Source organism: Oryza sativa, chromosome 12 (assembly GCF_034140825.1).
Source record: "Oryza sativa Japonica Group chromosome 12, ASM3414082v1".
In the NCBI taxonomy this organism is placed as follows: Eukaryota; Viridiplantae; Streptophyta; class Magnoliopsida; order Poales; family Poaceae; genus Oryza; species Oryza sativa.
The window spans coordinates 21865828-21933875 of record NC_089046.1 but is presented as its reverse complement, the minus strand read 5'-3'; the positions used below and the strand labels follow the sequence as shown (position 1 = coordinate 21933875).

Below are 68048 nucleotides of genomic sequence, written 5' to 3'. Positions count from 1 at the left end.
TCAGTCATTGTGTGTCCAAATCGGATCAGAATTCAGGAGTTTGGTGTTTCGTCGGTTCGGCCGGTCGGTAGGCGTGCACGTTGATCCGTCAGCTTCACCTCGTCCTGACCTGTCCGTCCCGTCCCACGCTTCTCCGACTCGATCTCTTCGTCTCCTCTTTCTCCATTCGAACGGATCTCTTGCGTCTCACTGCCTCCACATAATAACGCCCAGATTTGCTTCATTAATCGCACGGTCTCTTTTCGTGATTGGATGAGGAGGACGAGGCCAGGTGGCTGCATCGGCCCTGGTAGGAGTCCATGACCTCCGGTGAGCATGCTGCTTCATCCTTGTACGCAATGGCTGTGAGCTTGTTTACTTGAAGGAACTGATCGCGATTTTGTTGTACGGTGAGTTAATTGTTGAGCAAATTTTAGTCTTGTTTGGTTGCAAAACTGTTTTTATGGTACAGTTCATGTGAAACATCAACTTTTCCCCTGCAGTTCATTACTCGATGCCATCTTGTTTCAGAAAAAAAAAATCTTTCTCTCCGATTTTTTGATAAATCAGATCGGATCAATAGCAGCCTTCTGCGATGGGGAGGTGACTGACTGCTGCTTATCCCGCGGCCACAGAGTCACGACGCAGAGGTTCGATTGTGATGCGACCTTCTGTTAGCCACTGGATTCACTAGCATGGGATAGGTCTCAATCAGTGCCAGGAAGAGCTACCGTCACTAAGCAAAGATCATTGATGTGAGATGTTATCTCAATCGGGCATTTGACCGGCACGGATGATAGTTATCTCAATCGGACTAAGTATAAGGCCCGTCATAGATAGGTTTGGCTCAGCATATGAGTCAAACGAGATTAGTTATAGTACCCATCACAGATGACTAATCTCAATCGGGCATACCATGGAACTCGTCACTTATATCTCTATCTCTACTATTATAAAAATTAAATATGTTTTTACCGGTATTTTGGTACGTCATCCGTGTATGAGTCAGTTTTTAAGTTCGTTTGCTTTGGAAATAAATATCCGTATTTGAATCGGTTTTTAATATCGTTCACTTTTGATAATACAGAAGGAATCATATAAGAAATCTGTTTAAAAAAACTCGCATACTAACTTGAGATGATCGGACTCCTAACTGCAGCTCATGATTTTCTAAAAAATATATATATATCCAAGCGAACTCCCACAGTAAATTTCATCTTAACTAAACCATTTAACAATAATAATATTAAAATAGATTTCACCCGTTGCAACGTACAGATATTTTTTTAGTAGAATAAAAAATTAAAAAGAGAGAGATTTGACAACCAGACCTCATCTAGAGTCGAACACCTCTGCTTCGCTCGTCTACATTTTTTTTAAACTAGCACCAAGTCAAGAGGTGTGCTGATGTGGTGTACTTGTGTGTTGCATTGCAAGGTCCATGACTCCCGGCGATACTCGTGACCGTCATTGCCTGGCTTGGGGTTTGGTGTGGCGTTGCATGCAAAATCACCAGCTTACAAAGGAACAACTCGATAGCTGTAGGCTTGGGAGCCCGGGGAGCTGCTTAGGGTAGCCGTGCGGTAAATCACTAAATCTACCGCTGCCTCAACGAGCTGGATCGGGTAGACCTGAGCTTGACTAGATCTAGCGAAACGGAGATCCGCCTATACACTAACCACACTGGAGCAACAGATATAGGTACGAGATGTGGGCACACGCCGATAGAAGAAAATGACGGAAAAGCTACCCCGCGCGTATGCGCTGCCAACGCGCACGCGGCCGGACTTTTTTCTCAGAGAAACGTACCAACTAATCCTGTTAGTTAGAGATAATACCGACAATTAACATAAGATTTTTTTTTCGGATAGCTTTTGTTTAACATCTTGAAAAGAAATCTATATGTGGAGTCAAATTTTGAAAAACTTTAACTCGAAATTTGAACTTTTTAAAGTCAAATTTTGAAAACTTTCAACTTTTCATCTCAAATTTGAAAAACTTTCAACCCAGAATTGAAAACTTTCAACTTAAATTTGAAAACTTTCAATTCAAAATTTCAAAACTTCCAACTCAGAATTTGAAAACTTCCAACTCGAGATTTGAAAATTTTAATTCGAGATTTGAAAACTTTCAATTCAGATTTAAAAACTTCCAACTCGAGATTTAAAAATTTTCAAGTCAAAACATTTGAAAACACGTGTGTTGAAGATAAGAAAATAATCAGAAAATACGTAAAAGGGAAGGCGAAAAAAAAAAGAAAATCGTGAAAACAGAAAAAGAAAAAAAATCGCTCGGGGGAGGGGGCCAGCTGGTGCGCGCGTTGCCGGCGCGCGCGCCCATTAGCCACCCCCAGAAAATGAGTCGAGGAAACATTTTCCGAAGCTTTACCTGGTAGAATCTCTAATGGTATTTTTTATATATGTCATGAACTATTAAATATGGCCATCAGCTACTAAGATGTAATTTCAAATGGTTGTCCCGATAAACCATTACACATAATCAAAATCTCAAATGGATTTAAGCAACCCTTGCCTCCACAATCTGCGTTCCCTCCTATCATTCTATCCCGCTAGGGTTTGACATGCCACCGTCTCTCACTGTCATCAGCCGACTAACCCTCTTTCGTTCCAATCACCGTTTGTCGACTGCACTCTATTTTTTCATCGACTTTCTTATCTTTCCCGTTGCAACGCACGGAAAAAGGTAAAACATCTAAATCCGCGTACATGGAAAGCAATTGATTCAACATAATTAAGGGGCATGATTTTTTTTGTATGATCCATGGAACGTAATTCACTGTACTTCATTTAGAAATGAATGCATGCAAATAAAAAATGGAATGGTAGAAAATAACCTGATTCAAACATTTCTTAGGACATGTGCAATGGTCTTTATTAGCGATCTCTCTTTATTATCATGCAAGCATATTTGGTGACGTGGAAGAGAGAGGAAGAAGGAAAGAGAAATATGGTTGTTACGCATAACAACGGCATAGAGTCAACTCTTAGCATTTATTAGGAAATTTTTCATTGTATTGAGTCTAATAAAGGAAAGATGACTAGTAATAAAGTATTTTGGTATATTAATGGTTAGAGACCGTATTGTCTTAACTGTTGTAACGTGATAGCCTCTAATTAACATACATACCATACCGGTCTCCGGAAATGCTAAGGAGCGATCGATCGCCCCTGGGCGCCCCCTCCCCCCTCCTCCACCTGGTTTCCTTTTTTGGCACCGCATTACTTTCCTATTTTAGTAAATTTATGCACCTAAAGTTTGTACATCTTAAGTTTACACATCTAAATTTTATAGACCTAAAGTTTATAAATCAAAAGTTTATATATCCGATTCAAATTTGAATTTGAATTCAAATATTTTTTATATATAGTATTTCTATACATCTAAAGTTTATACACCTAAAGTTTATAGACCCAAAGTTTATAAGTCAAAGTTTACATACCCGATTCAAATTTGAATTTGACTCCGCCCCTCACCAGCGACGTCCATTGCCGCCCGGAGCACGCCCCATATCGCCAGTTGCTGTGGACGCTGCGCCCCTACGCGCGTCCTCCCTCATCCAACTAAGGTTGTCGCTATCCTTTGCCTAGAGGACAATATTTTGGGACGGAGGGAGTAGCTCTTTGTTGCGGCGAAGTTTGATTGCTTACTCGCTTTTGAATCAAGAAAGCTAGCCGCCAATGGCGCAAGACGAGCGAGTCAGCGACATGCGAGGGAGCAAAACGACGGCGTCACCAACAAGGTGAACAACGACTCCTTGCTCCAAGAGAGATGGAGGGGATGACGTGTAGGGCCCACCTAATGTACATAAGGGCATTTTGGATGATATAAAAAAAATGCAGTGGCCTATATTTGAGACCAACTACGTTTAGAGTGTAGAAAATGTCGTCTCATATTTCAAAAGAATTGTAATGACATGGTTACTATCTACAAATAGGTGAATAATAATAGCATTTTTATGATATAGAGTAGCAAATTTACAATGGCATGGATCGTGAGGCCCCCGGTCCAAACTCAGTACTGTCATATTAGTGTATTACAATGCCACGGAGCACATCTATTACTTCCACTACTAATACCGAATATTAAGTATTGTCATATGCAAGAAAAATATTATCAGGGCCTAGACTTTTTTCAATATTAAAAGATGAGCGACCAAGCAACTTCAACGCTCATCTGGCAAAATCCAACATCAAGTGTGTCATGACTCCGTCCACATCTTACCGGGATAAACTCTTTATAAGAACATCTCATATTCTCACCACCACTCTGCCTTGCATGAACACCAACAGTCAGAACTCCGCCATTTCCTTCAACTGCAACTACACTGCGGGAGAAATTAATGGCTCCATCATGGGAGATAGCCACCATTTCTTCTCCAGAGTCCAGCAATATGACATCTTCCTTGATACTAGCAGTATGTGCAATGAACTTTCCACAGAAATCAGTTGAACCCCTAGTAATCCTGACCTTGATTGTAGCCTCCAATGCCAAAGGAATGTGTGCATACTTGAACTCCAATGTGCTGCGTGCTCCTGATAACATCATACTGCGGAGTGAGCCACATCTGAGTCTCTGAGCAATGCAGTTATACCCAAATGCTTCAGCGCTCAAGATCTTATCTTTGGAGGGACTTGTCCCCTTGACTCTTAGCTCAATTTCAAATTCAACAGGGTCAATCAATTGGACTGCACGGCTTGGACCAGTGAGAACCAGAGATGAATCCTACACACACTGATGACATTACTAAATATAAGAATAATAGTAATGATGCGCAATCCACCACTTAGCTCTGCATGAAAACAATTGGAAAGGAATGGTAGCAACGATGTAACATAGCAAATATTTCCAAATTTATTGGATAAGATGAAACTAGCTAGACTGAAGGTGAACAAACGTGCATAACTCTATTGCGTTCTGTGTCCTAAGTTCCACTCAACAAAACAATATGAATGGCACATTTGAACTGTCAAAACAAAATAAAAACATGAGCATATAATTATGAATAGAAAAACATATGTGAGCCTGACAGCATGCTATGCATAACTCAACTTGGAATTTCTATTTTCCCTTTGCTCAAGAACACATTGATACGGCATAGGAAAATAAGCATATATATGATCTACGATTAATATTTAATATATGTATTGACAACTTCATCTTTATTGCTTGAATCTTTAATGACCAGCACTCACAAATTAATATTGCACTGTTGTCACAGAAGTGTAGTATTAATACAATCATTATTTATTAACACTTTTTTTCAGGAGCTTTTCATAAAGAATATTCATAGTATGTCAAAATATCACAACAAATTGTAGTTTATTGTTGGGTAAACTGTACTCTTGGTGCTACCTTTTTTCCTCTACCCTAAAACATCTCAAAGAATTTCCTTTCTATCATCAATGGTGGATCACCATTGCATCTCCTTAGGCTCTTGGAAATTGGCATTAATAATGTTCAATATTCAACAATCCCATTAAAACATGATGGCTATTGCAATAAAGAAACGAAGATGGCTATGAGATAACAAATATTATATGTCTGCCAAACCTGAAACACAATTGATCACTTGCTGTTACTGTGACCTGCTTACAACCTTTCAGGTGTGTTCTCGCAGTGTTAATTACCCTTAAATATTTGCAAAATGTTTTCCCTTAGGCTCAAGCTGTACTGCAAGGAGATGAATCCATGCATGATTCGTCTTGCTGCAGTTAGGACAGTTGTACTACCGAGAGAGTAGCATCTCTTTTGACCATAGGAAAGTTCTTGACCCTCACTTTACCATTCACGCATTCATGAGGGGTGTGTTTAAATATCCTACTTGAATGATTGGCAAAAGAATACAGTTCTTGCAGACAAACTGAAGCAAGGAGCACAGATGTTGCAAGAAAAGATAGCCTCTGCAAGTTCATATGGGGCAAAACGCTAGTTTCTATGAATTAAATCAGAGTGGGGAAGTGCCCTTGCATGTGCTATCAATTGATGATTTGGTAGCCTTTTATTTTGAAGTACTAATTCAGCGCCTGCACACCGAATGTTTCTGTAGTTGTTTCTGTTAGCAACACACATGTTTGTGGTGCCCCTTATATATCATGAGAATTTGCTAAGCTCTGGTGTGTAGGGGAGTTTGAGATTGGAAAATTTGCTTGATTATGTTATCACAGGTTTTATGTTTTGCCTTTGGTAAAAAAGAAATGCCATTACATGATTCTAAATCATGAGCATTTGAATATTTCAAGTTGTTTACTAATATGCTTCTGTGATACAACTAGTACCAGACTATCACATATAATTTGTGAAATGGAACCATGATGTGCATATAAGTTTGGACTGTTCTAATCTGTTTAAGTAACATCCAATTTCTTAACGGAACTGCAGCAGACATCTCTAGATTGCAGTGCAGTGAAAAAGTACTGCACTAGTGCACCACAATTGTGAAATTGCAAAACTAACTAGCTGCCTGTATAAAAGTCAAAAGACTGATGACTTTGCGCTGTTATTTCCATGAAGCATAGAGGTACCTTTGCAGTGAGAGTCTGGCAGTAGTTCCTGGTGCGCTCAAAGATATAGTTGCGATTCCGGTCCAGCGAGTCACGGACAGAGATGAGGCCAAACACATCTATTGGCCAGCTTAGAATACCTTTCAGCTCAGTCACCTCAAAAGAAAAAACCTCTAGTAAATCTTGGAGCTTTGCGAACGGGGGCACCGGTTCCTCCGTGTACCGCATGGGACCAAACTCAGCTGCATCCATCCAATAAACCACATCAATCAGTCAAGCATTACCATTTCTTTTTCCTTTGCAACATACCAAAGAGATGAGCCATTATATCATTGATAGAAATTCATGTGAAAAATAGCAATCCCAACATTTTCCATGTTCATGTTTCCATCCCCCACAATTGTGCACCCCAGGCTCCCGCCTACCATAATCAGCGAGCGAGCATGTCGATTTGAGATGAAAACTAAAAACCTAACAAGAGCATGAGCGAATTCGTATTTACCATAAAATCATCTGTAAAACAAAACAAAAAAAAAAGAAGCTTCCTCACTTCTTTTGGCGATGTCGCCGGAAACGTCGGACCACAGATCCGTCCAGTAGCGGCGGTAGCGGGAGAGGTCGGTGAGCAGCTCTTCCTCCTCCTCGCTGCCATCGCGTGGCCTCTTCGACTCCTCCTCCTCCTCCTGCCCCGCCGCCGATCTCTTGTGGCAAGTCGTTGCCTCCCCCTCCCCCGCCGCCATCCCCCTCCGGCTTTTGCCCTAGCCTGAACTTTCTCGGAGCGAGGAAATTTTTTTTTTTTGGGTCGGGGTTACGATTCGTGGATGGGCTATTATTGTGCGCTTGGGCCGGGCTCCCTTCCTGTTCTTCCTCCCCTTTCGTTGACTTCTTCTCTAACTTCTGTCCTGGTGTGTGGGTTAACTGCCTTGGTGGACCTATAAGAATATGCAAATTTTGCTATAGGATATTAAAAAAATATATGTAATTAGCTGTGGGATATTGCAAAATGAGAATTTGACCGAGGAAACTCTAAAAGTGTGGTACTTTGCTGCAATACATTGGACGCATTAAAATATAATATCCATTAAATTGATGAGAGAGAAACCACATAAAATGATTGTTTTGCCCTTATCTTCTTCCCCGTTCTCTCGGGCCATTCGCGGCCTCCACCACCTACAGGCCATCCCTGCTTGTATACCTCTGGACCTAAACCTGGCCGTCATGTGCAGATACTCGAGCGCGAAGAGAACCTTGGCGGCGTAAAACCTGGAGGGCGCGACGGGGAAGCGGCTATCGAGCATGCGGTGGCAGAGCGAGTGGAGGTCGCCACCAGGGTAGAACTCCAGCTTGCCCTTCTTGGCGAGTGTGGCAACGGTCCACCACCTTCATGGCATACTCGCACGACGACAGGTCGACAGCGACAGCGAGCTGCTGCCATGTTCCCCATCAAGGCGGAGGAGGTAGACGGTCCGATATCCCCGGCGCCCAGGCAGCGAACGAGGGTGAAGTCCCGCAGGCCAAGCGGCGCGGCGGCAGAGCGGATGGGCGCCCAGGCGACGCCAGCCACGTGGTGCGAGCGCGACGGGGAGGAGGAGGGCATGGAGGTGGCGACTGAGTCGAGCGAGAACGTGGACCAGCGGCGAGCGACGCTCGTCGTGCTGCTGCTGTTGCTACTGCTGCTGCTGCTGCTACTACTACTACTGACGCAGATGCAGTAGGCGGGCGTATGTGGAGCGCGTAACGGAGATGGCGAGGGTGGAGCTGGAGCTCGCCAAGGAGTGCGGAAGGTAGTGGTGGAGGGCACGTAGAGGAGTGCCCGTTGTTGGTATTTCTTAACCTTACAGATAAAATCCGCAAGCGCACGAAAAATATTGATGTAACACTTCACCCGGGAGTAGTCTCAGGTATCGATTTCCACAGTGAACGTGTGTGTCAGCTCTTCACCAGGTTCTTCCAAAGACACAAAGCTAAGGATAGGCAAAGGATAGAGAGGATTCACCGGTGAGAAACAGTGTCTACGGAAAGCTTAACTTTAATCCTAACGTGATACTTCAGACACTGGCCAGCTCACCGCTCTCAGATATCGCTCTACTATGTATCCGGACAGAGAGGACTTTAGTGATCTTGAGGGCTGTCACCACCTCTACACCCATCTCACACCTACTGTGGGATACGGAGCAAACACCAGAGATCAACTACCTAGACACCGCATCTAAGCAATTACTCCCTCCATCCCAAAATATAAGGCACAGCCATTTTTCTCTCATGTCTCATAATATAAGGCGTGCATGCATGCATACATTAACTAGCATCTCTTGGTCTTATAACATTGATTTGTTTTAAATCTTATATCATCAAACCTCTCAATCACATTGCTTGCATGCATTAAGGTGATCCAACCAAGAAGGTGATTAAATATTTTCTTGGTCTTTGTGTTATGAGTGGTTATGTCTTATATTTTGGGATAGAGGGAGTAATAACTTACTTTAATGTTAGCTACACACTAAAGCAATCACTATATTTTACTGGATTACAGTGAACAATGATCGCACGCGCTGATTAGGAACTAACCTAAGAGATAATTCTCACCAAACAAAACTAAATTACTCAAAAGATATTTCTATTAAAATCAGAGTAATTAACAGAGCAAAAGAAATAAGAAGAGGATTACCGACAGCTCCGGAACTCCTCCGGCTTCTTCTACTCTACTCTCTCCCTAATCTAGTATACAATAAAGTACAATAGAGCCTCTTATAATTCAACTCAAGCTTGAAGTGTGTGTGTGAAGTGAAGAGGTGAAGTCTTTATATAGGGCAGTTATGACGGTTGGGAGAAGGCGAAATATCCATTCTACCCTCCAACCGCCATTAGGGAGTCATCTGGACCATCCCTGCCAAGCCCCAGATCAGACTGCTGTGGGAGTGGTTCGACCTAACCCAGGCCTGGCCCAACAGTCCCACTTTTTGGCCTGTTGCTCCTCCTCATGCTTGTTGCTCCTCCTCATGCTCCCTTATCTATTTATTCGAGTGGAAGGCCCATTTGTTGAAGTTTTGTGTAGTTTTTGGCCCACTCGTTGTATGATAGGATTTCACCTCCACTTAAGTCTGATTTTCATCCCAACTTCGGTGGTTTATTACCTGCATGCGCATATACACCAACACTCGTGGAATATATTAGAATTAAACCTAATCAATATGTTGGATGCTTTATTCTTTATGTTTATGCAGGTATTGACGGCATAGAATTGGCATTTAATAGCCACCAATACCCGTGGCGGCGGTGATCGCCGATCGGTGGGGGAAGGCAGCAACAGGGACGACCTGCAGGCGGTGGAGGCCGAAAATGGCCCGAGAGATGGGGAAGAAGATAAGGGCAAGACTGTCATTTACGTGGTTCCTCTCTCATCAATTCAGTTGATATTATATTTTAATGTGTCCAGTGTCCTGTAACAAATTACCGCACTTTTAGAGTGGCTTCGAGCAAATTCACATCTTTGCAGCATCCCACAGCTAATTACATATCTTTTGGATGTCCTGTAGCAAATTTTACCTTTTAAATTTTTTTCATATTTTTTTTAAAGTAATACAAACGGTGAAACGTTGGATACATGAACCATTGAGACGGAGAGAGTAGTTTTTAATGCATGTAAAATAAGACAGGTAATTAACACATGACTAATGATTAATTGGGTATTAGTTATTATAAATTTAGGAAGTGGAATTATTTGATTTCGTGAGGAAATAAATAAATAAATATATATATGTATATATGTATATATGTGTATATGTATATATGTGTATATGTGTATATGTATATATGTGTATATGTATATATGTGTATATATATATGTGTGTATATATATATATATATGTATATATATATATATATATATATATATATATATATATATATATATATATATATATATATATATATATATATATATATATATATATATATATATATATATATATATATATATATATATATATATATATATATATATATATATATATATATATATATATATATATATATATATATATATATATATATGTATATATATATGTGGGGCAGCGCTAAACCGCACCCAGGCTGCGTAATAACTAAAATGCTCCCCTCACAACCTACCCCACCCCACCCCCGGTCGGCACTCCCACCCCACCTCCCTCTCGTCTGCTCCCACCCCCACTTCCCTCTCGTCCGCCAACCGCCACCCACCCCTTCCGTTCCCACCTTTTTTTTTATTCCCACTGCTTCTCTTCCCTTTTAGTAAATAAATTACTAATCAACATATTAATCTTGCCACGAATTTTCTGTTACTTATAATCAACATATTAATATTGCCATGAATTTTTCTTCGGTAAATAAATTATTTTTGATGGTTTATTTTTATTTTGTTGGCTGCCACGAAATTTTCTTCAGTAAAATAAATTACTTCTGGTTTATTTTGTTCCCCTCCTTTGTGTTGGCTTCTAGGTAAAGAAATTACTCCCGGTTTATTTTATTCCCCTCCTTGGTGGTTTTGGCTTCTAAGTATAGAAATTACTGTCGACGAAACATATTGATCCATTCCCCTCTTTGGTTTTGGCTTTTATGTAAAGAAATTACTATAGACATAACATATTGAATCTAGCAAGAATTCCGTTCCGATTCTGGTGGTCTTATGTCAGTAGATGAATTACTCTATGCGTAGACATAACTTATAGCCCGCCTCCTATCAGTAAATTAATTACTCACAAGTTAGATTTAAAAAATTTTGATCGAGTAAATTAATTTCGGTATTACATCAATGATGTGATCACACATGCAATGTGGTACATCGGTAGAATAAACAGAACTAATTAAAGATCACAACAGCTCCAGTAAAAAAATCACAACAGCAACACCACTGAAGGATACGGTGATGAAGATTGATGCCAAGACTAATACGACAATATAGATCAAGGCCAATGATCCATCTACGCATGCACGAATCCAACAAGCAAGACAACGCCAATAAAACAAATCAACGTTGAGCCGACGAAGTGCTGCAGATTCTCAAGTCCTCCCTGTCGACAGATATCTGTCACCACGGCTCTGGAGAGGCATTCTCATAGCCATCTGGATAAAAAAAAAAATGAAGGTTACTTCTAAGTATCACAAATCAGCAAAATAAATATGATTTCACTTAAACCTAGTATTTCATAGCCATAAGATTGCTGTTGTGAATTGCTTTGCCATAAAAGAAAGCAAACATATTTTTTTCCATATAGAAAATAACTCTGAGAATCAACGAGATACTTAATTGAACCAATCCCCCCATCATACAGTTTAATGACCTTGTAAGATGCTAGCAGCAGCACTGCACTAGAAAGGAAAGCACAATCTGAAATTAATCATGCAAAAGGCTGAGATGCAGCATCCACCACCATGACAATGCATCAACAAAACATGAACCTCCATGAGCAAAGCAATGCCAAGAAAACAAGAACCGGCACGAAGAAACCCAAGAAGCGAATGGATCCAACGATGAAGAGCATATACAAGGACCTCCAGCAGACAATGGATGCGGACACCGGTAACGTGTGCACTACATATCTAACCAAAAAGAACTTTCATTGTAACAGGTTTAGCAATCTCAAGAAGCTCATGGTTCTGATTCAGTGACAGATAAGTAAATTGCTAACAAATCGGCTACCATGTAACATTATATTTGTTTGCAGGCACCAAAAATATAAATAGAAGGACAAATCTCCAAGCCTGAAACCTGACAATGCAGGCACCAAAAATATATATGGGTTGGGAACTAATGCATTATGTCCCCATCATCACTCTGTTGTTATGTTGAACCAGGAAATTTCAGCGTACAGCTATCCAATGAATTCTCCATAGTTTGAGGAAGATGTGTACCGTTCGTTGGCAAAAAGTAAGATGCAAAATAAGAAAACTAGAACTATCCAACATCCCGAAGCGATAAATCTTCTTAGGAAAATTGCTCTGTTGAACAAAGCTCACATCTTTCTATTATATGATGAGTCTGGGAGCTCCAAAACCCCAGAATACTAATAACTAGCTCATCGAGCATTTCAAATAGTCTTAACAAAATCTATAACATGCGTCTGTATGGCTCAAAGTCAATAAGAAAACTCATCAACCCGCAGGCAATAATACATGGGAAAAAAAGACCAGGTCAATGCGTACCTGCTCCTGTGGATGTGTGAGGAAGGTTGGCGGCGTGGGCAGCGCCCATCCGGCCATCCCCACAGGCTTGGGCTCTCCTTGGGGTACCAATCAGGGAGCAACAGCTGAACATTCAATATTTATTTCTGACTAAAATTAGCACATGTTAGTAACAATGTGTGGTCAGGTAACATTCAAAAGCCTGATTGTCTAGTAAGTTCGCCATATACATCAGATGAGGAGTAGTAATTTTCAGTTCAGGCTAATACCTAATTAAGTGGGTTATCTGTAGATCTCATCCTTCTTTACCCTGCAGGTTCACATCTTGGCGATGGGAATGATTCAACACCACAAGAACCATAGCAACTCAAATGAAGGAAAAAACAAATTTAATCGGTTCTAACTGCTGATGCAAAGCAAATCTGATTCACGGTGACCAAGAGAAGAGGTTAACCTTATATATTCCCTTAGGCAAAAAAGAAATAGAACAGCGCACAGCAAGATTGATTTTGCCATCGCCGCTTCCAGGATCGATTTGGAGGATTTCATTCCACACCATTGGAAGCGCCTCCTCGCCGCTGCCGATTCTTGACACCGCCGCCGTTCAGTTTCTACACCGAGCCACCAGATCCGGTGCCGGAGAGCCACGACAACGGCTTCACGCAGCCACCGGTGTCAGGGAGGGGTACCATCGGCTTCCTTCGTCCACCAACGTCGAGAGCTCCCTGGATTTCGCGGGTCAGGTAACGGAGTCGAAGAAGACGACCAGCGTGGACGACAGAAGCGGAAACGAGTGACGGCGCCGGAAGCACGGGGGGCGGCGGCGGCGACCGTCGCCACCTAGAGCGGAGGAATAGGAGGAGGAAATGGGTGACGGGATACGGGGCTAACCAGTGGCGGTGGAGCTCCTTGGGGCGCGCAAAGGAAGCTGACGCCGGAGGTGGAGGCCCGGTGGGGGCGGTGGAGGTCGAAGCCGTGGCTGAGCGGAACGGGAGTACCGGCGGGGAAGGACGAATGCCGGCGACAACCGCGTGAACGGGAGCGAAACCGTCCCCGCCTCCTCGCACGAACACGGACATGCCCGTTCTTGCCGCCTGACCCATTAGATCCCTATAGCACGTCGTCGCCGTCGCCGGGCGCCTCACGCCATTGCCTCTCCTCCTCGTTGCCGCCGAGGTATAGGGTAGGGTAGGGGTGGGGTGGGGGTAGGATGTGAGGGGGAGTATTTTAGTTATAATGTATCAGGGTGTAGTATAGTGTGTATATATATATATATATACATATATATATATATATATACATATATATATATATATACACTATTAAAAAATAAGAGGTGCTTCCATCGTCAAAAAAAACCTGATGAAAAAAAAACCAAAATTATCAAAAAAAAAACCAGGCGGAATAAAAGAAAAAAAACAAACCTGTCCGATTAAAAAGGGCGAAAAAACCAAATCTATCCGATCCAGAAAAATTCGGATGAAAAAAAAAACCTAAACCTGTCCGACCAAAAAAATGGGCGAAAAAAAGGAAAAAAAAATCGGATCTGTACGAATCCGACACCGGGTAAAAAGGAAGAAAATAAAAAAAAAAGAATATGTCCGATTCTGTCTCTAAAAAAATCCAACTCTATATCCGATTCCCCCTTAAAAACAAAAAATAAAGGGAGTAGCTATATTTATGGCACCATATTTTTCACCAAAAAATAGTCAGCATGTATTTACATTATAAGTTCCTAAATTACATATGTAATTATAGTGTAAGTGTTGTATAAGTGCCGTGTAAGTGAATAAATTACATATGTAATTATAGTGTAAGTGTTGTGTAAGTGAATGTAAGTGGGGGTGTGGTTAGTGTATAAGTACTTCAAAATTCAATATTAATTTGTTTTGGCAATAAAGTGAATGCCAATACCGTGCTCGGTTGGTTAGGAGCTCTGTCTGCGACTTCGAAGGTCTCCATTCGACTCTCCGTAACGGCGCCTTAATGTAAATCGTACTGTCACAAAATCGACTATTTTTTTGACAAAAAATCTGAAAATAAAAGGCACCTCTCCTCTAGGCGGATTTTTTTAGCAAATCTGAAAATAAAAGACATCTCTCCTCTAGGCGGATTGGAGATATGTTTACAAAAACGGAACCTACATATCGAGAGCATTCTATTTTTATATTTATATGATTTTAATTTTTTGCAATATATATATATATATATATATATATATATATATATATATTACATAGAATGTACGGTATAGTAATTTGATAATAAAAACAAGAAAACTACTCCCTCCGTTAAAAAAAACAACCTAGAAAAAAGAGAAAAACTAGTGGACGGAATCTCGTGGGGACGGGATACACCCGAGATCCATTTCTTCTCCACAGATCCGTTTCTCCTCCTCCTTTCTCTCCGATTCTTTCTCTCCATCTTCCACCTTCCTCCCTACTCCCCGGTCATGAGGGTCTCTCCCGGCGAAGGTGGGGGAGACGGAGGTGGTTGTGGTGGTCTCGTGGGCGCCCTAGAGAAGCGTCCGGTTATGGGGGTGGTGGCGGAGGAGGAGGAGGAGGAAGAGGAGAAGGGAGCCAAGGTTGTGAAGAGGGAGAAGGGAGCGACAACGACGTTGGAGACGAGGCGGCCACCATGGAAATAAGTCATTCTTGACTGGTATCAGGAGGTATCATGGCTGATACCAAGTATCATGCCTGGTACCTTAGGGAATCATGGCTGATACCCACAAGTATCAGGCCTGGTACCCAGGTACCAAGGTCTGATACCTAGGTACCAGCTAATACCCAATGTACCAGGTACCAGCCAGAACACTCATAGGTACCAGGTGTAAGGAGGGAGGTATCATGGCTAATACCCACAAGTATCAGGCCTGGTACCCAGGTACCAAGGTCTGATACCTAGGTACTAGCTAGTACCCAAGGTATCAGGTACCAGCCAGAACACTTATAGGTGCCAGGTGTAAGGAGGGAGGAATCATGGCTCATACCCACAAGTATTAGGCATGGTACCCAGGTACCAAGGTCTGATACCTAGAGACCAGCCGGTATCCAAGGTACCAGGTACCAGCCAGAACACCCATAGGTACCAGGTGTGAGGAGGGAGCGCATGCCATCGTCGTCGTGCCCGGCCAACGAACCTCTTGTTGCCATCTTCTATCCTCTCATTCCTTCCCCTCCTCAATGTGTTTCCTCCCTTTCCTTCTGTTGATCTGGCTAGCAAGACAAGGAGAAAAGACGTGCAAGCTCAGCTATACAGAGGAAAGAAAGGGGAGGAGTCACTTTAAGTATCCCGTCCTAACAGGATCTTGTCCTCTAGTCTCTCTCTGAAAAAAATGTGGGATGTGACCTCTCCTAATGAATAGTTGTACTTATGTAAGTTGCCGAAAAGAACGGTGCCTGGCAGCAACAAGCTACTAGTAGTATTCTAGTAGGGTGAATAGCTAATTTAGTCCCTCAAGTTTCACCGAAGGCTCTAAAAGTGCATCTAGGCTCCTAATGATTTTGATGATTGATTACAATGCGATTAGAGAGGACTAACATTTTTATTCAAGCAAATGTGAAGGTTGTTAAGTCCTCAACACGTTGTAATACAATGCATATCCCGTGAATGCGACATCGCGATGCAATGCGGCAATGATCAAATGGTATATTGTATCTTTTTCCTCGCATTGTGTCGTAGGAAAGCCATACTATTAAGGGGGATGATGCATAGACATATAAGGAGTGATGCGTGTGCTCAAAATCAATTTTTCTTCGAAGCTTTTCTCTTTTGGAGTGTTCTGGAAATTTTTGGAAGTTCCGAAAATACACAGAAGCGTTCTGGAAATTTTCGGAAGTACTTTCAGAAGTATTTTCGGAAGTTCCGAAAATGGGCGTTGACTTCAATTTTTCTCAAATCTGGAATTTTCGGAAGTTCCGAAAATTGTTTCGGAAGTTCCGAAAATCCCTTTTGTTGCACTCCAACGGGCAGATTTGTGCTGTGGGTATAAATACCCACCTCCCCTTACTTGTGAGGGCTGCTGGTTCCATTCCAATTATTTATGCCCTTGGCTTGCTCTCTCTCTCTCTCGTTCATTTGAGCCTTGCTTCCTCGATTCATCTCTCCACCCGTGTTTGATTTGGATTTGGTGTGTGTGTGAGAGTGTGGATTCGAGCTTGTGTGGGTGCTTCTTGTGGTCTTTGTGAAGATTTGTGAGCACTTGCATCATCTCCGGGAGTTCTTTGCATCATCTTTTACTTTTGGAGGTTGAGGACTCCTAGACGGCTAGGTGTCACTCCCGAGCCACCGATCTACTTGTGGTTGGCCGGGAGAAGTTTGTGAAGGCCGGATCTCGCCTTCGCAAGGGAAGAGATACCTCTTAGTGAAAGGAGGAGTGCTTAATACAACCTCTTGAGGAAAGGGTTAGCTAAGACCCGGCTCTTAGTGAGCTCCTCAACAGAGAGTAGAATCCCCTCAAGGATTTGAACTCCGGGGAACAACTTTGGGAGCTACATCTTGGTGAAATTTCTTCATCCCTCTCCTCTAACTTTGCTTGCTTGTGCCGCTATTGGTCTAGTTGCTGATTGTGCCTTGTATTTCCTGTTATAGTCTTGTAGATCTAGAGTTTTCATTTTGTGTGTGCGCTGCTCTGTGCATTTTCGGAAGTTCCGAAAATTCCCAGCCTAGCTCCGAAAATTACTGCTTCCACATTTCTTAAGTTTTAAATTAGCCTATTCACCCCCCTTCTAGGCCTAATTGACCCTTTCAGGCTCAATTTGGTCCTTCACGTTTCATTTTGTCCACATAGCTCCTCCAAATATTTGTTTTGGCTTGAAATCATCCTTGGGCCCATTTAATATGTCATATGGCTATTTTTAGTCAATATTTCTATTAAAGAATATCATTTTTGCCCTTAATTTGTATACAACTATATACTATAAAAGAGAAAGTCAACATGAATAAATACATTACAGATGTACTTCTCATTATTTCAACATGTGCACATGAAACTTAAGCAATTGTTATCGTGTACACTTGCTAGTACATAATTTTTTTTTGTTTTACATAATATACTATGTATTATCTATAAAAAATCAAGCATGTAATTTTTCTCTTATATATGTGAATGATTATGGGTATAAGTGTTCTCTTATAAATAGAGTTGTTAATTCAAGGATAAATTTGAACTAAAATGAAAACTTGAAGGATTAATATGGATAGATTGAAACATTAAGAACTAAACTGAGCCTCAGATGAAATTTGGAGGACCACTTTGACTATTCACCCCTGTTCTAGTAATAGCATAATTTCCTTTCATCTTTTGCCATTTTCGTTGATGGAGGCAACGCAACGCAAGCTGCATCTACCGCTTTCTTGGACTGTGTTCTCTCCTCTATCCTATTATCTATTCAATCTATTTATCTCCTTACCTGAGCTATAATGCCACTACTGCGTCTGCGTGGTAGCTAGCTCGCGAGCCAAGAAAGCCCCTACCTCAGCTAAGCTGCCAGCCCAGCCTCCCATGGCGCACTCCCTCGCCGCCGCCGCCTCGTCCTTCTCGCCGCCCGCCGCACGCCGGCGACTGCCCGGACAGGTTTGTGCCCTGCGCTAAGCCCACCACTTCTTTTAGTTGTAGCTGCTTTTTGATTTCTTGGGGTTCGTTCAGTACTTCAGCTTGCCTGGTGTATCATATGTATGCCCTGTTTCTTGATTTTTTTTTTTTGCCCGGGGGGGGGGGGGTTTGCAATTTGTTCTGCAGATTTGTTGAGTTTTAGGCTGTGATTCATGAGGGTTTGAGGGGTGGTGAACTGGTTTCATTCTTTTGGATTGGTTCTTGGCTTGGATTGGCTTGATGTATGGATGATGATGATTTAGTGGCAGCTTCCGATTGGATTAGTTTCTCTGGGTAGCATTACTCGATTTCTTGATAGGTTCCTTCCCTGCTTGATGCAGATTGCAAAACTTGTAGTATTATCCTTCATGTCATATATTATTCCTATTGTGGGGAATCTGTCTATGATTAGTACATGTCAAAAACAGTATAGCATAGGCAGTGCTTAGTAGTAGGTTATCGCGCAAGTGTGATTACAATTTACAATTGTGCAGGTTCAAATGCTTTACATAAGCTACAAGGTTAATTAGCCTTGGATTGAGATTGATGGAAGTTAAGCGTCATGGAAAAAAAGCTCAATTGCTCACATTTCCTCTTTATTTTAGTGCAAACTGCAAAGATTCCGAAATTGTCATAGTTAAAGTAACACGGGCACTGTAACTGGATTGGATCCCCCGTTGGACTTATTTTAAGACAAAATTTATGAATTCTAATGCAGCCTAGTTGGGAAGACACTGTAAAAGCTCTGAGAAACCACTTAAGGACAGCAAATGGCAGCACATGCTTTAGATCTTGCTGAAATTTAAAAAATATTCTTTATCAACACTTGGCTTCTCCACATCAATGTTGATGCATCAGTTGAATAGAAAAGTCGGTCCTTTCTTGTTACAAGTGTAGACTAATATTTTCATGTGCATCTTGGTGGACCTGGAGTGTCCTGCTTCATGGGATTCCACATGTATACCTAGGTTTCAACACGTGAAACCAGAGGTGATTGAAAAGTTTGGCATCCTTGTGTATTGTCCATGTTAAGTTATTTCTAACCGTAGACCAGATAAGTTCTGTTCACCAGAGATTTACAAGTGCTGGTTGCTTCCTAGGGGGCTAATGTCAAAAGTCAGTGATAATTCATGTTTTGTGCTGTAGATATATTGGCTTTGAGAGCTTAATTATGTTAATTTTTTTATTGTTTTCCAGCTTCTTGTCAGTGAGGTTAGCGAGCATTTAGATTCACAAATGAGCCTAGTTGCCAATCTACTCTCCTTTTTTATTGCTCATCCAGTAGGAGCACTTTTTTTTTGTGAGGACAGTGGGAGCATCCAGTAGAAAAAAAACTTGAAGTAATCTGTTTAACAAAGGGTCTGAATGTATATTTGTCGCATTGCAATCTTGTGTTCAAGCACTCAAAAGTTTTGAGCGAACTAGCATTTGTTTGAGCAAAGTAAAAATTGTTAGTTTGATGTCATATGTTCATACTTTCCAGTTTCCACTGTAGTACCCTCATCATCTTCTGTGCATATGAATATTCCAGTTACACCAGCAATTTGTTGATGTGCATTTCAGGTGACTAATGTAATTTCGAGACGGAGCTCAGTTTCCTTCAACAGCCAGAGAATAAGTTTTATGTCCATTCGTTCAAGGCCAAGTCAGCTTCGTTTTAAGATTTGCTGCTCGGTATGCTAAGGTTTTCTCCTATTAGCAATTGTTCTACCAATGTATTGAGTTTATTTGCACATTTTTCTGTTATGCACATGTGTTCTTCAAGAACCTTCATAGGTGTCTGGAGCAATTGTTTACCTATTCCAAACTAGTTTAGATTTTGGAATATCTAGTGAATCAGCAGTAAATAGATAATTAAATAGGAGTTCATCTTGAGTTCTTGGCATGGTTCTTTTATTGTTCTATTGATGCATAGGCGCCTAGTTCATTTGCACTTGATCAAGTGCTTTCTTGATGCCTAGATTCATCAAGGCTAACCCCACTCTATAAATACGAACCAGACACTTTGACGTAGCTAAAGTTTTCATGGACAATGTGTGTTATCTAGTTAGTCAGATAAAGAGCGCAAATCTTCTACCATTTTTCCTGGAAACTAGTAATAATTTGCTAGGTTAGACAACACTAAAACAGTGAGAACCAATTTGGAATACTGTTGATATTCACCATTATGTTGAGCAGGCTAAGAAAGAGACAGTCGACAAGGTTTGCAACATAGTTAAGACACAGCTGGCACTCCCTGAGGGAACTGCTGTCACTGGTGAATCAAAATTCTCTGAACTCGGTGCTGATTCACTGGATACGGTAATCCCTGTCAGCCAAACAAAAGCAGCATTTCCGATAATACGGCGCAATTACAGTGATGCCAAATCTCCTTTGTAGGTTGAGATTGTGATGGGCCTCGAGGAGGAATTCAACATCACTGTCGACGAAACAAGTGCGCAGGACATCGCAACTGTTCAAGATGCAGCAAACCTGATCGAGAAGCTCGTGCTGGAGAAGGCTGCATAAAAACCATGCACCTCAATTCATCAGCCCTTTCGGAAACGCCAAAGGGCTGCTGCTATGTTTTGATCTCGCAATTGCGTTTCGGGAGAGAATACGTTCTTCTAAAATTTATGGCCAACTTTGCATTCTATCTGTATTGTATGTTCAGTCATTCCTGCTACCCCATTTATTCTTTCCTTGATCATTGAAGGTAGGGTTTTGTACTCCAAAGGCTACATGAGGGAAATTAATTGAGACCACTTGTTCTGTGCCACTTCCATTTCATGTACTGTATACTGCTGAAGAAAAATTAATACTAATAACTTGTCAAGAGTCACTGGTTCATCCCTCTTGGGTCTCTGAGGAGGCTTACAGGCTACAGCGTTTTCATGGTCTGAAACTATGAAAATCTGAATGAGATGATGTAATGGTAGATTTGTGGACAGGAAATGCAGCTCCTGAACTCATGGGTTTGTGTTTGATGTGGATGACAATCTTGTGGTAAGCAACCACCTATCCACCACACATCTGATTGAATGAAAATTAGAAAAATATTATGTTGGAGGAAACAAAATTGGCTTTTTTGAGGGCTAGATAGCTGAAATTGATGGATTTGGATAATCTAGATAGTTATTTGAGGGTATACGCGAATAAATTAACTACTACAAAGTTAAAAATTTGCTTTAGAGAGGTATTCCGTGAAAAATTTATATGGTAGTATCTTTTGCACGAAACGCGACGTGTAGTAGCTTAGAAAACGTATAGTAGCTTAGGAAACGTGCAAACGAAAACAGAAAAGTGCATGGCCTAAATGCGGGAATCCACATAATTTCCATTTGAATCATACAAATTCAAGCAAATAAAACCAGAATGAATAGAAAAGTTTGGAAAACTACAGCCAAAACCTAAGCCAGAACATCTGAAAATGAAAATTGAAAAAAAAGGAGAAAATATCAGAGGCAGAATATCTGAACAACACAAACCTGCGAAAAGAAAAGGGAAAAAAAATGTCATCTTCCACCTCCGTCCTTTCCCCTCTCCTCGCTCACGCTCATGGCCGCGCCTCTCCCACCTCAAGGGCGCAACCTCTCATCGCTTCCCGGCTCAACCTCGCCGGATTCTCGGCCTCCTCTCCACGACGGATTCTCCCGGCACCTCGCGCGAGCGGCGGCGGCGGCGGCGGGGAGGAGGAGGACAGCCGCGTGCAGGAGCTGAGGGTGCCCGGTTCTTGGCTCACCCCTGCAGGAGCAGCGCAGGTCCAGTCCAAGAACCCATCTCCTCGATTCTGTAGCTGACTTTGTGGGTGATTAGTGTGGTTTTCATCCTTTTCTTGGATATCGCTGCTGCTAATCTAGGGTTCAGTAATCGGTAGTAGGTTTAATTTTGAATTGCAAATTCATGCTTTCTGAAGGAACTTTAACATAATGTAGTTGTAGTGCCCTGTCAGATTACTTGCAGTTCAACTTGAAATGTTATGGTATTTCAGTGAACAAATGTGCACATGAATGTGTTATGCTAGTCCTGAAATCACAATGTGTTAATGTATGCGCTTTGTGAGCATCTGGTTGCTTACATTTATCTTCTGTTTGAATGCAACAATGCATTTTTTTTCCTGTCACTCTGTGGTCTCTGATTCAAGCTATGATGTCCTATGGCCTGTTCCGAAGAAATCGATGCTTAATTGGAAACTTTGCATTGTATGCATAAATAACGATGCTTGTGAATAACCTTTATATTATGATTTGAATAGGAAAGTAGATCATATTAACACAAATGGCATTTATTCTTAGCTGAAACCCTGTTGTTTGATTCCACAGCTTGCTTGCCCTATACCGAATTATACAGATGATTTGTCCCTTGTGCCTATATGACAACTCCATTGCAGTTATGAAATCTTGGTGTTTACCATATGTGAGATTAACTTCTACTTCTCAACAGGAATCCGAATGGCTGAGGGAAACACTGCACAAGTGGCTCGACGACGAGTACTGCCCGGAGCCAGCCAATGTGGACATCAGCAACACCGCTGCGCGGTCATTCTACGAGTCCCTGACGGCGAAAGAGTCTGACCTGGGAGAGATCTTGCTGAAGATGGTGGGAGATCTGCAGAAGCTGTCATACAAGGAGAGCTTCCACGGCGCGTTCTCGGCTGCCAATGCCGCGGTGAGTTTGATATCGCAGAGGATGGAGTCATCATCTGATGACTGATCATTGCCAAGCAATTGCTAGATGGGTTTTGCTTTTGAACCATCCTAGCAGGGAATTGGCATCTCAGATCTTTGTCTACTGAATTGAGTTCATCAGGTTTCTTTGTGTGCCTGGGCGGGCGCTTGGTTGAGAAAATTGAAAGATGATGTGATCATGTAATTGTAACTTGTAAGTACTTGCAACAGTCACATGCGATTTTGAGTAAAATACGCTAATGGTTCTTAAACTTATTTTACGGGTGACATTTGATCGATAAACTCAAAAAATGCATTTTTAGACTGTGTTAACCCTAAAGCTGTGTTTGAATGTACCGTTTGGAAATTTCTCCCCTGCACACGGAAAATGGAGCGATTCATTTGCGCCTAATTAATTAAGTATTAACTTAAAAAACTTTAAAGTGATTAATATGAATTTTTAAAACAACTTTCTTATAGAACATATTTGGAAAAAAAACGCATCGTTTAGTCAGAAAGCGTGCATGTGAAAAATGAGAAAGTAAAATTTGAAAAAGGAGAAGTATAGAACACGCCCGGGTGTGTTCGGCACCTCTTTTTTCAACCCATCTACCTCGTTTTTCACGCGCACGTTTTTCAAACTACTAAACGGTGCGTTTTTTTAAAAAAAAGTTTATATACGAAAGTTGCTTAAAAAAATCAAAATAATCCATTTTTGAAAAAATAGCTAATACTTAATTAATCACACGTTAATAGACCGCTCCGTTTTCCGCGCGTACTGTTGCCCCGGTTGGTAACCTGTGCTATCGAACACACCCCTATGCACCATTTCTAAATGCAATATGGCATCACCTCTTTGTCTCCTTTTTCCTCCTTTTTCTCCTTCTTTTTCCTTTTATCCTTGTCAAGCCAGTCCTCTTCTCTCCCTTTCATCCACGTGTCTGGTCCTGTCCTTTTTATTCTGCCCTTGTATGTCCCCCTTCTTGCTCCTAGCCAGACACCCTTCATGATGAAAACTCGGGGTGGGGCACAAGAAAAGAATGGGAAAATGATAAGAGGGGAAAAAAGAGGGAAAAAAGTAAAAGAAATTAGTGAGATGTAATCGTGTGTTTGGTTTGATAGATGGGATGGGTTGAACCTTAAATCAAATTAGGTTGAATCTCCCCGTAAAAAAAAATTAGGTTGAATCTATTTTTTAGTTTTGCAGTGTTGATGGATGCCATGCTAGAGGTCTTCAGGGAGAACTTCTGCTTCACAAGTTGTTGCTCTGCTTCTCTATCTCTGGGATGCTTCGAGTCTCTAGCGCTAGGGATGAAAACGGAGCGGATACGAACGGATAATGCTCATACCATATTCGTTTTCATATTTTTTACCGGATAGGAAAACGAATATGGATAGCTCGAATACGGAAACAAATACGGATTATCTCGAATACGAATAAGAATCGAATATGATCGGACACGAATACGGAAACATTTTTTTCTCGGAACACGAAAACCAACTCAACTTCTAATAGAAACAAATATCAACATATATAATTAGCTCATTTTATATAAAATGAGGTATAATTTATAAATATTTTTTAAAATTTAAATAATATTAATAGTATGGACTAGTGTTAAGAGATAAACTACTATTAAAAATCTATAAAGGTATATTGAAGGTTATAGAGTTAGAAAAAAATGGGGTATGTCTCATGGGTCCTGCGGATATCCGAATAGCACTGTTCACCGGATATCCGAATTATTATCCGTATCCGACGGAATCCCTGATACCATATTTGTATTCGTATCCGGGAGAAAATATCCGTATTCGTATCCATATCTGAACTATCCGAGAATTATCCGATCCGAAAGGTATCCGTATCCGTTTTTGTCCGGATCGGACGGAAACTATCCGCTCCGTTTTCATCCCAATCTAGCACCCTCTTGATCGGTTGTTAGGATGAGGAAAAAAAAAGAAATTGTGCTTAGTTTTATCTCTCATTAGCTGGATCTGGTAACCTCTATTTCTTTTTTACAAAATACGCAAATGATTTACGTATTTTTGTATTAAGATTAAAGGATATTGCCTCACAAAGCCAACTCACAACCAAATACAAAAGAGAAACAAAGGAAAAGAATGGGGTACAAAGGGCTATTCCCGGCAGACGGAGCTCCTCTGACGTAAAGTCAGAGGGACGTGAGCCTCTTCCATTCCCGACGGCATGAAAAGAGCAACCATTCATTTTCTATTAATGGATGTAGGGATTTTCCCTTGCTATTTTTTTTGGACTTGTAGCATGTATTTTTTAAGTTTACAAACAAGTAACATTTATGTACAAGTGTAACTCACATAAGAAAAAAAATATACTAAGTGGAAGTCGCATAAGAAAAATCGCTAGATGGTGTCATGGTACGTTTGGTTTAGCGTCATAATAATCACACACGAGAGAGGGTGGAGGAGGTTGCACTTGCACATGCTACGATCTAGGTCAAGGGTGCCAACGCTAGTGGAAGCACCAAAATCGTGACGTCTATAGATGGCACATACTTTTCTTTCAGATGTTGTTCACCCTCTCTATCACCTTTGTGTCTCAAGGTGAGCTCTCCACGTAAAACCTAGTTCAGGATGGAATGCAATGACATCATCCTAGATGTCACAACCTTCGTGGATGCCCCATATTGAATATTCCCTTACTAGTGTGGCGTAGTCTTTATCAGATTGGCTTCGATGGCTATGACGGTGATAAGATTTGGATGCATGATTGATTTATAGGTCAATTACTCATATTTCAGGATGAAGGTAGTAACAGGTTACAAAAATAGCTTAGCTTGGCTGTGGGGTTAATTGGATAAGAAAATCATAGCCCGCCTCTTTCCCTTCAAGGTAAGCATTAGGCGGCTGTAGTTCTACGAATATAAACAGCCACCAACAGAGATATTTCTAAAAACAATCCATCATGAAAGTTTTACTCTCAAAGTTAATAATAGAAAAATACTACAAATCTAATAAAAATCGACACATTCAAACCTAGCTAGAAGCGTTATCTTTATAAAATCAGTTATCTTGTCTTACAATAAGTCAACAATGTGAATGTAATGGTTTTCACACCTCTATGATACATGAGCCTATTATGGTACTATGGTAAACATGCTCTCACAATGTCATCATCTGACGTGTCAACCTCTCCTATCCCACGTTGGATCTGGTGTGCTTTGTTGTCACATGCCACATCGAATTCGTGCCACACCGGTAGTGATGAATATAATTGTTAAATACGGTACACAAAAACAAGAAAGCTATTAGTACATAATTAATTGAGTTTTTTACGATATCAATACCCCGTTTAGCAGTTTGAAAAAAAAACGCTAATGAAAACCAGCTTAAAAAAATGTCTAAAACCATCCAAAATCGAGAGAGTATAAAACCCCCATTCCCACCACTCCACCAACCACCGTACTATAGCCGCCACACGACGCGGCCGTCCCTCCTCCTCCTCCTGCTGCTCCGGCGATGTCGGCGTCGGCGATGGTGCCCCCGTCGGCGGCGGCGGCGGTGGCACGGGCCAGGACGCTGCTCTGCGTGCCGGCGACGGCGCGGGCGCCGCGGGAGATGGCGGCGGAGTTGGCGGCCGCCGCGGCGCTCGGCGCCGACGTGGCGGAGCTCCGGCTCGACCGCCTCGCCGGCTTCGCGCCCCGCCGGGACCTCCCCGTCCTCCTCGCGCAGCCGCGCCCGCTCCCCGCCCTCGTCACCTACAGGTGAGCCCCCTCCTCCCTCGCTCGAGGTTGGTGTGGTGTGGTGGGGAATTGCACTGCACATGTTAGAGAACTTCTCGGTGGATTCCAATTCGGAATTGCATCTTGGGAATTTAGATATTAATAGGTTTTATTCAGCAGAACTGAATGGAGAAGGAAGAATCTGTCATCATAAGACAGGCACTTGGGAATTGTATCATCTGGTTATTACTCCTGTGGACATTTCGGATTGTTTGCAGCATTTAAAAAGCTAAGCAATTTTTTTTGATTTTTCTTGTGTAGGCCGAAGTGGGAAGGAGGTGAATATGAAGGCGATGACGAGCCACGATTCGAGGCGCTTCTATTGGCAATGGAAATGGGGGCTGAATATGTTGATATTGAGCTTAAGGTTGGGTTTACCCTCACTCCATTTTCTCTGTGAACCATAAGATTATGTATATTCATGTGCGCAAACTTCTCAAAGAGATATTTGCGATTTGATTTAGTATTTGTCATTACTTTAAGCTAAATGGAATGAACAATGTAAGTCTGTCTAGTTTCTTACCCAGATCAAAAGTTCCTTTTCATTTGGTTGCAATACTGATACTTATTTATCTGCCAGTTTAAGCTTACAATGTCAAGTTCCTAAATCACTGAAATAAACTCTTATGTAAAATGATCAGTATTGAAAAAGCTGTACTTGTTAGCTGTGTATTCCAAACCAACAAATCAATTGATAGTAACCCTCTTGTTACGCAGGTCGCTGACAAATTTATGAAACTCATTTCTGGAAAGAAACCTGAAACATGTAAGCTTATTGTTTCATCCCATAACTTTGAGAACACTCCTTCAACAGAGGAGCTCGAAAATTTGGTGGCTCAGATACAAGCAACAGGAGCTGACATAGTGAAAATTGCAACCACCGCCACCGAAATTGTTGATGTGGCAAAAATGTTTCAAATACTTGTACATTGCCAAGTGAGTTTACCATCTGATTCTATTCAAGTTTTATATCCATAGGTGTTAGTGTCTTGGTATTTATTTCTTGTATTGAGAATATAATCCACTTATCTGTTTTCTGTTGCCTCGCTAGCTTGCAGTCTCTCGTTGGCCGTTAGCTTTATAAACGCTAAGTTGTCGATGAGAATTATACTTTAGTTAAATCTGCACTATTATCAGCATATCCTCACTACAATAATTGGTAATGAACATGCTAACATTCTAAGGATTTCTTCATTCAAAAGCAGGTCGGTAAAATGGCTCTCTCGGTAATAAGGTGTGCCAGTATCCAGGGTTAGAATAGTTGCTACTTCTACACACAGATTATTAGTGCACAGTTGGACTGTAATGAAGGTGTAATTTCCCATACATAAGAAACATAAATCATCACGGGTGATTGAATCCTTGTCATCTAGTGTAAGGCATCTTTCTTTTATTTTTGTTAGCAAAAGTATACAGTAATATAACTTTTAAGACATGATAGAGTAGAGTAGCTAGTTAGGATAATGGACTTAAAATGCACAGCTTGTTGATTCAGGAGTTCTCACATTTGAGAAAAATATTATGCTATATGCCGATGCCCATGCTTCATTTCTCAAGTTCTTTAATATGATTCCTAATTCACAATATGTTTTATTTGAATAATGAATTAGGAAAAGCAGGTGCCAATCATTGGACTGGTGATGAATGATAGAGGTTTTATCTCTCGAGTGCTCTGCCCCAAATTTGGAGGATACCTTACTTTTGGCTCTCTTGAAAAAGGAAAAGAATCTGCGCCTGCTCAGCCCACAGTAACAGACTTGATTAATGTGTACAATATTAAACAGATTGGTCCAGATACTAAGGTGTATGGTATTATCGGAAAACCTGTTGGCCACAGTAAAAGCCCAATTTTGCATAATGAAGCTTTCAGATCAGTGGGTCTCAATGCTGTATATGTGCCCTTTTTGGTGGACGACCTGGCTAACTTTCTTAATACATACTCTTCACCAGAGTTTGCTGGTTTTAGGTACACAATTTCTGTTTCAGTTTTATTTCTTGACCCCATGCTCTAATACTCCATGTGTATAACCATTATCCATTTCATCTAATTATTTGGACTGCAGTTGCACAATTCCCCATAAGGAAGCTGCTGTTAGGTGCTGTGATGAAGTTGATCCTATCGCCAAGGTGATTTTATCTGCTTTTTTGCTTTTCCATTTAGGATATTCTTGAACCCTTCAATAAATCCAGAGTAACATTTGTAAGCAATAATTTTGTCCAGGACATTGGAGCTGTCAATACAATCATCAGAAAACCTAATGGAAAACTTGTAGGCTACAATACTGACTATGTTGGTGCAATTTCTGCTATTGAGGATGGAATAAGAGGTCTCTACACGCATAATACTTTATATTCCAGTATCTTGCTGATTAGTATTCATTGAAGTGTGTGCTAAATCAATTTTTAGCTTCGCAACCAACGGATACTACCACTTCACCATTGGCTGGGAGGCTTTTTGTTGTTATTGGAGCTGGTGGTGCAGGGAAAGCACTAGCTTATGGTGCAAAAGAGAAGGGAGCACGAGTTGTAATAGCAAACCGTACTTTTGGTATGCACATTTTCCATAACTTCATTTTATACTGATTTAAATTTAACCATAAACAGTGCCATTCCATTTGAATAATTTTGAGTGTGTTGTTTCTGTCCCGGCAAAAAAAAAGTGTGTTGTTTCTGAGAAGTATTCACTATTGAGAACCTTTCGTAGCAAGGTCATGTAAAAATGCTCAGACCTTTTGGGTCCAAAATTACTACCCTGGCTATAACTAGTACATGCTGACAAGATATCTAGCGCTCCATTGAACACGTTAGTTGGGGCTCCATACCAACCAAAACACGCGCAAATAGTCATAATGAGGATTTGAAAATAAAAATGGTAGCATAGAGTTTGATGTACTCCATCACTCCACAAAATTTAAAATTACACATCAGGAAATAAAAAGGAAAAATTCTGCTGAAAAATAAAAAGGGAAATTGTTCACTGAGGTTTGTCCCTTTTGTTTCTGGATTTTTTTTTCCTCGAACACACTTGATTTTGTTTCTGGATATGTAGATCCAATTCAAATTTGAATTTTATAACTGATGGAGAACATATGATTTTACACTAGTTTTTTTTTCTTCAAAAGCTCCCATGCCTATATTCATGTGTTGGTTGGTTTGGAGCAATCTAGTTGGGGTGCTCCACGGAACAGTTGATACCTTTGCACTACGGGCTTTTAATTGATATTTATTGTGTACTTAAGTTTGTTAGTGTTTCTTTTTCTTAAATTTGTATTTTCCGCCAAATGGTTTGTTAAGATAAAGGTGTGATAGGACAATGAGCATGATGTTCTGAACTCAACATATATTTATGCCTTCTATTTTCCAGCGCGTGCTCAAGAACTTGGCAACTTACTTGGTGCGCCTGCTCTGACTTTGGCGGAGTTGGAAAATTACCATCCAGAGGAAGAAATGATTCTTGCAAACACAACTGCAATTGGAATGCATCCAAATGTCAATGAAACTCCTTTATCCAAGGTTCTGAATTAGACTTACTTGATGACATTTGTATTCAGTACCTTCTGCCTTCATAGCTACATGTAATGACAAATCATAATTTTGCAGCAAGCACTTAAATCTTATGCCGTTGTCTTCGACGCGGTGTATACACCAAAAGAGACCAGACTTCTCCGAGAGGCCGCAGAGTGTGGAGCCACAGTAGTTAGCGGTTTGGAGATGTTCATAAGGCAAGCAATGGGTCAATTTGAGCATTTTACAGGCATGCCAGGTATTTACATTTGTTTCTTCCTTTTCTTTATGCCAGCACACAAGCTCTCCTCTATAGTAGTATGTCTTACATTATTTTTCATATGCCTCGTCATACAGCTCCAGATAGCTTGATGCGTGATATTGTTCTGACAAAGATACAGTAAGGTTTGTCCAAAGAGCAACCTTCCCTTCGATCATAATGTCTACAAAATCGGTTCTAGTTCATCCTTAACTTTTAGAAACCGCTGTTTGTAAACCATGTCGGATATTGGTTCCATTTTATTGCAATTACCCTGTTGATTGTGAAGATTCAGTATCAGTATGTTCACATATTATACCATATTTCTGATTAGCTTGGTGTTCAACAAAGATACATTCTAGCGCAACCTTCGTAGAGAGATTATATGTTATCAAGGCTGCAAAACCTGTTAAATGCTTGTAATAATAATTTAATGGTTGCGAACATCTAACATTGCCAGTGGAGAGAAAAAAAACTGAAATGTCATCATCTTTATTTTTCAGTGGTTGATTGTAAATTCCGAGCACTGGCGAATTCCTTGGACAATCCTGACGCAATGAAGGCAGCTGGGATCACAGCACACAAGGCTCGTTTGTGAGTCTCTGGTTGAGTTCACCGTTATATTTATGGGTAGATCGTGAGATGGTTTCAACTCAAACTTTGTCAAATTGTATTACATTTTTGTATTGGACAAGTTTCTTTTTTGCCCCTAGATGGTTGCATGAAAGATCGGTAAGGAAAGCTTGTTTGGAGATTGGTTGCATCAAAGATCAAATAAGGAAGCTTGTTTGGAGATTTCATGAGGGTAAATCATGAAATTTTGTCGAAACTTTCGAGAGTATTAAGTAGTACAAAATTAAACATGTGCCACCTGAATGGTACAAAAACCAACTTTCAGAGAACAAAGTTTGCTGCCTTCCATGTTAGCCTGTTTTGGTTCGCAGGAATAAAATATACCTTTTTTTCCCTAAAGAATATACCATGCCAGATGGCTACAGGGACAACCAAACCAGGGATTTGAACAACAGCAATAACAAAAAAAAAAAAGGAAAAAAGAGAAAGAAGAGAAAGAAGAAGAAGCAGCAGCAGCAGCAGAAGAGGAGAGGGAAAAAAAAGCAATAGTTCTGGAAAAAAATTGAAGACAGAAAAAAGATAAGAGGAAGAAGGAAAAAAACGAACAGAAAAAAAGATAGAGGAAGAAACAAAAAAAAAGCAGAAAAAAGGGAGAGGAAAATGTAATGAAAAAAAAGAGCAATAATTCCGGACAAAAATTGAAAACATAAAAAAGATAAGGGAAGAAGTGAAAAAAAAGGAAAAAGGATAGAGGAAGATACAAAAAGAAAAACAGAAAAATGGGAGAGAAAAACGCAATGAAAACAGAAAAAGACGAGAGGAAAGCGCAAGTGAAGAACGAAAAACAAGATTAAAAAAACCTAAAAATAATAGGGGCATTCCGAGAATTGAACTCGGGACCTCTCGCACCCTAAGCGAGAATCATACCACTAGACCAAATGCCCTTCGATGTCAACATCGTAGAACAAAATTTATTCTCCTTTACAAAACGCATCGAATAATTCACTACCGCATCGCCATCGACGCAATCACCCACAGGAAAAGAGAAGGGTGTGCGTGAATATCCCGCTCCGGGTTCGTTTCCTCGCATTCTCCACGCGAATAGGAGCAGAATTTGCCACCGCAATCTTCTTCTCCTTCTTCTTCTTCTCACCTTTTTCTGTTCTTGAATCCCAGTTTCTTGCTCCTCTGAATCTTCGATCTTTGATTCCTTCCTTCTCCTCCAATCCTTTGCTTCTTGGACTAAGATTATCCCGTCCAATCTTTTTTTTCTTCTTTTCTTCGCTTCTTGAAACTATCTCTCGCGTCGATCGATTCCTCCTCCCTCATTCCCTGCCTCGCGTGGTCGAGAGCTAAGAAAACAAAATTCTCCTCTTTTTTTTTTCTACTTTCTCGCCGATCTTTTTTTCCTTCCAGGGCGATTTGATTGAATTCCATCCGAGATCAGGAAGAGGAATGCAGCCGGGGCACGGCGGCGCGCTGTACCACTTCGGCACCAGCGGCGCCGCCGTCGCCGCCGCCACTGCCGTCACGCACCCGCTCGGTCAGTCTCAGTCAGCCCCCACCTACTTTCTCTTTGCACGCTACTCCTAGTTGTTCTTGTGTTAGGTTGGGGATGGAAATGGGGAAACCCTAGGAGGAGGAGGAGATGTGGAGCATTTGGAGCTTAATTAGCTAGGTTTTTTATGCCATGTTTAATCAGCTCTTGGAAGTGTGAGGTATAGTAGTAGTAGTGTGGGATTGGGGAATGGGAGCAAGGAGATTGGCTTGCAAAATTGGGGTGCTGATGATTCAGGTTTAGTTTCATCCATCAGATGTAAGCGATGTTAATTTGTGGAGTAGATTGTGTGGAGTGAACCAGGAAAAAAGAAGAACTGGTTTTGGTTGGTTTTGGGGTGGTATAGTAATCTTATTCCAACTGAAACAAGGTGAAATGAGTACTGGAGAAAGGATGGATGTAATTTAGTGTGAAATATTGAGTGTTCCCGTGCAATTTTCTTGGCAAGTTGATGCTTATCGCACTGAAGGAATTGTGCTCTTGATTCAGATTCTAATTTCCAACCAAGTGAGCTTCCAATGTTCAAACATATTTCATAGCTTGTTGCTTTTTTGAGAGAAAAAAATGATGAATGAAGAATGTGACAGACCGGTTTCATCTACTATACCGAGTAACTGTCATGCATCACAGACAAAAGTGGTACAAATGTTGAGTTAAAGTAAGTTATAATATTAACTAAAATGGAAGAGAGGTAGAGAACACACAAGCAAATTCGTTATTCATCTTGCAGAACCACGGACATATTTCTGAATTAAATCGAGGCAATTTGCTTATAACTGCGCCGATGCTGATAATATAGCAAAGAAATGGTTTTTCTTCTTTGCATATATTTGTTTCTCTGGGACATAAGTAACTCCTTATATATCATTTTTTTTTCTGCAGATGTTATCAAAGTTAGGCTCCAAATGCAGCTTGCTGGGCAAAGAGGAAACTTAGTTGGAATGGTACTCAGTCTCACACTACATAATCCTATATATAACGTTTGCTATGCTAAATTTATTTCCAACTATGTTAATACTATGAAACACTGCAACCTGTCAGGGGACAATATTTACACAAATGGTACAAGTGGAAGGGCCTCGATCACTCTACCTGGGACTGGCACCAGCATTGACTAGATCTGTCATCTACGGTGGCCTTCGATTAGGGTTATATGAGCCCTGCAAATATGTCTGCAATTATGCATTTGGATCAACAAACTTCGCTTTTAAGTTTGCATCTGGAGTAATTGCGGGCGCCCTAGCAACTGCGTTGACAAATCCAACAGAGGTTTTGAAGGTATGCTATTGAGGTATGTACTTCATTAGAAAAAACTCCATGACTTGTTATATGAACTTGATATGGATTAAACACATTGTATAGGTGAGATCGCAAATGAGTCCAAGCAGAACCAGTACAATCGGGGTGCTTAAGAAAATTGTAGCAGAGGAAGGGGTCAAAGCACTTTGGAAAGGAGTTGGCCCAGCAATGGCAAGGGCGGGCTGCCTCACGGCATCACAGATGGCTACTTATGATGAGGCTAAGCAGGTATGCACCGTTCTGGTACGTCTTCTGCCAGCCGTTTAAATAGCTCTGCTTATGTTTTTTCTCCTCTATTTGCTTTAGGCATTGCTGAAGTGGACGCCACTTGAAGAAGGTCCCCAATTACATCTCATGTACTGTGAATTCTTTTCCTGCATTTCCATGACTATCCTTCAATGAAATAAATTGACAGCTATTTTCTGTCTGATCAAAGGTCGAGTTGCGTAGCGGGAACAGCTAGTACTCTTGTGACTGCACCTATAGACATGATCAAAACAAGGTTAATGTTGCAGCGTGAGTGCAAAGGTGCCAGAGTATACAGGAATGGCTTCCATTGTGGTTATCAGGTATTCGTCCTGATCTTATGTTTCTGTTGTGAAATTAGGAACTGTTAGCAAACTTTGCCCTCACCCAAAATAAGGAACTGCTAGCAAAATGCTAAAATTCATCACTAAAAGCAGCATCAGATTGAGATACTACCTCTGTTTCCAAATATATGACGTTGATTAGTTCAATTTTGAACTAACCCACATCAAACAAAAGAAATGGAGAGATATTAGTTAGCAGGGGCGCAATAGAAGAGGTGGTTGCTACAAATTGTCGGATGATGTGCAGTGCATATGCTGTGAATAATTTATGTTTGAAATGAAGGATAAAAAGTTTCATCATATGCCCATTTCCTTTAATTATAGATCTAAAACACCTAATTAAATCTTCAACTTTGGTTTATGTGACCTTTTTTTAATCCGTCAGCTAATGTATTTCATACACATTCGATGTTCTTCTGATATCTCAGCCTTTCTTGGTTTACAGGTTGTGGTGACAGAGGGTGTAACGTCGCTTTATAAAGGGTGGGTTCCCCGCATAGCATGCTAATAATTTTTTAATCGATTTAAGCTTAGAAAGGATAAATCCATGGTAGCTTTATTCGCATACTTATAGAAAATATTGCAGATTATCAGTGGCATCTCTTTATTCATTACTACCCAAATCTCTGTTTATGTATGCATATCCATCGATTTAAAGCTTTGGAGCATTAAAAGTTAGAAATTTAAAGTTCTGTTTGTCAATACATACATGTTATACATGAATTAATCATCCCCACTAATCATATAGTATGTTCTTTTACCAATATTTCCTGACAAGTTCTCTCATTTTTCAGTGGGTTTGCCACCTTTGCAAGATTAGGTCCTCAGACAGCAATCACCTTCGTTGTGTGTGAGAAGCTTCGTGAACTCGCAGGAATGACTGCTATTTAGTGCTAGTACTCCATGACTAGGAAGATGCAGACCAATAGATGTTTAGTCGGAGGGCATTTTTTTTCCCCTTTAATTCAAGGCATTATTTTCCGCATTCATTATCAGAAAAATTCATCGATGGGGATTCCATCTGAACTTTTAACTCCTCTCAGAATTTTTGTTCTTGCAATTCAATGATGTAATTCTATTTGTTACAAAAGTTTAGTTACACACTTTCTTGTCAAATAACAATTATTTGACAAACAAGGTATATGGAAGAAAGCAGACATGATAGTTTCAGTTAGTTTAATACATGAAATTGTTCTGAATAAATCTTCCAAAACTCTTGTATGTTCAATCTCCTGTCTGAAGTCTGAACATGAACATACTGTCATACAGATTCTAAATCTGCTCAAATGAAGAAAAATAAGAGCTGCAAAATGGCTGTTTGTTTTGTTTTTCTGTATATTAGTTTGATTCAAAATTGAGCACCGTCTTATTATCGTTACAGTCATGGCGTGCGGATGATGCTAAATTGCTTAGGGACTTTGATCTCAGCAGATTACAAGGATCATCAGGAAACTGATAAAATTTTCTCCATATATCAACACACTTTTGAATGAATGTACAGACGAAAATGGTCAAACAATCAATGTCTGGTCGAACACGTGAACTAGCTCTATTTCATCTCAACTCAACTTTCAGTTTATTTTGCACCTCTTCTCTGACATTCCACTGCAACCAAATTGTAGACATGTTCAGTATAAAAACCAAGGAATATCATCTAAAATCATAGATGTCGTCGAATGTAACCTGCATGTCGTTGATCTCCTCATCGGTAAGTGAACGTTCCATTGACCTATAGGCTATCCTGTAGCAATGGCTCGTCATTCCTTTCTTGTTGGTGAAATTGTCAATTAGTTTTACCTGCAAACGAACAACACTTTAGCCTGATAAAATTATGACGAGCACAATAAATTCCAGTGTATCATCATACTGGTAATGTTAGACGCACAAAGTTAGGCACCTAGATTCATCAGTTAGATGCTAATATTATGACGAGCATCATAATGAGCTAAAGGCGCATAATATTAGCAATAGAAATATAAATAATACAAAATTATCAGCTTGTTAAGACCAGCAGATATACGGCCTCATCTTTTCGCTTATGCTTATGTTAATCAGCCAAAATTTGCATTTTTAACCATAAATTTGAAGTTGACCTTATCTTTTCACTTATGATTATGCTTATCAGCCAAAATTTGAATTTTCAACCTTAAATTTGAAGTTGATTTTGGGGTTTTTTCATCAAGGATTATTTTTCAGACTTTGCTTTTAGATCGCTAAGAATACGTATATAAAAGTTTTATTCACAAATTATTTTTCGTTTGCAAATATGTCATTTCGCTTATTCCCCGAATAAACGAATACTTCACCAAATCAGGAGCCTTAATACCTTAGTGTTAATGCTATTGTTTGAAGTACAGTACCACTTATTATTGCAAATACAATGTACAGTAGGCAAGAAGTGAGGGATCATACAATGAAACAAACTTGAAATGACTAAATTAAAGTCAAGTGTCGCAAGTTAAATGTATAGCTATGTACCAAATTTACTGGGCGCATACCTCCTCTACAAGATCTCCAGCAATTCCTCTGACAACCTCACATAAATTGTTCTCTGTAAACTCTTCATTGATCCAAAAACTCATATCCTTGTAGCAAGGTGGAAACTGTAGAACAGCAGAAAAAGGAAAAGGGAAAAAAGTCAGAGGGCAATTTATATACAAAAATAAACATGTAAAAAATTATTGGTGGATATGCTTGATGCAACTTCATAAAATGTAAACATATATTTATGGTAACTGATGTTAACCAATCTAGCCATCCACAGGAACTAGATGCGTTACAACTCAACATTACAGATGTATTTTACAGGTCATACATTTCTAGTATTGAACCATTGAAGGGAACAGGTCATTATGTAGCAATGAAATGATTAAGAGAGAGAAACAACTTAGGTGGCAGATAGCATCCTCTAAACATAATCACTAATTCCAGCAGCTAACAGCTAACAGGCAAAAGATTGATAACCTGCTGGAATTACTGACAATAAGTGATAGATACTATCTCTCTCTTCCTAAGAGAACTTGTGCTCTTTCTAATCTTCTCTTTTGGTTATTACTTTTTCTACATGGCATGTATATTGGATACGATCCTCAAAGATTCAATATAAGCAATATAAAACATGCTGAAATTTATTTCTAATGTTGGTTATGTTGAGGTGTAGTTGGAGTAGAGCTCCAGGAGCCCATGGAGGGTTGGGGTGTTACAAATGCAAATCATAATGTACAAGATTTCATATTTGAATGCCTCATTATTAACTACATTTCTCTGCTAGATTTTCCAAATAATGTAGGGCACACTTTTTCAGGACATTTTTTTGGTTTAATCAAGCACAGAAAAAAAATGGTTTAATCTGTTCCAGTGAACATGCTTTCTTTCATATTCAAAGGAGTCCAGCCCAATAGGAGCTGTTATCTCCAGTATTATAGTTATTTAAATATGTAGCCTTTTCCAAAGCAGATGAAGAACCACTTGCCATATCAAACAGAACTATTCTACAAAAGATTATGTATAGGTAATAAATTACACATAAGGTAAAGGAAAGTTGTGGTTACATACCTTTGAGAATGGCTTAAACTTGACACCAAGTTTGCCTTCTGAAAACTGAAAGATAATAATATGCACATTTTAGCCATAAAATTGTATAACAATACTCACATCTTAGCCATAAAGTTATAAGAGTAAATGCAATGAAGGCAGGACAGACTTGCCAATCCCAAGTTAGGTCAACAAAGCTATGAATTACTAACTAGATCCTGTAACAAATATTGCTGCAGACACTTAAAAAATAGGGGTGATTCAGACACTGAAAAGTTCACCCTACCGGCCCATCCCCTATATGCCACTGATGTCAATATGTCATAATAAGTGGTATACAAGAAGTTGGTTCTTAAAAATATGATAAATTAAGTAATTAACTAAAGAAGGTATTTAAAGTGTTGAGCATAGGGTAAAACAAAAACCATCATTTATTACTAGTGAACTATATCAGGACAAAAGAACATATATTTCACCAAATCATTCTAAGAAAGATTCCAAGGCCACAGAACCTTAATGTCAGCAACAGGTTTACACATCATTGCAAGACAGATGGAAGGTCATAGTAGTCAACTCGATATAAACAATTTTTCGCAGATACATTCATGATTTTGCATTCTTTACTGAATCTAAACTAGCGCAGAATAGATTACCCAAATAGATGGATAACTAATAGTAGCAATACCTGGGATGTGAATCGCTTATCATTTGACCAAAAGAGTCGAATATCTGGAATATCAAACAGGACCATTGCTAAGCGCTCCAAACCTAGTCCAAAGGCCCATGCCACATTATCTATCCTGCCGTTGTTTTTCAAAATTTCCTGCTCAGTGACTCCACATCCCAGAACTTCCAACCAATCATCCTGCAAAGGTGAGAGAGTTCTTCAAACAACAATCATGCCAACATAAGTTGTGCAACAAGCTTTACTTGGCATCAGGCCATAAAGAATAGGTAGATCCACTTGTATAGCGACCTGAAAATATATCTCGAGTTCAAAGGACGGGTTAGTGAATGGGAAGTATGTGTCAACCCATCGCATTTCCACAGCACCTGCACACATGTTTCTTTATATTTAAACCAATGCATATATATTTGATAAATTTCTTTGGTGACAAAGACAGAACTAACTATAACTAGTTTACCAAAGAGATGTTTTGCCAAGCCTTCCAGTGTTTTCTTGAGGTCTGCAGCTGCATATGCTGTCCCATCCATGCCAGAATCTGACCATTCATCTGGAGTGAAGACACGGAAGCCCTCCATCTGCATGTACAAAAAATCATCAACACAAACCTTTCTTTGGAAATATTTCAAGTGATATGGCGTTACATTTACCTGATGGAAGCAAGGATAGTGAGTTGAATCAATAGAATCCCTACGATAAACATCCCCAGTTACAAGGAAATGTGTGTGTCCATCCCTTAGCAGCTCTGCTTGATGAGCGCTGGTATGACACCGCAAGACAGTTTGAGCATCAACATAGTATGTGTCATTGTAACTCCGACTCACATGATCAGCAGGGACCAGGACATCATCAAAATTCTGCAGCAAGCATGACCTTGGGGTCAGCAATAATCATATGGTTCAAAGTACACTGTTACACAAGGTGTGCGAGAATCTGAAAAAAAGAAAAACAAGTGCACAAAGCGAAATTCACTAGCCCAGTGGAAATCAGCACAAAAGGGAAGGAATAAGCAGTTGAACACATCAGGCCAACTGCTAACTCATACCTGCTTGATAGAAACAAGAGGGCAGAGGTCATCGAACTTGTTAAAGTTCCCAGAGAAATTCTTGTCAAAGTAGTCGTAAATAGTGTTCTTCAGAATCCCTAGAGGGTGATTATCCCTCCTGTGCAGCTGCAGGCCAATCTTTGAGTAGATCGTGTCCGGAACGTTGTTTGTTGGGTCCTCCTCCTTCACGACATCTACAATTGCCATAAAAATGAGTCACTTCAAAAAAAGAAAAAAAAATCAGCAGCAGTTAACTTCACACACATCGTAGCTCAATTCCCACCAGAGTTTCGACAGTTTTGACATATTCAATTCAGGCCATATAATGTGATGCTTTGAACGATGCAGCTAAAGTACCGCCAAGATCAAGAAGCTACCTGCCCATAAACTCAAAACCATTCTGGGATTTGGACCATCATAAGGATAGCAATTCACGCACGCACGAGCTACAGGTGCCTTGATTCCCGGACGCGACGACAATAGTAAACCCCCCACTAAAACCACACTGATCTTGAGCAATGCACACGCTACAGATACCAAGCTTCACGGACGCAGCGACTACGCAAACCCACCACACTATCTTCAGCAAATGCGTTCAGCACGAGCGTACTACCCAACTAAAATCTACACCGCCGAGTGACAAATTCACAATTCGCTGTCCCAAGATCCCCGCCATTTATGCCGGTATCCAGGCGATGACTCACCCTCCCGCGCGATCTTGACGCCGCCCACCTCCACGACGGCCGCGGCCGCGGCAACGGCAGCCGAGGTCCGGAGAGGCCTCGCCCGGAGCAGCGCCTGCGGCGGGGTCGGCGGAAGGAAGCGGGGGAGCGGGAGGCGAGGAGGAGGAGGGCGCGCGGGGTTGGAGGAGGGGGAGAAGCGCGCGGCGGAGGGCGTGGCCATGGCGCGGGCGCGAGCGCGGAGGAGGCGGGAGGAGGCGCTTCGGATAAGCGAGCGCATGGCTGCGGGGGGGTTTGGGGGGGGGGGGGGGGGGGTCGGGGAGTGAAACCGTGAAAGCGAAAGGAGGGCGATGAGATGAGATGACGGTGGAGGAGAGAGAGGGGGTTAAGAGGAGAAATCTAGTTTAGCCAAAGAGATGTTAAGATGATTTGAAATGAACTGAAAAAGAACATCCATATATCTCACAAAAATTTATGAATGTTTTAGAAGGATAATTCAATAATAAAACTATACATTTAAAAGAGATTAAATTACACCTTAGATCTTTTTTCTTATCTATGTTTCATTATAGACCTGATGCTAACAAATAATTTCACTTAAAGTGGATAGATATTCTTACTAAATCTTTCGTATTAGACTAGTGACTCACATGTCAGTTGCTAACTAAAGTCTTTCCTCTCATCTTATTCTCTCCCACTAACACCTTACCTATGGAGGCCAAGCTCATCGACTGAACTCGAGCTATAGATCAAAATGCATGGGTCAAGGGGTTGGTCGCCATTTGCGGAGGAGAGGAACTTACTAACCCCTTCCCTGAAACCTTTAGCGCCTCGACATCGACCATGTTCGAGCTTGCCAACCCCTTCCTTGAGACCTTCGGTGCCTTAGCATGTTGGCGCCCACGCTACCATTCCACCGGAAACCGCCACTGCTGAAGCTAAGCACATTAGGGAGTAAAGTTCGATGGACAAGCTTTGTGCTGGTTCCATGCCTCTACATCCACTGTGCTCAAGTTAACGATCTAACATCCTATCTCTATTTGGATAAGAGAGGATAAGAGTTCATTGGCGAGAGGCGAGGAGATCGTCAATGTGTCATGTTTGCTCCGGAGGATGGATGAACAAGACACAACCAAAATGCAAAAAAGTTGATGACAAAACATGGTTTAAAGTGAAAAGGAGTGCTAATGCCTAATCCAACATAAAACTTAAATAATAAAATATAATTGGGAGTAAAATTCATCGAACAACAATGCTAAAGAACAAACAACTAGGACTAAAAACTATGTATCTAGCATAGACTTTTTCAACCAAACATAACTTTTGAGCACTAGCATTACTATCTCAAACTTGATTGCTTAAAAATAAACTTATTTCGAGATAAATGAGAGGTTGAAAAAAGCAAACTTATTTTGTAACAGAGGAAGTAATAGGTTAGATATGAAGTATTAAAGTAACTTTATTGCTAAATATTGCATCCATTCTAAAATATAAGCACTTATGCACAATAATTCAAAATATATCTATACATCTCTCTGTCTAGATATATTTTGAAAAATATGTAATTTTTTATATGTAAATATAATTATATTTTTGAATGGAGGGGACACACGACAGTATAATTTTCACGGTAAATATAGTCTTGCACCTTAAAAGGACTTATATGGGAACAAACATACATTTAAGATGTAAAACTTTGAGCATAGGCTGCGTAACTCAACTGAATAGGATTTTGGTGGTGGAACTAACATATCCGTGTTTAAGTCTAGACTTGGCACAAACGATCGTATTTATGGCTAATTATTATTTCAGTGGTAGACGATTTACCTCTCGACAACGATACATCTACGATAACTTCGTGAATCTCAAAATATGCTGGCATGTGTTTACCATGTTTTGAAAATAATGAAAAGATTTGAGATTTGAGAACATTCAATATTTGCCATTTCGTTGAATTTTTTGTATCGATCTCACTCTCTCTCTCAGTAGCAACAACAACAGTCCACTAGGAAAAAAAAGAAACTGGGCCTAGCAGAGGCTGTCAGATCGGCCTGTGGGCTGCCCATAGTATACCCACTACCACGCACGTGCTCCCCGGTTGCTACGGCGCGCGCGGTTTTCCTTCTCTCTCCCAACGCTCGAGTCCGGCCGCCGCCTAGGGTTTAGGGTTTTGCGCCGCCGCCGCCGCCGCCGCCGCCGGGATGGAGGCGCTCCGGGAGGCGGAGGCCGAGCTGACGGTGTACGTGCACCCCTCCAACGCCGCCGACGTACGCCGCGCCGTCTCCCGCCAGCTCAGCACCACCCTCTTCTCGTGAGTCCCCGCCCCTCCCTCTCCCCATCTCCTCCCATCCCTCTGGCCTCGCGTGAGCTAGTGAAGAGTTCGACTCGGCCGTGTATGTCGCTAGATCGGGTGAGAATCTTCGATTAGAGGAGACAGATTGCGTGGCTTCCTGTTGCTCATGAGTTGCGTAGTTTGGAGCTGAATCGAATCGATTTGCGGTCCGCATTCTGCTGCTAGTGATGTGAGGAAGCAGTTTGATGCAGCTAAACTAGACTAGAAGTTTCAGGGAGATGGTGTACTGGGTTATGGAAGATGTACACCCTCAAACCATGCTTCTTGTGCTCTCAAGCTATTGCAAGATTCAATCTTATTGTTTTCCTTTCTTTGTTTTGGGAGTTTTGGTATATGTATGTGAGCCATTTGGGTGACTTGGTAGAAATCCTACACAGGTATGAAGATCGCTTTGAAGGCGTTTTGCTAGCTCATGAGGTTGTTGTGAATGGTGATCGAGCGAAGATTCTGAATGGTTTGGTACCATATTTCGGTGTACCGGTCCATGCGAATCTGCTGCTCTATTCTCCCCAACCAGACATGATCCTTGGTAAGTTGGATTGTTGGTGGAATCCATCATCCCTGCCGAATAGCATTTCTCTTGTCAGTTCATATAATCATGTTATACTAATTATATGAAATTGCAGCATCTTGAAGAGATCAATGTTGTTTGTATTGTTTTGTAATATCTTTGAGACCGTTACATTTCTATTAGCTGAAAATATGGTAAAAATTCAAACCATTCTGATGTTTAAATGTTTTCTAACTTTAGAAGGGAAGGTTGAACTGCTTGGGAAGGAATCAATTCATGCCATTGTGCTAGGGGTTTTCTCAGCCGCCATCATGGCAGATGATATTAATGAGAAGTTCAAGTTCAAAAGAGTAAGACCAGCTTTTCTCTTAACAAGGAGGGGGGATAAACTTCTGATTAATTGATAGGGAAAAGCTATTCATGTTATCCTGTACAAAGAAATTGTTTTTTTTATGGATACAAAGAAATGGTTGAGACTGTAAACATTAGTGGTTTGGTGGTTAGCAAACTTTTTCTTTCCTGTATAAATCTGAATGAACATCACTTATATTTCAAATTGAACAATCTTTTTCTTTCCTGTTCAAATATGTTTAATCATATTTGATATCCTCTTTTATTTAGAAAGGAGATGGAGGAAAATTCATAAGCCGGTCGGACAGACATCATGTGATTAGAAAGGGAAGCATGATACGGTTTTCTGTAAAAAGGTATAGGCTTATACAATCCCTTTTTGTCAGATTCAAATTGATAGAATATTTTCATATATATGTATTTTGCCTATGTTAGTTGTATTAACTGTATATTGCTCATATACATGTGTACTGTTCTGGCATATCAATATGTTCCCCCTATTGCACTGATGAGGGATTTAGGGGTACCCCAAAACCAGCAATTGTGTCTTAATTAGTACAACCTGAAATGATGGGTGTCAGGTGTAGTTGATAATATGGATAAGGTTCTGTGTTCCTGGAATGCATGCCACCGCGTATTGAGATATCTAGTGAGCACAGAGCAATAGCTTTTTTAGCTTCTTGATTAATGTATTGGAGGTGACCTGAAGCACATTCCTGGGATACATTAAGATGTAGGGAGTAAATAAGAATTGCTGTGGTTGGACATAGTTAATGTGACTGTCCACATTCTGGATCACATAAATTAATCATGTCCATTCTTCTGATTTTCAATTGAAGGGTGGATACAGAAATGAATTGTCACATAACTGGATCTTTGCTCCCACCACATACTGGATCCATGCCTTGGCTATCAACTCATGATGCTGAATATGCATCAGAAATCAGCAGGTACTACCTTCTTCCATGTTACTTGTCAAACTATATTTTATCCCACTCAACATTTTCAAGCTTTTGAGTAATACATGTGCTGCTAAAAAAAAATCCAGTGGTACAAGGAGACCAAGCAATGTTGGGATTAAAATTAAGAATGAACAAGATCACAAAACATCGGACAATGAAGATAGCGTCATAAATTCGGAACGGCCACACAAAAAGTCCCGAAAGAGGGCTTGGGAAGAATGATGCCATTCTAAAGTTTACAAGAACTTCATTGAAATGCAAAGTTTTTGCTCTTAGTTTGGTGCATAGTAAGCTACAATGAAGAGCACTGGCTTGTTTTGGGGACATGCAATTGCTCGTGCTGCCGGGGGATACTCACTGGAGAGAAGACGACGCCGATGCTCCATTTCAGTAGGTAGTTCTTTTGCCTGGTTGGTTCAGAAGCTATGATCCCCAACTGTAATCGACCAGATAAAAGTTGTCATTTTTTGCCAACAGATGAATTCATGATGTAGTGTTTACACCAGCAAAGAACATCCTGATTCCTGATTCCTGATTTCTGATGTACAAAACAATGATAAGTGCAAGAAAACTTGGGTACTACTACATCACAAGTCTGTTCATTTGGCAAATCCAAAGTCTTCAAGCAGAAAATATGCTCGTGCACGTTGCACCATTTGACATGGTAACGGCACTAAGCAAAGTCAACTTGAGCCTGATTCAACCATGAGGTTGACTATACGTGTATTCACTATCCATGTCAACTTCTACGCGCTTTTCTGTTTTTTTTTGTTTGTTTCGTTTCTTCAGGCAAGGCAGAACAGTCTGAAGTTCTGGAAGAGGCAGAATGGTAAAAGCAACAATTATTTTTGTATATGTGTTCTTAACGATCTAAAAGCAAATGTTGAAAAATAAACTTCGATGAAAAATTCCCAAATCAACTTCAAATTTAAAGTTAAAAATTTAAATTTTGGCTCATAAGTATAAGTGAGGTTGTAAGTTGGCTACGGTCATTCGTACCAGCAACTCATCAATGTTGTGGGATCTTGCCTTGGTCAACATAATGTGCTACTCCCCCTATTTTTAAATTTTAAATGACTTTTATCGGAACTGTTTACCTTTGAGCTTTAATCACTCATTTATTTTTTTTATAAAAATATGAATACTTAAAATTGTCGGATCAAACAAGAAACAACTATATTGCATCTTAAACACAAGCACGGAGCTTTCAGGCATCGCAGTCTAACCATTTGAGAGTTATTTCAAAACGGAGGAGTATATGATTTTGGTGCTTTTAGGTCCACCACTGGTTACTATCGAAGAAGCTTCATATAAACATTACATATAAATTCCTTATTGACTTTAGAACACGGAGAAATTGGAAAGCAAGTAGGTACATCTTTTGTTGAGACGATTACTTCCACACGTAGTATCAACGGTGAAAAATTTTCCAGGGAAAATATAGGACATTTAGTTTGTTCACTTTCAACCTTGCTAAAATTTGATATTGCTAAATTTTGATAGGATAACAAACTAAACACACTTAAACCATTACAACCTAGCTTACCAAGCTTTGACCGTTCTATAAGCCTCCTCTATTAAAACTCTACTAAAATTTGACAAAGACATCAAACCAAACAAAAACCAATTCTACCAGAACTTGTAATAATGCTAAAATATGTTAAAGTTTGGTAAGAAAACAATATGTTAAAATTCTGCCATTTATGTTAACTGTAATTTTGCTAAAATTTGTTAAAAATAAATTAATATGATTTTTTAAAGCAACTTTCGTATATAAAATTTTTTAGAAAAAAAATCTTTTATCACTCTATCCGTAAAAAAAAAGATAACCTAGAAACGGATGTGACATCAGGTTGTCTTTTTTTTTTTTTAAGGATGGAGGGAGTAGTTTCTAAAGCGGGTGCTTGGAAAATGAGAATGATGTGTCGGGAACTCTTTCAAAAAAACGCAGCCAGTAAGTCAACAAGCCGTTGCCATCCCCGTGGAACGGGCTGGGCCGCGTGGGCCAAAGCATCGGCCCGGCCCGGCCCAGACCAGACCGGCCCATCCACCCACTTGATCTCGTCGCTCTCTCAGCCTTCGCCGCCGCACCACCAAAAAAAGCGTTCTTTCCTTCTTTTCATTGCAAAAGGAGTAAAAGCGGCAGCAGCAGAAAAACCCCTTCTTGCCCCCGCCCTCCGCCGCCGCCGCCGCCGAGGAGCCGGCCGTCCGCCGTCTCCCTCTCGCCCGTGGGCGTCAGACGGCGGCGGAGGCGGCCCCCCCTCCTTCTGCTGCTGCTGGGATGGCCTCGAGCGCCGGAGGGGACCCGCCGCCGCCGGGGCTCTTCGCTGCTGGTGAGACCCTAAGCTACTAAAGCTTGCTGCTTCGATTCTTTCTTATTATTCTAATTATTATTATTATTCTGCTCCATCCATCCATCCGAGATCCATGGATCGATCCAGTTCTTCTTCCTCCTCCTCCTCTTATTCCCCATGCGATGCGATGGCAACAGCTAGCCTGTGTCCTTATTATAGGTAGTAGTACTAGTATTTCTGCTTTCTTGGGAGCTGTTGCGCTGCTGAAAATGATAAATCATTTCAGCCAAGGGCGCTTTACACTTGATTTGATCTTTTTTTTTTTTTTGGGGGGGGGGGGGGGGAAGCGTGTAAACACATTGATGTACAATTCATTCTAGGTTGGTAGGTTAATGGTTGGGTTGGAGTCAAATTTGTGGAATCCTTTTTGATTCCAACAGTATGAACTCATATCCAGTTGGTCGATCGTGGTACTTACAAGGGTTGCGCAGATAGATATAGGTGTGCAAGGATATAGCGCTTTGTAGGTGAATACACCGGTGGCATATTAGTTTCTGATTGTAGTGGAAATCGGCGAATCTTGCCTCAAAGAAGAAAGCATCATTGGAGTTAGAGTGCAAAAGACTATTGGGGGTTGAGCAGCTGAGTCATGCAATGTCTTGGGGTATCATATTGTGGAATATGTATGCATCTTTGGATGAGACTATTGGTTCGTTGGAGCATCATCAAGCATTCAAGCTACTGCATTTCCCTTTCTTGATGGGGTCATGTAGAGAACTATTCCCTCATGGCCTAAATTCTGTCTGATTAACAGTACTTGTTTAACTTGGGGCCACTTTGGATTGATGCCAAAATGTGCCATGCCAATTTTTTTGGTAGTTTGAATAGTAAATATGATGGTTTGGTTTGAAGCCAAATGGATGGTAATGCCCATCCTTAATTTGGTATAATTCTAGAACTTCACTATAATATAAAATCTGGCTCCCAATTGGTATCAATCCAAACACATTATTTAAAATTCTACCCTACCAAATTATTGGTAGTGCCAAAACATGCCTAGGTTTTGGCACTACCAATATTTTGGTATGGCACTAAACCAAACAAGCCTTTGGTTTTGTGTGCAAATGATAGGCTTTCGAAGTACTTAGTGCTTTCTTAAATGTGTGATGGTTTCCTTGTGTGGCTACAATCTGAACCTGAACTATGTTCTTGTTGATGATTACTATGTTCTTGTTGATGATTCAGGTTGTTCATGTCCATACTAATGAACCTTTTTGTGTTTTTGTCTCTTGCCATGCCAGCCTTACACGCTTGTAGTGGTGCAAGCGCACTTGAAGAACATATACATGCTGATGATAGCAACACCATTTCAGATAATACCCTGGAACAGTTGGGTTTTCTAGACCAAGAGTCAAATGATGCAAGCGTTAACACAGAAAAGATACAATCAAGCACACCAAAATGCAAATCAGTGGAAGACATACCAATAGCACCAGCTGCAAAGAGATGTAAGAACATGGATTCCAAGAAACTTGTCCCAAACAGCAATAACAATTCATGTCTCACTGGTAGCCAGGCTCCCAGAAAGCTTCCCAGAAAGGGGGACTACCCTGTTCAACTACGTCGGAATGAAACATTTCAGGATACAAAGCCTCCCAGCACTTGGATATGTAAAAATGCGGCCTGCAAAGCTGTGTTGACCGCTGACAATACATTCTGTAAGCGGTGCTCATGCTGTATTTGTCATCTTTTCGATGACAACAAAGATCCTAGCCTTTGGCTGGTCTGCTCATCGGAAACTGGTGACAGGGATTGCTGTGAGTCATCGTGCCACATTGAATGCGCACTCCAGCATCAGAAGGTAGGATGCGTCGATCTTGGTCAATCTATTCAGCTCGATGGTAATTATTGCTGTGCTGCATGCGGAAAGGTTATTGGAATACTTGGGTGAGTGGTTCTGCATCTAGCTATCTACCTTAATATCCTAATTTTCTTTATGTAAATATTCCTAGGCACACTTGCTTTAAGCATTCATGCTACGTGATGACTTATGCCTAGAGAATTGTTGATTTTATCAGTTGATGCTAGATTTTTTAAAACATTAATCCTCTCATTAGATAGCTGATCCTAAACCCATGTGGTTAATTTATTTTGCGTTTCATTACTTTGTTTGGGTATTCCTCAATATTTGCAAACCTCTTTGTACTCTAAATATCCAAGTTGAAGCATACATCAGAAAGACATGATAGTTATTTAAAGCACCATGATGTGTTTTAATGGTTAACTAACAGCAACAATAGAGTTATGTTATGTTGAATACTCATACATGTGTATTTTTTCCATCTGTATTGGTTAATTTAAGGTTCTTTTGAATTATTTGATGCAGGTTCTGGAAAAGGCAGCTGATGGTTGCTAAAGATGCTCGGCGTGTTGATATCCTTTGTTCCCGCATTTACTTGAGCCATAGACTATTGGATGGCACAACGCGTTTTAAAGAATTTCATAAGATTGTAGAGGATGCAAAAGCAAAGCTGGAAACTGAGGTTGGCCCCCTTGATGGTACATCTTCAAAGATGGCCCGTGGCATTGTTGGCCGGCTGCCTGTTGCTGCTGATGTGCAGAAACTTTGCTCTTTAGCAATTGATATGGCAGATGCGTGGCTGAAGTCAAACTGTAAAGCAGAAACAAAACAAATTGGTAATGATTTCAAACTTTTTTAATGTAATTTTTTTACCTATATCTGGTGAATGCAACATGGAATTAATAGTTGTGTTAATATTTTTCCATGGTGCAGATACACTTCCTGCTGCCTGCAGATTTAGATTTGAAGATATTACAACTTCATCATTAGTTGTGGTACTGAAAGAAGCTGCTTCTTCACAGTATCATGCTATCAAAGGCTATAAACTCTGGTATTGGAATAGCAGAGAACAGCCTTCCACTAGGGTGCCTGCAATTTTCCCCAAAGACCAAAGAAGGATACTGGTTTCCAATTTGCAGCCTTGCACGGAGTATGCTTTCCGGATCATTTCATTTACTGAGTATGGTGATCTGGGCCACTCTGAATGCAAGTGTTTTACCAAGAGCGTGGAAATCATTCACAAGAACATGGAACATGGTGCAGAAGGTTGCTCATCTACTGCCAAGCGGGACAGCAAGAGTCGAAATGGCTGGTCATCAGGCTTCCAGGTGCACCAGCTGGGTAAAGTCCTGAGGAAAGCTTGGGCTGAGGAGAATGGTTGCCCCAGTGAGGCCTGCAAAGATGAGATTGAAGATTCCTGCTGTCAAAGTGATTCAGCTTTACACGATAAGGATCAAGCTGCACATGTTGTTTCCCACGAGCTTGATCTTAATGAATCCTCAGTCCCTGACCTAAACGCTGAGGTGGTGATGCCTACAGAGAGCTTCCGGAACGAGAATATATGTAGTCCAGGAAAGAATGGATTGAGAAAGTCGAATGGTTCCAGTGATTCTGATATTTGTGCTGAGGGGCTTGTTGGAGAGGCACCGGCCATGGAATCCCGATCACAAAGTCGTAAACAGACATCAGATTTAGAGCAGGAAACTTATTTAGAGCAGGAAACTGGTGCTGATGATAGCACTTTGCTCATCAGCCCACCCAAGCACTTCTCCCGTAGGTTAGGTCAGTTAGATGATAACTACGAATACTGCGTCAAGGTTATACGGTGGTTGGAATGTTCTGGACACATCGAAAAGGACTTTAGGATGAAATTTCTAACTTGGTTTAGCTTGAGATCGACGGAGCAGGAACGGAGGGTTGTGATCACTTTTATCCGCACCCTTGCTGATGATCCCAGTAGCTTGGCAGGACAGCTCCTGGATTCCTTCGAAGAAATTGTATCCAGTAAGAAGCCGAGAACTGGTTTCTGCAGTAAGTTATGGCACTAATCCAGCCAGGTGAAAGCCGAAATCGCTATCGTATATTCTTGCAAGGGGAAAAGTTGACGGGGCCACAATTTTCCGCTTTGCTGAAATACTACTTTTAACTACTGATAAATGTATATGTAGTTTAGTTTTGATGCTGTGCTTGGCGCCCAGCCAGCCATTACCCATGATGATATATTGGAACTTGAATGTCTGTATCTGGTTTACTGGGAAATGAATACCCTTATCATAGTTAAAAATCATTATCTTCCTTCCATTATAACAAGAAAAATGTCTGAGATGAAGTTCTTAGTAGAGCACAGTCGCCAGCTGAATCTAGACATTCTCGTTTTGAACCTGGCACTGCAAATTATGCATTTGGTAATGCTCGTGTTCAGATTTTCCATATGAATTCTCGTAGTCCTAGTACTTGCTGATACATATTATTTGTACGGGAAAATTTGGTTTGTTACAACTTACAACAATTTAAATCATCACTTGGAGATTCAAGACATTGATGCAGATATGCAACAAACAACATTCCCAGATCGCACGAAACTACGCTTAGGCATAGTAACATTGACATACACACTAATTGTCACCCACATCCAAGGATAAAAAGATCAGCTAAGTTTACATGATGCACTACAGTCAACAACCATTGGGCACTACACTCAACCATATGTTGAGAAAACAATCTAGCACAGTAAATCATGAGATCTAGAAGCTCAAAAAACACATGAACTTCATCATTGCAAAGACCCTGCACCTTCTTCCTTCTGTGTGTTCCCTGCTGCTTTGGCTTCAACTTTCAGCTCAGCTTGAACATCCTTCACAGCCATGATCTCTGAACTTATTTCGTGCTGCTTTTTCGCGCTCTCCTCTCGTTTATCCGCTTCGAGATCGTGTTCGAGCTGTCTCAAGAACCCTTCTTCGACGTCGCTCAGAGGATCGACGCCTTCTTGCTCGCTGTCGAAGCAGGTGTTGTACCTCACCAGAAAATCCACCTGTCGACCAGACCTGCTGATCTCGCTATGCATATCACTCATTTCACAGCTTCTGTCCATGTCTCTCTCACTGCCATAGTACTCAGCATCGTTTTGCTGACTGGATGAAGCTGGAGATGAGTATGGAGTGTAATCTCCGCTAGCTGCATCGTCACGCTCTCGAAGTGTCCTCAAGATCAATGTCTTGAGGAAGTTCATGACTTGGACAGCATGCATTAGGGCTGTCAAAGGATCTGACATCTAGCATAGAACCCAAAAACAAAAGAGCAAACCTCAGTCAGGTTCTTTTGTAGGGAAAGTACTGAAGAATCACCTACGTATCACCTGATCCCCTGCAAAATTACAGAAATGGAGATTACCTGAGTCATGTTGGGGGCAAACACCATGGCTATGTTCCTAGCATTCATCTTGTTCAGCTCCTCCTCTTCGACAACGTCAGCCATCAGTTCAACAGCCCAATTGAGGAGCGCTGCCTGAGTCGGGCGCAATAGCGTCACGAGCTCTAGGAATTCTCCTTCAGAATTGCACTGTAGCACTTGTTCAGGGGAGAGGCTATCAAGCACACCTTCTGGAAGTTCCCTGAACCATGCCTGGACAAACACATAGAGGAGGTTTCAGTTCTTTTCTTTTGCAAAACCAGCATAGAATTGCCATGCAACTTTTCGGGAGCAGGGAGTACATGATAAAATATTGCCTGAGAGAAATATGGTTACATGAACATGATTTTCCCAGAGTTTTGATAGGAGGATAATTGTACCTTAATCAGGCTTGCCAAACAGTGAACATCAATGTCCTCAGGGACAACTCCTTTGTTCAGCTGGTCCCTCACATGCTCCTCTTGGTCATTTTCCGGGTTTATGCGAAAGATTCCTTCAGCCTGAAAAGGCAAAACTCAGAATGCGCCGCAAATCCATAACTGTAAATGCATATCAAACAGAGTCAAAGGAACAACAAGTGAACTTGTGATGCCTGACCTTTAGGCCTCCCTGAGCATACAACCTCTCCTGCATGTGCAGCAGTATAGTGGGGACTGAGTTTCCCTTCCCATCGTAGGTGCACTGCATCGATTCAGCCGAGACACCAAAAACACTAGCACTGCAGTTGAAAGAGAACTAATTTAAGCATCTTTAGTCATAATTCATCAAATCGATCCAGTTCAAACATCAAAAGAATCCGTTCAGATTTCCATTCGGTTTCGTTACAATTACATTTTACTACTTGGTTGGATATCATTGGGTAGGTTGCAAGTTCCAGTGGCCTTAATAAGATAAATCTTGCAAAGATGTAGCAAAGTTGCAAACAATGATAAATGTCCTGGAAAAAAAGATTAGGTACAAATGTACTACAATCAGCTAGTACTCCAGTAAGTCAAGCATCCTATTGCACTCTCATAAGCGTTATCTTATCCCGTTAATAAATCCTACATTTATTGAGCTTCTTGTGCAATCTGTACTTCTATTTGAACGCCTTTTCTTCAAAGCAAAGATATCAATGACGCCAAAGTCAGTTCAGTTCAACAACCGAATTGAAACGGATTGAAAGTTTGAAACTACATCCGCATTTCCAGATCTACCTCTTTAATGCCCAATTCTGCTTAATCTTTTAGAACTCACAATAGCAAGAACTGAAAAAAGTGTTAAAATTTGATGTAGAAGTGCTACCATGAATCACCATCGAATTTTTCTAAACAGTGGAGAGTCCACAAAGAGCAAGAACTGATTTTTTTTTTTGAAATTTGAGGCAAACATGCTTTTTTTAAGATAATGGAAGCTTTATTAAGACTCAGTCAAATACACCAAGATGATACATTTCAACTGAGCTCACCCCCGGCCTCTGCATAAAATGCACACAGCCAATAAAAGAACAAAACTAAACCCCCATCACGAAACATAGATATTAGTGACTATCAATCCGTAGACTAGATCGCCACCCATGCTCCTGGGTAAAAACATCCCGTGCCACCTGGTCCAAACATGCTAGTTCATTTATGGCAATTCACCACGATTCACCATCGATTTTTGCTGAACAATGAAGAATCCACAAGACAAGAGCAGGAACCGAAAAAAGGTCTAAAATCCGAGAGAAAAAGATGCTAGATTTTTATTGCAATCTACCTGGTATCCCCAAGGAGAAGCCTTAAATTCTGAGGTAAAAATGCTACTCCAGTTCATTTATGGCAATTTACAATGAATCACCATCGATTTTGTTTTTCTGAACAGTGAAGAGTCCACAACCACAAGAGCAGGAACTGAAAAAGAAGTTCTAAAATCTGAGAAAAAAACTGCTACTAGTAGATTTTATATTGCAGTTTGCTGAGAAATCCCCAAGGGATTCAAAAGGAGAAGCTTGGAACTCAACCATGGAGATCAGGAGATGTAATGGTGGGTGGGGGATTTGGTTTACCTAGCGCTGGGGACGCGGCATGGCATCTCGACCTCGAACTCGACGGGGAGGCCGAGGAAGCCATGGAAGCGGTCGAAGGTGACGTGCGCCACGTGGCGCACGTCCGTCGGCCACCCGATCTCCATCTCCCCCACCTCCGCCGCCGCGTCCCCCTCCTCCGCCTCCGCCTCCCCCTCCTCCCCCCACCCGCCGCCGCCCTCCCGCTCCACCCTGCACGCCACCACCGACCTCCTCACCGCCGCGAGCAGCACCTCCAGCACCGACAGCTGCTGCCTCTCTCTCTCCCTCTCCTCCTCCCCGCTTCCCCTCTTCTTCCCCACCCCTCCTCCTCCTCCTCCGCCGCCCTTGCATCCCGACGGCGACACCACCACCACCCCCGTCATCTCCTCCTCAAACTCACAGAACAACCAATCTCGCGGACATGGAGGTCTCCGATTCTTGGACGCACTTCGAAATCGAAACAACTTGAGAAAAAAAATCTCGAAAGAACTCAAGAAATCGGGGCCAAATCTCACGGATCGAAGCTTCTCTCCCTCTCTCTCTCTCTCGCTCTCTCTCTCTCTCTCTCTCTCTCTCTCTCTCTCTCTCTCTTCGCTTCTCGGGAGGTGGAGATACGAAATCCTTCTCTCTCTCTCTCTCTCCACCAATCAATGGCGTTTCTCTTCTTGGAGCGAGCAGAGCTGATGAGCTGAGAGAGAGAGCGGCATTAATGAGGGGGGAGAGGAGGGGAGGAAAAGGACCTGAATGTAAATATTTTTTAAAGGGAAGGGGGTGGATCGGAAAAGTGTTCTCAGGATTCAAACTCTGACCCGACCGCGCCCTTTTGGCCGCAGCAGAAACTGAAAAGCGTACGACTGCGGCAGTCTGAGTTTTTTTTTTTTTTTTTTGCTTTTTACCCTCCCTTTGTGCCTTTTTTTATGTCACCAACAAAAACTTTTGAAACTTTTTGTACTTTCGTGTTTCTAAATGCAAATTCTTCGCCTAGCATATGTGTTGGGAACTTGCAATGGAGGTGCTTGTATCTCGATTTGAGATGGAAATACTGTTAGAGCAAGTTTAATAGTATAGCCAACTACTAGTTACAAATCATCTATAGCCAATTTATACAATAGTTGCTTACTATACTATTAGTATCTAGTCTCACCTATCATACGTACATTACGTCTTGAAGTCCGTGCTGCAGCTAGCTATAAATATGTAGCCCGCTGCTTTTCTCTCTCTTCATTTATCTCTTTAAATATGTTTATAGCTGTCTTATAGCCTGCTATTGTACATGCTCTTATGAATTGTTTATTTGATTAGCATGATAAAATATTTTTTTAAAAAAAATTCACATATACTATGTAAAATAGAATTTTTTTTAGAAATTGTTTCTTAGAAACATGGAACAAATAATCCATGGAAAACATATTGAAAAAAAAAATCTAATATCACTACGGTTTGAAATTTGAATATTGGATTATCGGAGGATAGCACCATAATAAAGATGGAGAAAATTTTCCATTTGTTATTTTTGGATGGAAAATCTGATTATTGGAGAATAATCTTAATATTGGATTTTTGATAAGGAAAAAAACTACACATAAAAAAAATCCATCTAAACCCCCCCTTTTTTGTTGTGAATTCGGAAACATGTCAAGCTCCAAGTGGCCACGGGCCCACGGTACTCTTTTTTGTTATGATTATATGAGCACAGCTTGAAGACCCACGGTACTCTTAAAAAGACAGATCGTCAGACTTTTTAGGATGTAAAGGCAGATAAGAATCTGTAATGATTTAGAGTAGATAAACACTGTAGTAAGCATTGTTCTCCCAATTCATGTGCATCACATATTGTAGCGCATTAAATCGTCCCATCCGTTGCAAATTGGATGGCTAAGGCCCTTTTTAGTTCCTTAAAAAAAAATTTCACACTGTCACATCGAATATTTGGACACATGTATGGAATTAAATATAGAAAAAAAACTAATTACATAGATTGTGTGTAAATTGTGAGACAAATCTTTTAAGCCTAATTGCGCGATGATTTGACAATGTAGCGCTACAGTAAACATTTGCTAATGACGGATTAATTAAGCTTAATAAATTCGTCTCGCAGTTTACATGTGAAATCTATAATTTGTTTGGCAAATTTTGCTACAGGACATTGCAATTGTATGATTTTAGCTCAGGGATACCGCGAAAGTAAAATTTTAGGGAAAGACATTCCATAATCGTTGATATTTGCCGATGGACACCGCGTCGTCTAAAGGAAACTCGCTGTGCTGACGTGGCGGACGTGTAACGCCCCGATTTTCGTTCGGGGATTAAAAATCATTAAATAATGCATTTTCTAGAAATTAAATAAAACTTAAATCAATTTAATCAAGTAAAATAATGGGAGAATTAAAATTTTCCCTTAAAAATCATTGGCCGGGAATATTTTGTAATATTCTTTGTGCCCTAATGTACTCTCCGGAATTTTCCGTAAATTTTCGGAGCTCGAGAAATAGTTTTAAAGTCACGAAGATCATTTAACCAATTAAAATAAAAAGAAAACAAATAAAAACCTCCCTCCTCTCTTTGGGCCCCTTTCGGCCCAATTCCCCCCCCTCTCTCCCTCTCGGGCCGGCCTTCTCCCTCGGCCCGCTCGGCTCTCTCTCTCCCTCAAGTCTGCTTTGCCTCCCCGTCAACCCGAGGCCCCACCTGTCATCTTCTCCCCCAACCGTCTCCTCCTCTCTCCTTCCCCCCGAGCCGCCGACAGGTGGGCCCCACCTGTCAGGGCCATCCCTAACCTCCGGCTCCCTCAGCCGAAACCGCCGCCACGGCCTCCCCACGTCGCCGCCGATTCCGCCTCCTCCTCCACCCGCGCGCTCGCCCCGACCGCGGGACCGCGTCGCCCCACCTCCTCCACTCTCCTCCCCCACTTTCCCCCAACAAAACGGCGCCGGTTTGACCTCCCCACGAGCTCCACGTCGCCTCCCACTTCGACGCCGGTTGCCGCCCATCCCGGCCTGAGCCACTCCCTCCCGAGCCTATAAAATCACTTCCCCGGCCACCCTCTCCCTTTTCCCCAACTTTCCCGCACTCCCCGCACTCTCTCCCGCTCTCCCCACGCGCGCGCTAGCTCCGCCGCTCGCCGGCGGCCTCCAGCCGGCCCCTGCCGCCGCTCCCGCCATCCCCGCGTTGCACCGTCACCACCACCGGCTTCGCCGCTCCCCGCCGCACCCCGGCATCCACTCCATCTCCCTCCTCCACCGCCGGAACCACCTTCCCATCGCGAGGCCGAGCCACTACCGCCACACACCGCCTTCAGCCGGCCGCTGCCGCCACGTTAGTCGTCGCCGCACCTCGCCGCTTGCGCCGTCGGCAACGCCATGCCAAGCTCTACCCCGGCCCCTACTCCATCTCCCCTCTCCGCCTCCGGAAAATCGCCGCCTCGCGCACCACCTCTCTCGCGCTGCCGCCATCCCCATCTACCTCACGCCGCGCCACCGCCTCCACCGCATTCGCTGCATCCCACCGCCCCTCGGCCGTGGCTCCGCCGTGGTCGGGCGTCATCGGAACGCCGTTCTCGTCGCCTCCCGTGCCGACCGCCGCCATCCTTTCCGCCGCCGGTCGCCTCTCCGTGGTCGTCTCGCCGTCGCCGCCCTCGGTGAGCACTCCTCTCCCCTCCCTCTTTCTCCCCTTGGCCGGCCGCCTCCCGTGCTTGCGCGCGCCGTGTGCCGCCGCCGGTGGCCGCCCAGCCCGTGTGCCGCCGTCGCTTCGGTCCCGGCCGCCGCCGCCGCCAGCTTTGTGTGAGCGCTGGCCGGGCCGCGCCACCCGGCTGTCCCCAGCCGTCCGATCGGCCTTGGCCGATCTGGGCCGTCCACGTGGTGGACGCGCGCCCGAGGTCGCGGTGGACGCGGTCCACCGTGTGCCCTCCCCCTTTGACTCGCTGACGTGTGGGGCCCGCGTGTCGGCGCCGGCCGCCCCTTGCTGACGTCAGCGAGGACCTTTTCCTTTGTAAAAATAAATAGTAATTGCGCAATAAATCGAGTTTAATTCTAGAAATTCATTTAAATGGCTCAAAACTTCTAAAATTCATATCTAATTCATTCGAACTCCGAATTGAGCCATTCAACTTGCAAAATTCATCTAAAATTGAGCTCTACATGTTTGTTTAGTTTTTATGTACTGTTTCCTTGGTTTTTATTAGAGTTTTTCCTCGTTTTGCGTGCCAGCGTGTAGTTTCCGTCGTTTCGGAAGTCCGCGGTCGCGAGGAAAAGAGTTCGGAAGATCAAAGTGGAGAAGCAAGGCAAGTCACACATTCCCCTTGAGCATGTTGATCCTAATTTACAAATGTTTTACTGTTTGCAAATAAATATGCATGTTTTGCTAATTACACGGGATCAGGGTTTACCTATCTGCTCGCTTGTGCCATGTTTACTTGATATCTGTTCTTTGTCAACCTTGGGTAATGAATCGACTAGCTCATGTTACTTATGTGACCTAGCTAGAACTATATGCTTAGCCATGCTTAATTACCACTAGCTCAGTTGATGGGATAACTGCAGTATTAGACCTTTTTAGTATCAGAATGAGCCGCGTGCTCGAGACATCTGGCCATGCTTCATGGTCGTGATTATCCAACTAAAATGCAACTGAATGGTGGGCTGTGGGTGCATGGTTTTGCTGGTCGCACCCATGGCAGTTAAGGACCGGTTCGCGGGATGCCCTGGAAGAACTTATCGTACTTACCACAAGCCAGCGTGGGCAACGGCTGGGCTTGTAGTGTAGCTTTCCTCTAGCCGACGCATCCAGGCAAGGGTGGGCGTGATGGAGTTTGGATGGGCCCTGCGACGGCCTATGCGGCTTCCGGATTCACCTAGGCACGAGAGGGGACTGCCCGCTGCCTTGCGAGGAGTGGGGGTGAAACCTGAGGTGTGGTGTGCTTGGTTAGAGGGGGTTATGCGAAGGGTCCTGTCACGGCCTCTTTCCGGTATGTCGTGGTGGCATGTCGGCGCACGGAAACGTGTCGTGGGGCTGTGTCTTGTGGGTACAGTTGTACACCTCTGATCAGAGTAAAACTATTCGAATAGCCGTGCCCGCGGTTATGGGCGGTCGACCAGATTCACCGTGATTAGTCTCACACTTAATAAATCGACCTAATACACTGTAGTCCAGGTGGGTTGGTTGGGCCTGTTCAACGTGGTGTAGCGTTGATCAGTGGAGATTCAATATTATTTTAATTACTCAACTGTTTTACTGTTTTGCTCAATAAAATGTTTTACAACCGCCTTTATGCAAATAGCCACAAACCATCCTTGTATCCCCTTGCACGTCTGCATCGTTGGTGTGGCTTGCTGAGTACGGTGGTTGTACTCAGCCTTGCTATTATTCCCCCTTTCAGAAGTGTAGTGCTTCTGAGCTGAAGATGGAGTTAGAGGACCAAGGCTCAGACCCCAGTTGAGTTTTGCATGTGGAGTGGAGCTGAAGCCCCGCTAGGATCGCCTTTTCCGCTGCTGCTGCTTTTGTTTCGGTGTGAGAACTAAGTGCCTCTTCTGTAAGTATTTTACGCTTTATTTACGGTTGGAACTGTTTATTACTTGTCGTTTTGTGTACCCTGGCTGGTCCTGGACAGGGATTTAATACACAAAATAGTCTGGAAATTTGGGCTAAATTTCTGGGCGTGACAGGACGGGAGGCCGTTTTTTGACGCGGTTGGACCTAAATGCCCCTGCGCATTATCTCCTTATGTCCCTCAACAGCGTGAACCTCGCCGGCGGCCGCGCGTCCGTGCTGAGCATGGCCGCCGAGATGTCCTGCCACCCGTTCACCTGCCTCTGCATCGCGGCGGTGATGGCGCCGCTCTTGCTCGTCATCCCCTGTCTCCTAGCTGGCGGGCTCCTCCCTGTCGGCCGGCGGCGGTGGTGGCGAGGCCACGACGGTGCCGAGCACGTCGACCATCGTGCCCGAGATGGCGACGGGGTCGCACGTTCTCACCGTCGACGGCTACTCCGGCACCAAGGGATTCGCCGTCGGCTCTGGAGTAGCCGTCAACGAGCACGTCAAGTTCGGCACGTTCGTCGCCGGCGGCCATAGCTGGTACATCAAGTACCTTCCCAACATCACCGCCGTCGTCACCGAGTGGGTCTCCGTCTTCGTCTGCCTCAACGGCAAGTCTGACGCGGCGAAGAAGAAGGACACCGCCGTGACCATGAAGGCGCGGTGCAAGCTGACCTTGCTCGACGGCCGTGACGGGAAGGCACCATTGCTGCCGCCGCGCTCACCAAGAGCAGCGAGCTCCAGACCTTCTCCTCCGGCAAGGGCATCGCTGCAACTGCTCCACCCTCGCCCTCCCACCGTTGCCGCTGTCTTCATTGCGGTGGTGATGGCGCCGCTTTTGCTCGCCGCCTTGGGGTGTATGAACCCGGCGACTAGCCTTGACACGGTCTGGAACCGCGCAGCCTCGTGCACCATCAGGAGCAGCACCGCGACAACATCCCTGGTGCGCTGCTGCACCGCGCCGTTGGTGAGGTCGGCCGGCGTGCGTGCGGCGAGCGCGTTCACGGCCTGCGTCTTCTGCTACGGGCCGAGCGTGACGCCGGTGAGCCTGTCTGTGTCGCCGAGGTCGCCGTACGAGCCGACGTAGGCATAGGGGCATTTAGGTCCGATCGCGTCAAAAAAGGCCTCCCGTCCGCCACGTCAGCACGGCAAGTTTCCTTTAGACGGCGCCGGCAAATATCCACGATTATGGAATGTCTTCTCCCAAAACTTTGTTTTTACGGTGTCCCTGAGCTAAAACCACACAATTGCGATGTCCTGTAGTAAAATTTGCCAATTTGTTTTGTTATTATACTACGTTTAATAATTCAAATTTGTTTTGTTTTTAGTCGTTAATCTAAACCTCCAAAAGTTATGGATGTACTACTACGTACATCCTGACTTTATTCTGCAATAGGGCCTGCATCTATAGTCTGCTTCGTTTGTCACGAGAGCTTCTACCTTGTTTTTTACGAGCATACTCCGTATTTCTTAAACCCATTAAACGGTGTGTTTTTAAATATTTTTCATATATTTTTTTTCTAAAAAACAATAATTTTACCCTTTTTTTTATTTTGTAATAGCTGATACTCAATTAATAATACGGGGAATGACTCATTGCTTTAACATGCCAGCTAAAAAGCTCTGCTCATAAGCTAAAACGATCGGAGCCTTAAAGTGGGTTCATCATGCAACCTAATTTTATTCATAATGTTTTCCAGGTCTCCATCGAGTTCAATGTTGAGCTCATCACGATGACGACGACGACAACAACGACAATAATAATAATAATAATAATAATAATAATAATAATAATAATAATAATAATAATAATAATAATAATAACCACCTTATATACGCGAACGAAAATCTGCTCAGTCTTTCGAAGTATCCTTAACATTGAAATCATACATCTAATCGTACACTTTTAAATACATTTTCCCCTTCTAATTCCCTTCAGATTTTTTTTTAGATAATGGATGAAGTCCAACATTTGTTTCAACAGAAGCATCAACAACTTTTTACATCGTTTTCAGCAAAAAGCCAAACATAGAAGTACCTAACAAATAATAATGAGTTGACAAATTTAACCAACAAAAAGAGAAGAGATACAACTTTGTCATCGATCCTATTAGTAATCTCCATTCAAAGTTAACAAATATTTACATGTCCATTGTCTCCAAATTCTTGTATGCAATATGAACATCACACCTTTATAGTTTGAACAGAAAAATCAAGGCCAATTTATTATCCTAAAAATTATGATGGCTTTGTATAATGATTTTATCTAAGCGACTTACGGCCCCATCGTTTGGCTAGGCATATTTGTAAATAAAAAGTAATTTGTGAATAAAAATTTAGGCAATTGCATCTATACCCCTACTTTGAAAGCCAATTGCTGTTTTACCCTTATTTTTTAGGGTTTGCAGATTTACCCCCACTTTTTGAATCTGAACCAGCCGTCTACCCTCACTTGTGACAGCCGTTTGGTGGATCCCACGTTTTTTTGTTAAAAAATACAAAAGAAAATAAAAAAAAGGTTTTAGGAAATATGAAATTACCTTTGTACCTTTGAGGGAATGGATAGGATGAGTCTATCCTCCCACCGTGCGTCGGTTTCATGGCGAAACCCTAGCGCCGACTTCCACGGGCGGCGGCGGTGGCGAGGGCGTGCGTCCGGCGCGGAGGCTGCGGAGAGGGCATGTGCGGTGAGGAGGCGGCAGCCGTGGGCGCGCGCGATGCCCGCAGTAGCCGTACGTGCTGCAGTGGTGAGCTTCCCGGTTGGCCACCCACACCACGGTGCGGTCGGTGATGTTGTACCATATGCCGATGTACTGTCTCCGGTGTGGAATTGGACGGCGAGAAGAAGCCAAACACGAAGGCGCCGCCATCCGAAGCTCTTGTTTGCCCCGGCAAAAGTTGCTCGCCGAGCTCTATCTTGTCGTCGGCCCATGAACACAACCGCGGCAAGAGGAGGAGGAAGACGACGATGGTAGTAGAAGCTGTACTATCCATCAACCAAGATTTGTATTCCCTTCTGTACTCTACAGAATTACAGAATCAGGAGGAGGAGCAGCATCAAGGTGCAGAATCAGATACATAAAGTCTGAAATTTACAGTCTGAATGAAATTTCATTGGGCGAGGTTTTTTTTTCAGCATCAAGAGTTTTCAGACAACGTCTAAGTCTGACTTACTACATGGCGACGTTGTGCCAAGTAGATTAGCAAACGGATGGAAGAAATAGTCTCCTCTGTTACGCACAATGCAATCTTCAACAACAATAACAATATGATAGTTGGTCAAATTTTGTAATTGCCTAGTATTTGTGATTTTTATTTGTTAGAGTACACACAAGCTGAAATCACACATTTGAAATGCTCACATTTGAATTATTTATAACAAACACACAAGCTGAAATGGTAAAATCACACAAAGTTGAAAAAAACGGGGGCAAAAATGCAATAACCACCGAGGGTATATATGCCATTTTCTCTGCAACTAACACCGTTAAAACCGGCTGTTAGAAGTGGGGGTACACAGCTGATTCAGATTCAAAAAGTGGGGGTAAAACTGCAAACCCTAAAAAGTGAGGGTAAAACAGCAATTGGCTTTCAAAGTGGGGGCATAGATGCAATTGCCCCATAAAAATTATATATATATATATATATATATATATATATATATATATATATATATGTGTGTGTGTGTGTGTGTGTGTGTGTTGACAGAAAACACGAGACCTAGGAGATCTGCTTAACTCCAGTGCAGGTCTAAAGCTCACCTTCGGGTGTGCTAGCGTGCCAGTTGATTTGATCCTGTAATCAACAAGAAATAGAAGCAAAGAAACCGCGGTTAAATCTATAAATGATAGCCGATCGGCTAGGTGCCGATGACGTATCATTTATCTTTGAGCCGATGTCATATGTGAATCGATCGGCAGTCATGAATAAGTAAGAAGGAACTAAATCTACATGATCGGCTGTAGATATTAACAATATATACTCCTTATATTGATATGTACTTAAATCAAGTGATTGGGATAGATCGGTTGCCATGCCGAGACAGTATAAATCACTTAGACCGAAATATATATTAATAACAGGACTATATATGTTTATAGCATAGCCGATCAGATAGATCTAGCATGTATCGGCTAATACTCTGATACTACTTTATATCAGGATATTAAAACAAGTATAGAATATCAAGCAAATGCCTAATATATTTAGATACAACAATATTTTGACATAAAGGACAGATTTAACATGTCAATAAAGCATATAGAGCAAATATAGTTAAATCAGATAAGATCGGCTGAAACTCCGATGCTACCCTAATCGGCAACCAGCAGGCAGGCTAGAGGTTGATATTCTAAGCATGACTTAATAGATCAAACTCAACTGATGCAGCATTAAGTATGAAAAGAAGAACAATATCTAGACAATCAAGCCGCTGGAAATTTCATAAAGTGGTAGATATCTTATATAATCTGAGTCAACGTCAGAATCTAACCTAATCGGCTGCCTTCTTCGATAGATGTTAGCCGATTGTAGGTTAGATAGCGATATTGCCAGGGATTATGTAAGATATATGATAACTCGACGAATCACATAAACAAGATTAGAGTATCATAAAGATGGAAGCACTAATCTCAAGAATGCAAGCCGTCATAATAAGTTTTACCTCTTGTTGAAGATCGAAACCGATGCAGCTCAACCCGAAAGCAAGAACTCGTCGAAACAAAACTAAAGTAAAAGGGTGGCGATGCGTCGAAATTGTATTGAACGTGTGTGTTAAAAGTTACATAGGGCTCGGGTCTATTTATACCCGAGAATTACAAGATACGTCCATAACGGACACGACTATTATCTCTAACAAACTCTAAAATACCATAAGTCTTTGCGGCAGACTTTTGCCCAAACATATCTTTAAGGAAATTACATAAAACATCCTAATTAATAGATACAATTGCCTCCTCAGGACTCTATCCATGTGCGGCAATCACCTTGAAGCACCTCAATCCAACCCGACATCACACATCAAGTTGTATCGCCGGGATTGGCTACATCGGCTTACCTAGTCCGACTCAGACTCAACCGATCTTATCATAGCCGATCTGGACTCCAGCCGATCCCTGCTCTGTTTTCGAATTCGATTTCCGCCTCCGACTTCGCTTCGATCTAATCTTCTTTTCCGATGCCAATATTACCAAATTTGGTTGTTAACAATATGTTTTTAATGATCTAAAAGCAAAGGCTAAAAAAGTAAACTTCGATGAAAAAAAGCCCCAAAATCAGCTTCAAATTTAAGGTTGAATATTTAAACTTTGGCTGATAAGTATAAGCATAAGTGAAAAGATGAGGCCTAGTTTGGCGGTTCAAAGAAGCATGAGCCTGGAAAATGAGGAGTTTCATCCCTCGAAACGAATTAAAAAATCTCGATCGGAAGCTGACATGGGCGACTGGCCCGCACGTGCCCAGCGATCTCGTTTCGGTCCAACCATCACGAGCCGCACATGTACTCCAGTTCCGGGCCATAAATTATGGGTCACACGTACAACACACTACAAATTGACTTCTCGGCCCATATAATACGAGCCCAGCTAACCCACATTCCTTATCACGCTGGGACCATCTATACATTTGTCGATAAATTTTCTCCTAAAAATTTGACAGATGTAATTATAGTCAATCAGTGTAATTACACTGTAACTTATATGTAATTACACTGTAACTTGCATGCAACTACAGTGTAACTTATATGTAAGTTTCACGTAATTTTGAATCGTTAGATCTATTATAAGATTTGTTCTGGTGAGGAAGAAAAAAATCACATCACACATATGTGAAAGGATTTGTTCCCACGACTTTCATTTTACCGAAATAACATGTTACGGAGAGATTTTTAAAAGTTACATACAAGTTACATTATAGTTACAATGTAATTACATGTAAGTTACAGTGTAATTACACTACGATTGTACTATAATTACACCTGTCAAATTTTTGGGAGAAAATTTGTCGACAAATATATAGCAAAATTGGCCCAGGAATCAGACACATTTGGCAAGTCGTTTTCGAGGCCCATCAGTTGGCCTTCTGAGGTTAACTTTTGCACATATGTTAAGTGGAAAACTAACGGTTAATTATCAGAAAGGCATGGAAGATATATTGTAATCAAAATTCGGGGTATACAAATGAGTGGGCAAAACTCAGAAGCCCATAAAGAATTAGCTAAAATTTTGAGGGCATACCACGAATTTCTCAAATTATAAGTATACTTGGTATGTAAATACTATACCAATGGGAACTATGCTTCAATGCATTTCATACAATACTAGCTATGTAGGTTTCGATAAAATACTTTATAAGCAACTAGCGATCAAAGCATAATTTCTTGACATTTTGAAATACATCTTATAAATCAATAAAGAGGTGAGAACACATACTATCTTCGTCTAAAAGAGTGTCACTGTCTGTCCAGATTCATATTAAAAAACACACTTTGACATACAGTTAATGCTTCTTTTACTGAGGTTATAGAAAAATACAACAAAATCTATATTAACAAGTAAACACACAAGATATTTTTTATGATCGATTTAATGAAACTGATTTGATGTTATAGATGATGATGTATTTTCTATTAATTCTGTAAACAAAGTTTGACTTAGAAAAAATTAAAACGACTTAATATGGAACGAGAGTAATCATTGTTGGCGCAAGTCAAGCTATGCTTCTTTTGCCCTCTTTTTTTCTTGCAACTAGTCTGACCTCCTAAACGACCATAAAATTTCTCCTTGTTGAAAGTAATGAAGTGCTTCTTTGTTCTGACTAATCAGGCTAACCTATAGATTTGTTCCTAGCTAGGAATATATATGTTTAACACCCAATACTATTACTTCTGATGTTAAGCACCCAAGCAAAGAATTTTCTTCAGGATTATATATATGATGCATGCAATAGAAGAGCTGCTTTAACCTACTTTCAGAATAACTATTGATATATATATCCTCTGACGTTGGAATTTGCACAGCTCAGATCTACTCATCACTTTGGTGCTTATAAATTCTATGCTGCAGAGTTCATACCATAACATGTCCCCTACCTTCTCATACTCTCATCACGTAGATGTATAATAGAATTTGGCATCACATCCCATTACTCAATTACTCCCACTAATTAATTCATGGTCGATAGTTGAAACATGAACATGATCATTGGGAAGGAACATCCATGATTTTAAGCCTTGCTGCATGTATAGGATTGGAAGTTATCAGGATTCAGGAGCGTGATGTATGCACAAAACAAAGCACGACTAATCACTCCTCAGCTTGTACCACCGGTGGTAGCTCAGTTGAAACACAGAGCAACAGTACAAAACAGCGAGAAAAACGCTTTGCCAAGATGTAGTGCAGTAGTTTGGAAGAACTCAAGAACTTCATGCGCTGCATTGCTCCAACTCAGTGCAGCATATCACCCTACCTGTCTGCCATCAACTAAATGGCGCTCCATCGTCCCAATTCGATCAAATGCGATAGTTGAGCTCCCGGTTAGCTGAGAATATACATGTTGTGTATCATGTACAGTTTCCCCTCCTGTTAATACAAAGCTAAGCCATCAAAAGCTGGACACATTTCATGAAAAAGTTTGCTGTCCATACTATTGTTGTCATGGCATTGCAAATGCTTGCACATACCACAGTTTTTGTTTTCTTTTTATGTTGAGTACTGAAGCACACTCTTCAGAATAATGCAATAACTTATTTCACCTACTTAGAATATATATCCATATGACCATATCCTGTGACCTGTGTAGTCTGAATTTGCAAGAGAGATTTTATAGCTTCAAACTTCAAAGCCTGTTCATGACTCTGGTGATTACAAGTTCGCTTATATATATATGCTCTAGCCTTGACATATTAGGCAAATGTGAAATTCATTTCCCTACTTTTCTTGGTTGAATGAGTCCTATGAACTTTGAGCACATGGGAAGGAAACTCCATGATTTTATTTTTACCTGGAGAGTATATATAGGATTGGAAGATATCAGTAGTATGAGGACTGCCATTTGCTGAATATCTTGGATTAATCCACCATATGATCATGAGGGACCGTTCCACTAGGGACGATGAGGTTGTGTTCTGCATTCTGGCTGAGACCGAAGTCGTGTTTCTTCATTCTAGATCTCAATTACTCAGCTCTCCAACTGATACTGTGAAAACTATTTGTCACGGTTTCTAGAAGACATATCAAATGCTGTGACAAATAAATCAGAAATAGAGCAATTTTGTGAACAGCAGCATTATGTGTGGACAATCAAACCACTGAAAGTAGATGGCCTTTACTGCAGCAAACAAGAAATATGGTTTCGGATTCCACTAATCCCTTT

The 68048-nt window shown here is 41.6% G+C and overlaps 10 protein-coding genes and 1 non-coding gene across 17 annotated transcripts; 6 read left to right on the top strand and 5 right to left on the bottom strand.

The window, feature by feature from the left end:
- Window positions 1-3931: 3931 nt before the first annotated feature.
- On the bottom strand, window positions 3932-7304 carry LOC4352415 (uncharacterized). Its single transcript, XM_015762784.3, has 3 exons — window positions 7051-7304; window positions 6522-6742; window positions 3932-4722 (listed from the first exon to the last, which is right to left on the bottom strand). The coding sequence occupies exons 1-3, from the start codon at window positions 7238-7240 to the stop codon at window positions 4138-4140; spliced, it is 996 nt and encodes a 331-aa protein (XP_015618270.1). The 5' UTR covers window positions 7241-7304; the 3' UTR covers window positions 3932-4137.
- A 3936-nt stretch (window positions 7305-11240) lies between these two features.
- Window positions 11241-13896, bottom strand: LOC4352414 (uncharacterized). Of its 3 annotated transcripts, XM_015763281.3 has the most exons (4): window positions 13114-13886; window positions 12929-12969; window positions 12681-12805; window positions 11241-11600 (listed from the first exon to the last, which is right to left on the bottom strand). In XM_015763281.3, exon 1 carries the CDS (start codon window positions 13760-13762, stop codon window positions 13271-13273), a length of 492 nt encoding a protein of 163 aa, XP_015618767.1. In that variant the 5' UTR covers window positions 13763-13886; the 3' UTR covers window positions 11241-11600; window positions 12681-12805; window positions 12929-12969; window positions 13114-13270. The 3 variants fall into 3 exon arrangements, with proteins under 3 accessions (XP_015618767.1, XP_025877540.1, XP_015618761.1); XM_026021755.2 differs by having other exon boundaries at window positions 12681-12784; window positions 12929-13896; XM_015763275.3 differs by having other exon boundaries at window positions 12681-12809; window positions 12929-13887.
- Window positions 13897-18075: 4179 nt separating this feature from the next.
- Window positions 18076-21076, top strand: LOC4352413 (acyl carrier protein 1, chloroplastic). Its single transcript, XM_015762734.3, has 4 exons — window positions 18076-18237; window positions 19819-19929; window positions 20434-20556; window positions 20635-21076. Exons 1-4 carry the CDS (start codon window positions 18166-18168, stop codon window positions 20761-20763), a joined length of 435 nt encoding a protein of 144 aa, XP_015618220.1. The 5' UTR covers window positions 18076-18165; the 3' UTR covers window positions 20764-21076.
- Window positions 21077-21735: 659 nt separating this feature from the next.
- On the top strand, window positions 21736-23177 carry LOC4352412 (uncharacterized). The gene is made up of 2 exons (XM_015762733.3): window positions 21736-21995; window positions 22678-23177. Exons 1-2 carry the CDS (start codon window positions 21747-21749, stop codon window positions 22945-22947), a joined length of 519 nt encoding a protein of 172 aa, XP_015618219.1. The 5' UTR covers window positions 21736-21746; the 3' UTR covers window positions 22948-23177.
- A 3159-nt stretch (window positions 23178-26336) lies between these two features.
- On the top strand, window positions 26337-31174 carry LOC4352411 (bifunctional 3-dehydroquinate dehydratase/shikimate dehydrogenase, chloroplastic). Of its 4 annotated transcripts, none has more exons than XM_015765198.3 (11): window positions 26337-26641; window positions 26921-27026; window positions 27377-27595; window positions 28279-28625; window positions 28723-28786; window positions 28881-28986; window positions 29067-29207; window positions 30024-30172; window positions 30260-30422; window positions 30521-30568; window positions 30926-31174. In XM_015765198.3, the coding sequence occupies exons 1-10, from the start codon at window positions 26397-26399 to the stop codon at window positions 30565-30567; spliced, it is 1587 nt and encodes a 528-aa protein (XP_015620684.1). In that variant the 5' UTR covers window positions 26337-26396; the 3' UTR covers window position 30568; window positions 30926-31174. The 4 variants fall into 4 exon arrangements, with proteins under 4 accessions (XP_015620684.1, XP_015620683.1, XP_015620681.1 ...); XM_015765197.3 differs by having other exon boundaries at window positions 28270-28625; XM_015765195.3 differs by lacking the exon at window positions 30521-30568.
- A 693-nt stretch (window positions 31175-31867) lies between these two features.
- TRNAP-AGG (transfer RNA proline (anticodon AGG)) lies at window positions 31868-31939 on the bottom strand. Its single transcript has one exon. It is a non-coding gene; the product is annotated as a tRNA-Pro (tRNA).
- An 86-nt stretch (window positions 31940-32025) lies between these two features.
- Window positions 32026-35645, top strand: LOC4352409 (uncharacterized). The gene is made up of 8 exons (XM_015765065.3): window positions 32026-32538; window positions 33436-33497; window positions 33595-33831; window positions 33916-34080; window positions 34159-34208; window positions 34289-34421; window positions 34888-34925; window positions 35237-35645. Exons 1-8 carry the CDS (start codon window positions 32451-32453, stop codon window positions 35331-35333), a joined length of 870 nt encoding a protein of 289 aa, XP_015620551.1. The 5' UTR covers window positions 32026-32450; the 3' UTR covers window positions 35334-35645.
- Window positions 35646-35746: 101 nt separating this feature from the next.
- On the bottom strand, window positions 35747-40682 carry LOC4352408 (phenylalanine--tRNA ligase, chloroplastic/mitochondrial). The gene is made up of 10 exons (XM_015765063.3): window positions 40411-40682; window positions 39707-39900; window positions 39312-39518; window positions 39122-39239; window positions 38953-39029; window positions 38662-38841; window positions 37998-38042; window positions 36941-37045; window positions 36126-36239; window positions 35747-36047 (listed from the first exon to the last, which is right to left on the bottom strand). The coding sequence occupies exons 1-10, from the start codon at window positions 40664-40666 to the stop codon at window positions 35997-35999; spliced, it is 1347 nt and encodes a 448-aa protein (XP_015620549.1). The 5' UTR covers window positions 40667-40682; the 3' UTR covers window positions 35747-35996.
- A 1800-nt stretch (window positions 40683-42482) lies between these two features.
- On the top strand, window positions 42483-45148 carry LOC4352407 (DNA-directed RNA polymerase I subunit rpa43). Of its 2 annotated transcripts, none has more exons than XM_066306640.1 (6): window positions 42483-42697; window positions 43117-43268; window positions 43494-43600; window positions 43872-43957; window positions 44441-44551; window positions 44650-45148. In XM_066306640.1, the coding sequence occupies exons 1-6, from the start codon at window positions 42588-42590 to the stop codon at window positions 44783-44785; spliced, it is 702 nt and encodes a 233-aa protein (XP_066162737.1). In that variant the 5' UTR covers window positions 42483-42587; the 3' UTR covers window positions 44786-45148. The 2 variants fall into 2 exon arrangements, with proteins under 2 accessions (XP_066162737.1, XP_015618783.1); XM_015763297.3 differs by having other exon boundaries at window positions 43491-43600.
- A 1539-nt stretch (window positions 45149-46687) lies between these two features.
- On the top strand, window positions 46688-51005 carry LOC4352406 (VIN3-like protein 1). Its single transcript, XM_015764905.3, has 4 exons — window positions 46688-46896; window positions 48159-48804; window positions 49244-49554; window positions 49652-51005. The coding sequence occupies exons 1-4, from the start codon at window positions 46845-46847 to the stop codon at window positions 50764-50766; spliced, it is 2124 nt and encodes a 707-aa protein (XP_015620391.1). The 5' UTR covers window positions 46688-46844; the 3' UTR covers window positions 50767-51005.
- A 155-nt stretch (window positions 51006-51160) lies between these two features.
- Window positions 51161-54732, bottom strand: LOC4352405 (rho GTPase-activating protein 2). Its single transcript, XM_015764906.3, has 5 exons — window positions 54153-54732; window positions 52724-52844; window positions 52507-52626; window positions 52109-52339; window positions 51161-51989 (listed from the first exon to the last, which is right to left on the bottom strand). Exons 1-5 carry the CDS (start codon window positions 54533-54535, stop codon window positions 51492-51494), a joined length of 1353 nt encoding a protein of 450 aa, XP_015620392.1. The 5' UTR covers window positions 54536-54732; the 3' UTR covers window positions 51161-51491.
- Window positions 54733-68048: the final 13316 nt, after the last annotated feature.

Bases quoted from the DNA above. Each gene is read 5' to 3' on its own strand.
- LOC4352415 (XM_015762784.3), bottom strand. From the start codon at position 7,240: ATGGCGGCGGGGGAGGGGGAGGCAACGACTTGCCACAAGAGATCGGCG. The intron at 6,743-7,050 runs GTGAGGAAGCTT...GGATGGATGCAG, and splicing joins CGGCGACATCGCCAAAAGAA to CTGAGTTTGGTCCCATGCGG. The intron at 4,723-6,521 runs GTACCTCTATGC...CAGTGTGTGTAG, and splicing joins GCCAGACTCTCACTGCAAAG to GATTCATCTCTGGTTCTCAC.
- LOC4352414 (XM_026021755.2), bottom strand. From the start codon at position 13,762: ATGGGTCAGGCGGCAAGAACGGGCATGTCCGTGTTCGTGCGAGGAGGC.
- LOC4352413 (XM_015762734.3), top strand. From the start codon at position 18,166: ATGGCGCACTCCCTCGCCGCCGCCGCCTCGTCCTTCTCGCCGCCCGCC. The intron at 18,238-19,818 runs GTTTGTGCCCTG...TGTGCATTTCAG, and splicing joins GCCGGCGACTGCCCGGACAG to GTGACTAATGTAATTTCGAG. The intron at 20,557-20,634 runs GTAATCCCTGTC...TCTCCTTTGTAG, and splicing joins GTGCTGATTCACTGGATACG to GTTGAGATTGTGATGGGCCT.
- LOC4352412 (XM_015762733.3), top strand. From the start codon at position 21,747: ATGTCATCTTCCACCTCCGTCCTTTCCCCTCTCCTCGCTCACGCTCAT. The intron at 21,996-22,677 runs GTCCAGTCCAAG...ACTTCTCAACAG, and splicing joins CCCCTGCAGGAGCAGCGCAG to GAATCCGAATGGCTGAGGGA.
- LOC4352411 (XM_015765194.3), top strand. From the start codon at position 26,397: ATGTCGGCGTCGGCGATGGTGCCCCCGTCGGCGGCGGCGGCGGTGGCA. The intron at 28,626-28,722 runs GTACACAATTTC...TTTGGACTGCAG, and splicing joins CCAGAGTTTGCTGGTTTTAG to TTGCACAATTCCCCATAAGG. The intron at 30,173-30,259 runs GTTCTGAATTAG...ATAATTTTGCAG, and splicing joins ATGAAACTCCTTTATCCAAG to CAAGCACTTAAATCTTATGC.
- LOC4352409 (XM_015765065.3), top strand. From the start codon at position 32,451: ATGCAGCCGGGGCACGGCGGCGCGCTGTACCACTTCGGCACCAGCGGC. The intron at 33,498-33,594 runs GTACTCAGTCTC...GCAACCTGTCAG, and splicing joins GAGGAAACTTAGTTGGAATG to GGGACAATATTTACACAAAT. The intron at 33,832-33,915 runs GTATGCTATTGA...CACATTGTATAG, and splicing joins ATCCAACAGAGGTTTTGAAG to GTGAGATCGCAAATGAGTCC.
- LOC4352408 (XM_015765063.3), bottom strand. From the start codon at position 40,666: ATGCGCTCGCTTATCCGAAGCGCCTCCTCCCGCCTCCTCCGCGCTCGC. The intron at 39,030-39,121 runs GTAAACTAGTTA...ACATGTGTGCAG, and splicing joins CTTGGCAAAACATCTCTTTG to GTGCTGTGGAAATGCGATGG. The intron at 37,046-37,997 runs GTATGTAACCAC...GCTGTTCTACAG, and splicing joins AGTTTAAGCCATTCTCAAAG to TTTCCACCTTGCTACAAGGA.
- LOC4352407 (XM_015763297.3), top strand. From the start codon at position 42,588: ATGGAGGCGCTCCGGGAGGCGGAGGCCGAGCTGACGGTGTACGTGCAC. The intron at 43,269-43,490 runs GTAAGTTGGATT...TTCTAACTTTAG, and splicing joins CCAACCAGACATGATCCTTG to AAGGGAAGGTTGAACTGCTT. The intron at 44,552-44,649 runs GTACTACCTTCT...AAAAAAATCCAG, and splicing joins TATGCATCAGAAATCAGCAG to TGGTACAAGGAGACCAAGCA.
- LOC4352406 (XM_015764905.3), top strand. From the start codon at position 46,845: ATGGCCTCGAGCGCCGGAGGGGACCCGCCGCCGCCGGGGCTCTTCGCT. The intron at 46,897-48,158 runs GTGAGACCCTAA...TTGCCATGCCAG, and splicing joins GCCGGGGCTCTTCGCTGCTG to CCTTACACGCTTGTAGTGGT. The intron at 49,555-49,651 runs GTAATGATTTCA...TCCATGGTGCAG, and splicing joins AGCAGAAACAAAACAAATTG to ATACACTTCCTGCTGCCTGC.
- LOC4352405 (XM_015764906.3), bottom strand. From the start codon at position 54,535: ATGACGGGGGTGGTGGTGGTGTCGCCGTCGGGATGCAAGGGCGGCGGA. The intron at 52,627-52,723 runs GTCAGGCATCAC...TTGCCTTTTCAG, and splicing joins ATGCTCAGGGAGGCCTAAAG to GCTGAAGGAATCTTTCGCAT. The intron at 52,340-52,506 runs GTACAATTATCC...GTGTTTGTCCAG, and splicing joins GTTTGGCAAGCCTGATTAAG to GCATGGTTCAGGGAACTTCC.